At 42.4% G+C, this 72,089-nt stretch overlaps 1 pseudogene; it reads left to right on the top strand.

The window, feature by feature from the left end:
- The first annotated feature begins 12,325 nt into the window (after positions 1 to 12,325).
- Positions 12,326 to 50,000, top strand: LOC141140440 (vomeronasal type-2 receptor 26-like; annotated as a pseudogene).
- The last annotated feature ends 22,089 nt before the right edge of the window (positions 50,001 to 72,089 follow it).

Here is a 72,089-nt window from a genome sequence, read left to right as displayed (position 1 = left end):
ACGACTGCCAAATACTGGTTTCTTCACAATATACCAGGCCATCCCGTAGAGGATATTTGAGCAACATTGACAATCACGTGTTAGGACCCTTGCCAGCACTGGAAAAGCGATTTTTCACAGTTAAATGCAAATGTAAGTCGCATATAATACTTTTCTGTTGTAATGCGATTTCTGTAGTCGCAAATGTAAGTCGCATATAATACTTTTCTGTTGTAATGCGATTTCTGTAGATATAGGTAACAAACAAATATTTAAGTATATACCAATAATCATGCTGTTACTTAAAATTTTAGAATGTGATGCAGTCCCTCCCTGAGGAAGACTTTATCCTTACAATAAGTTGAAACGCGTTGGAAATCTGCTATCAGGACGCCATCACACCTATCGGGGGTGGTACTTGTAACTAGCAGTAGGATGCATCATATGTTTCCATATATCTGATGTTTTTATAATTATTCTTAACTAGATCAATGTGTATGTTCATGTATATCCTATTTGTTTTTGTATCAATAAACTTCTTTTTAACTATAATTCAACACTGCCAATTTCTGCATTGCCCTTAAAATCCCATTTTGAGGTACACATCTAGTTCTAAAAATTACAAGGGATGCTGGCAATGACACGGCCAACCCTCTGAGTCATACATTTATGTAAACAATTTATTAGGGTGGAAAATACACCCACACCTCATCTATCGTTGACTCAGACAGTTGGTTGTGGACTCTCCTTGAACCAAAAATGAATATTTAATCTAATTAATACGAGGCTCCACCCATCCTATCATATAATAAGGGATTTTCCTGTTTTAGGAGTGGAGCAGCCCAAACTCAGTCATTGGAGAACCCCCGATGACCATTTATCTTTCTTTTTCTTTTTTCTGCTTTTGGGTTGAGTGTATTTCCACTAGGCAGTAACGACATACAATGGGGGACCTATTGGGGGGAGAATGGGAGGAACTTATGGCTAATATCCAAAAAGACTATCAAGACAAAGAACAGGTCACCTCAGACCTATCTTCACTTTTTTCATGCTTAACCAAAATACTAGAGAAAAAATCTGCCCTACACTGGCATATAGAATCTTTAGGACGCTACATCAGGGAGGGCATAAACCCTATAGGTCTACGAATACAAATATTCCCCACCCTGGATAACATTACAAAAGAACTGAAATCAAATTGGGAAACAAAACTAAATGAATGTTCCAAACACCTCATGCTACTGCTGCAAAACGAATACCAGCAGCAATTGAGAGGTATGGACATGGAAATCCAAACACTTTATACCCGACTTTCCGCCCTCAAAAAACACGAACAATACACAGTATATGAGAAAAAACTGAAGGAACACCTAGAAACATTCAGCAAAAATATTCTCATAAAAAAGGAGAAAAAATACTGGAGGGATAAAAACGCTTTTGGCGAAGGCAGGGCATATAAGTGGAATACCAATTCACAGATAAGAAAAAGTTCCAGATTTCCCAAACAGAATAATATAAACCAGACCAATGACTATCTTTCGGATACACCTTCCAATAACTCCTCCTCCTCAGCCTCATCCCAGGCGGGCAAATTTCAAGGCAAAAGAAAGGGTCCCTTTCCCAAACAAACAGATATGGAGGGAGAGATTCAACAAACACACAAGAGAAGAACCACAGACGTCCAGTCAAATGAAAGCACACGAGGTGGAAGAGAAGGGGGCATGGGTAGAACTAGGGGGACAATACCGGGCAACCCAAAAGGCTCATCCTCTCAGAATACTGGAAAAAGTTACAAAGAACAGGGTGCGATTCCGAAAACTCAGCAGACCCATATAGACACTTTTTTAGACAGGGCTCCCTCCACAGAGGCCCATTATCTCCCCATTGATGATCATATGTCTTAAACTGCTAAGACTCTACATCCTACCCAGTCAGAAACTATATAGGAGAGTTTTTCTAATTAAACTTATTTACTGTAATCTCTTTTGTGTAACTATTTTGTATACTGTATTATGTTAATTGCTGTTATTTCTGCAGATGCATTTTTTTCATGCGACTGTGCCATATGAATCCGCCTCTCAGTGCTGAAACAAAGGGCCAATGATACCGTTGCCATTCTGCCCACTATCCCTACCCGGCACAGGGGGGGGCCATGACGCAACATCATGGCCCGAATACCCCGAAGGCGTCAGATCTTATTTTGATGCCCCGGGATTTCCTACTGTGTCGGTGGTTATAAGCCCTAATTTTGATGTTCTGCCATTCGCTCAATGACAGTACAATCATCATAAAGAGGTTTGGGCATATTTAAGAATAAAAATCTCCCTTCACATTCTCTTATTATATATATTTCATATTTCATCAGTACTATCCCCATTTCAATCAATTCTTTGCAATTCTTTTATACAATTTTTCTTCCTTCCTTTTTCCATCTCTAATGAGGGAGTATAGACCTGCTACTTTTTGTCATACTTGTCACTGTATATCTTGGTGACATCTATGACATCAGCATAGAACAGTACCCCATACACCGCTGTGCATAGTCTGATACTTTTTTGTCAGACAGCGGGGCTACTATGCCCCGATGCCCGGTTTAATATGGATAAGACTGCTCAATAGCGCTGTGGAGTCACACGGCGCCCCTCCCTCTTTTAGGAACTGACGTCGGGGCCATGTGACCCCCAACGTCATATGCACATTGCCCCGGCAACCAGACGCACCTCTCTCCCCGCCTCGCCCCGTGCCCATACTACATGGGCTACGTGTAAGCAATAGGCTTCATGTCACGGGGAGGAGAAAAGGAATCTTTTTTTTTTTTTTTTTTTTTTTTTTTTTTGGAGGAGGAGGAGGTCCAAGCGTCTGCTACCTAGACAACAGGGAAGCTTGTGGACGCTTCCCCTCAATACATTGTACAAAGGTGCTTCCTCTAAACAGTGACAGCAGCCAATTGAAGTCGCACCCCCTCCACTGCACCACCAATGAATGTGAGACTCTACCTAGAATAGGGCTACGCCCATCACTTAGCCACACCCACACCCCATATATTAGGACGCCAGGGATGGCCACAGGCAGCATTCCACAACTGGCTTTGTTACAGAGAGGTACTCCAGGACCGGAGCTCCCTGCCACTTGGAACAATACACCTGACACAATCAATTTAAGGTATTTGATCTCTTTTACTCTATGATGGCCCTGGGGAACCTTATTTCCCCTACGAATCACCATTATTTCCATTCTTTGACCTTTTTGATGTTCAATTTCTTAGCATTTCCCTTATACCTTCATGTTTTTCAGTTGTTTAATTATCACGACTGCCAAATACTGGTTTCTTCACAATATACCAGGCCATCCCCTAGAGGATATTTGAGCAACATTGACAATCACGTGTTAGGACCCCTGCCAGCACTGGGAAAGCGATTTTTCACAGTTAAATGCAAATGTAAGTCGCATATAATACTTTTCTGTTGTAATGCGATTTCTGTAGATATAGGTAACAAACAAATATTTAAGTATATACCAATAATCATGCTGTTACTTAAAATTTTAGAATGTGATGCAGTCCCTCCCTGAGGAAGACTTTATCCTTACAATAAGTTGAAACGCGTTGGAAATCTGCTATCAGGACGCCATCACACCTATCGGGGGTGGTACTTGTAACTAGCAGTAGGATGCATCATATGTTTCCATATATCTGATGTTTTTATAATTATTCTTAACTAGATCAATGTGTATGTTCATGTATATCCTATTCGTTTTTGTATCAATAAACTTCTTTTTAACTATAATTCAACACTGCCAATTTCTTCATTGCCCTTAAAATCCCATTTTGAGGTACACATCTAGTTCTAAAAATTACAAGGGATGCTGGCAATGACACGGCCAACCCTCTGAGTCATACATTTATGTAAACAGGATAACACAATAGTGTCTAATTACCGGCCCATCTCACTCTTAAATGTAGACGTGAAACTCTACGCCAAGGTTCTCGCAAATCGGATACTCCCCTTGCTCCCTAAACTGATCTCTTTAGACCAGGTGGGATTTATCCCTGGATGGGAAGCCAGAGATAACACCATAAAGGCTCTTAACATACATCACTGGCTCACAACGACGTCCAAACCGGGTTTCATGCTGTCCCTTGACGTGGAGAAGGCGTTCGACAGAGTAGCCTGGGACTATATGACCACGGCATTAAAAGTGATGGGATTTCCAGACCACCTACTCCAACTAATATTGGCACTTTATACGTCACCCACAGCCAGAATCCAAGTCAATGGCCGCCTGTCAGACGCCTTCTCCGTGTTGAACGGTACACGCCAGGGGTGCCCACTATCCCCCCCTTATTTTTGTACCCAGACATCAAGGGCATTTCTATCAAAAACAAACAATACAAAGTTGCGGCTTACACAGATGATATCCTGCTATTCCTTTCAGACCCCATAACCACTATACCAAACTTGCTAAAAGACTTTACCCTCTTCAAAAAAATCTCCAACCTCCAAATTAACTTCTCAAAGTCCAAGGCACTGAACATATCCCTCCCCACTTCCGTTGTAGCACAATGCCAGTCCAACTTCCCCTTTAGTTGGGAAAAACATGCCATTACCTACCTGGGTATAAAAATCCCTACAAACCTGACCGAGCTATACTGTAGAAACTTCCTGCCTATACTCCAATCCATACAGCAAGACCTCCGCAAATGGACCCTAGGCACTTTCTCTTGGTTTGGGAGAGCTGCCATTATTAAAATGAACATCTTGCCTAGACTACTATATTTATATCAAACTTTACCAATCAAAATACCCCCTTCATTCTTCACTTCTTACAAAAAGCTGTGCAGAAACTTCATCTGGTCTGCCAACACCCCGAGATTAAATTGGGATAGATTGGTCCTTCCTAAGATGAAGGGGGGAATCGGACTTCCAGACGTACAAAAATATCAATGGGCTTGCCAACTAACCAGAATCGTAGACTGGCACATACACGCTAAGACCAAAGACTGGATCATCTTGGAGGACTCTTTCTCACGGGTGCCGATTACACATACGCCCTGGATAGAACAAAAATCAATCCCTTCAGAACAAGTAGGCCACCCATTAATAGGCCCTACCTTACTGACATTTCGGACGGTATGCAAGAAACTCACCCTGATCCCGACCCCCGGGCCTCTGACCCCGCTAGACCAAAACCCTGAATTTCCTCCCGGCCTCATGGCCCACAACCCATTCATCCCAGGCTGTGATTCCTTACTTAGAGCAGAGCAATTTTTTCTTGTTGGCAGCTAATACTGTTTCAGAACATCGCCCAACGATTTTCTAATCGAACCATTCCATTTTTCCACTACCTACAAATCAGGCACTTTCTTAATAGGATAATACCCCTCTCTAAATGGTATAGAGACTACACTTCCTTTGAAGCACTGTGTACCAGTTCGGTGCCACTAAGACACTTGATTTCGGTGGTATACTCACTCCTATTCAGTGATTGCGATCCCAAGGCGAACAAAATCAGCCAGCAATGGGAAAGGGAACTATCCTTGGACTTACCTACGGAAGAGTGGGAGCGAGTGTACGACCACATCCATAAGGGATCGATTAACGTTTCAGCTCAAGAAAATGGGTATAAAATACTCTAGATGGTATAGGACGCCTGACAAGATTCACAAGTACCACCCACGGATCTCCCCGCAATGCTGGAGATGTGATACAGCAATAGGCTCTTTGACACATATCTGGTGGGACTGCACAACCTTACAACCCTTCTGGCATAAAGTCCACCGCCTGATAGCCATAATAACGAACTACACCCAAGATTTCACCCCGGCCCAATATCTGCTCCACCACACGTCCATACCCTATTCGGCCTACAAAAAATCACTTACACTCCACCTTATCAATGCAGCCAAACAATGTATACGACTACATTGGAAAAGCCCCAATCCCCCCACTATTGCTTGTTCTTATCATATGCAAGCATTTACCCAATCCCCCTGCCTCCCCATCCATAACACCCTCCCCCCCCCTTACACTCTTATTTTCTCCGTTACCATGGACCGTAGGGTTAACAAACATTGACTTCACATGACCCGTCCCGGTGCCCCCACCCATTCACAGTAAGCTCCCAATAGGGGTGTTTGGGTCCAAGGGTGGCACTGAGGCTCATCCCCCCATTTCCCGTATCAGTCGCCTCAAGTGAAACATCACGAGTCCCTTTAGCTATCTCAACTCTGAAACCATTTCTGTGCACTCAACAGTAATACATCTTTTGATTAGATTTAAGTTTTAAATCATTTACATATTGCAATGTACTTCTTTCCAGTTTGCAACCTATATTAGCTATGCAGATATACTTCTTCTGTAAGACCTTTTGGACTGATTTGATTGTCTTTATATGGATTGTTAACTTGTTAACTTGAAAATGAAAATAAAAACATTGAAATAAAAATGCTGCATTCAAAGATAAAAAAAAAAAAAAAAAACTTACATGTAAGTGGATATTTTGTTTTTTGTTTTCTGCTTTTCCTGGAGTCCTCCTTCCTTCCTCTGTCAGCTGCAGGTGGATGGTTGGGCTGCATGCTGTAACAGCTTTCGAGAAGTTTCCTGATGAAAACCTAGCTGTATTCCATGCAGTGTCCTGTGTTTTGGATTTTCATTAGCCTTGTCTGGCATGCTGCGCATTTAATTTTTTTATTCAATATGGACTGCAGGACTGAACCTTTGGGTTCATTCATTGAATAAATTATCATGATCCAACATTACATCTTCATGAGTATTTACTATACTATTGACTTTATTTCTTTACTCTGTCACTTTGTGAGTGCATGTTAGTGCTGTTTTACACAGTATTCTTTTTTTTGGTTTATCTGAAGAACTGAGAGTTATCGATGATAAAATAGACCCACAGTGAAAATGTAAAAATTGCTCTGATATACAAATTCAGGAGCTGAGCCAGTTAATTGTGTCTATACTTGATTTTCCAACTCCAGCTAAAGCCAAAATCAGTCTTGTAGTGGGAGTGCCTGATTAGTAAACTGGTGAATGGGAAGCACCTACTGTAGGTGGGATTACAGGAGGAAGAAGTCTTGGAGGGGAATATATCAAAACTGGAGAAGCCAGAATATGGGGCAGGTGTATATGTCAACCAATCAGTTTTGATCTCTCATCTTCAAAGCTTAACTGAACAAGCTAAAGTTAAGTACTCTGTGATATGCATGTGCTCCAGATTCTGATTGTTCTAGTTTTGATACACCCCCCCCCCCCCCTTAATGTCATATTATCAGCTTGCATTGATGGCTGTAATTATTTATATAATAATACATCTACATATTTATCTGGTCGAGTGAAATAAAACCATCACTAACATCTGCTTATAGATCTATTGTAGACAGCTCAGATAACAAGATCTGTTTATTAAAACATGTTCTAATGTTTCTTCTGTTTATTTAGATGTTACAGCATTTGTAAAGGAAATAAAACAAAAAAAAAAACCCAAATGTGTCATACTTACCAGCTCTATTACAATGGTTTTGCACAGAGCAGCACTGATCCTCCAGTTCTCAGGTCTCCTGATGATGCTCTGGGCTCCTACCCCTGTCAACTGCTCCCATAGCAAGGCACTTGCTATGAGGGGCCTCATGCATGCTCGCTCCCAATACGGCTCTCTGTGTCCATAAGCCCCACCCCCCCCACCCCCTCCCCAATGGCTGTGATTGACAGCAGCAAAGACCAATGGCTCCTGTTGCTGCATCTTAGCCAGTGAGGAGATAGAAACCCAGGAGAGCTGCTTCTCTTGTGCACATTGCTGGATCAAGATTAGGCTTAGGTAAGTATTAGGGGGGCTGGGGGGCTGCACACTGAAGGTTTTTTACCTTCCTGCATAGAATGCAGGAAGGTAAAAAACCTTCAGTCTTTAGAACCACATTAAGAATTACACATTATTTATACAGACTGTTTTCTTTCTTTTTAGATTAGTTATGGAGCCAGAGATACTTTACTAAGTAATAGAAAGATGTATCCAAACTTTTTCCGGACAGTTCCAGATGATGAGATGCAATATGTGGCCATAGCAAAGTTACTGGAAAGGTTGAAGTGGAACTGGGTCGGGATCTTTACATCTGATGATGAATACGGAGAGAGGGAGATCCAACAACTTAGCAAACATTTATCTAATCGTGGAATTTGTATTGAATTCAAGATTCTGGTGTCTAAAGAGAATTATGATAAAATTCCTCCAGAGCTGCGGACCTCAACTACGGAAGTTCTTATTATTTGTGGCTCAGTTAGTCTGACTTATTACAAGTTTTTGATGAATAATGCCCCTTATTACACGGAGAAAACATTTATTCTACCAGATTCTTGGTCAATGAGTGGAGCGCTTTTTATTTTCAGCAACTGCAGTTTGGTGTTTAAATACCCCCTTTTTTACATAACAGGATTACAGGACTATTTTGATAGTTTCAATCCATCCAACCATTCAAATGACCCACTGATGGAAGATATTCTCATAACTGAATATCAATGCTTTTCAAAAAACAAAATTAAAAATTTCTATATTCCACTTACAACTGGATTACCCCTTAGGAACTGCAATCTGGAGACATTTTCAACTGGTTTATATTTTATCGAAGAGAAAACTTCCTCTATAGTATTTATTGCAGTCTACATTTTGGCTCAAGCATTACATGACATGTATTTCACTTTTAAAATAAATAACAAAAAAGCTGAAATAAATTTGCCCACACTAAAATATAAGGTGAGAGCATTAAATAAATTTGATTTTTTTTAAACTCAGTCAATTTAGTACTGGAACACAATGTGCCCAGACAGGTCTTTCAACCACACAAACATTACCCCCAACTTAGATTTGGTTTTAGTTTGGAAGTGTTTAACCCTTTAACTGCTAAAGCTGTTTTTTCATTTTTGAACACGTTTAGCTACTTAACGATCAGCCGCTGCAGTTGTACTGTGGCAGGTTGGCTCTCCTGTGCGAATTGCCGTCATTGTTGCCTATTCCCTAGTGGGGGGAGCCAATCAGCGGGTCCGGGGGACTCTATGTTCGCCGACCACCTGCGATCACTCCACAGAGAGGCAGAATGGGGATCTGCCTATGTAAAAAAACAGATCCTTGTTCTGTCAGGGGAGTACAGTGAGATTGTCTGTTCCTAGTGATCAGGACCAGCAATCTCTCTGTAGTCTCTGTCAGTCCACTCCCCCCCACAGTTAGAAACACCTCCTTAGGGATCGTTTAACTCTTTGATCACCCCCTAGTGTTAACCCCTTCCTTTCCAGTGCCATTTATACAGTAATCAGTGCATTTTTATAGCACTGATCGCTGTATAAATGCCACTGGTCCCCAGTGTCCGATCTGTGTGCCGCAATGTCGCAGACCCGCAAAAAATTGCAGATCACCACCATTACTAGTAAAAAATAATATAATAATAATTTATTAATAATAATAAAAATGCCATAAATCTATCCCCTATTTTGTAGATGTGATAACTTTTGTGCAAACCAATCAATGTGCGCTAATTGGGATTTTTTTACCAAAAATATGTAGAAGAATACATATTGGCCTAAACTAGAGAAGCCTTTTTTTTTACTTTTTTAGGGGATATTTATTATAGCAAAAAGTAAAAAAATATTGTTTTTTTTTTCAAAATTGTCGGTCTTTTTTTGTTTAGAGCGCAAAAAACAAAAACCGCAGAGGTGATCAAATACTATCAAAAGAAAGCTCTATTTGTGGGGAAAAAAGGATGTCAATTTTGGGTACAACGTCTCACGAACGCGCAATTGTCAGTTAAAGTGACGCAGTGCTGTATCGCAAAAAATGACTTGGTCATTAAGGGGGAAAATCTTCCGGTCCTTAATGGGTTAAAAAATGATTGTAGGCCTGAAAGATATATAAAACCCTCAAAGAGTATATCTTTTTTAAATCAGAGATCCTAGAGAAAAAAATGCTTGCAGTTTCAATGTTTTTTTGTCAGATAATACTAGCACAATGATTTACCAAACACAATCTTTAGTTTTCAGTAAATGATACAGTAATTTTAGAGCATACAAATGTAATATATGACATACTTTTTTGGTCAAATATAAATGATGAAGTTACGCTGAATAAATAAAGTGGAAAAATACTAATGCGCAAACCAAATATATATAGAATAGAACTGAGTAGCTGCCAACATGAAAAAGTAAATGTGGTGCTCACTCAATGAGCAATAGCATAAAAGAAAAAAATATAATTAATAATATGCAAATACATATGGTGACAGTGCATCAAATAACGTGAACTTCACGCACCATAAGGTGCCATATTAATAAAATGACAATGCAATACAATGAGTATAAAAGTGCTCAATCAGAGTAAAGTGCTTGTGTGAAGAAAAAATCAATGAATCCAAGTAATAAAGGCGCTCAATCAGAGAAAAGTTCATAAATTGAAGTGCTTGTATAAAGAGAGATCAATGAATCCAGATCATAAACCACTTCCACCATCCGAAGTGCGCTTGTGGTTTGCCCCAGCCTCTCACCTCACACGAAGACCCCTACAGGTCTAGTTGAGCTTAGGTGTAATGGATATCTTTAGACTCAAACAGTAAATGCCTGTTCCTGGGACCTCCAATCAGACTGGACACGATTTCCATGAATGCCAATGGAAACTTTAGACAGGTCCTCACTTCCCTCTATATAACGCTCACATGTAATACAAAGTAATCTCCATGGTGCAGTAGTCCAAAATATATTTATTAAAAAAGCAGTAGACTGGGGGGCGTGGCTAGCCGATGGCGTGGATGGCTGCACATTGAAAGAGCTCCACTGTATCCAGGGCCAGAAAGGGGATCCACAGTGACTAGGAGGTTTGTTTCTGACCACAAATCAGTGAAATAGGAGCGGGTATAACTCCGCATGACATCCCACAGGAGAAAGCAGTGCCCTATACCAGGGAAAATGACCAACTTTTTCACCTATCCGAGCCGCTCTCACAGCCAAGATGGTGCTGGCGGCCGGAGAGAGGACACACGCAGCCACAACAAGCAGCACAGAACGGACTCTGTGAATGCTAGAAGCCGCAGCAATAACATTACCAGCCAGTTATATAAGAATTACTCCCCACCTCTGTCAGCATCCTCCAGCCCAGCAAAGAGCAAACAAAGGATGTCTGTGGAGCCTGCAGACACTGAGGAGGAAAGCGGACTTAATTCTTCATTAGATGACACCAGGGAGTTACAAGACTCCATAACTGAATTCCCCACGTCTAACCAGCCTGTAATGGACACCACCCTTAAGGATATGCTGGTCTCCCTACGTTCTACTTTGCACGCTGATATTCTGGCTATCACACAACAGTTTAAATCAGATGTTAAGGCGGTGTCCAACAGAGTATCACACATTGAATCTAAAATGGGATAGTTTGCAAATACTTTCAATGACATGGTTGATGCCCAGAATGACAGAGACGATGAGATTACGCAAATTAAAACCAAATTAGCGGATTTAGAGGATGATTAAGACGTAATAACGTTAAAATCAGAGGAATTCCCAAATCGGTCAAGCCCCCTGATCTGAAAAACGATTTTGTCGATCTCATGAAATTGGCTCTCCCAGAAGCCCCGTTGGAAGAACTGGTCATTGACCGGATTCATAGACTGCCAAAGTCAAAAAATATCCCAGCTCATCTACCCAGGGATACAATAGTCCGCATACACTTTTATTACATTAAAGACCAATTCATGGCCACTGCTAGACGTCGCGAAGCTATGCCACAGGAGACGCAGGACTTATCCTTCTTTGCAGATCTTTCTGCATTCACCATGCAGCAACGCAGACAACTGGCCACTATCACCAAACCGTTAAACAACCATAATATTCCCTATAGATGGTTATACCCAGCCAAGCTAATGGTGACAAAAGATGGAGAGTCCTTCGTGATCACTTCGATTAAGGATGGCCTCCAACTCCTGAAGGAATGGAAGATTCTGGAACCCCAGAACTTGAACGTGAACACATACGGTTCACCACCATCTACTAGGCCCAACTCTGATGCAGAATCAGGCTGATTTTCTGCTCATACTTGCCATGTCATATTTTTTCCCTGATGGCCCAGGAAAATGCTACACAGTTTTGGTTTACGTTTTATATTTCCCCCTAGTTTTAGCGGTTGTTTATCCGCACAGGTTCCAACGGAATCACCCAACTTTTTAAATCTTAGACTATTTCTTTTTCTTTTCTTACATCTTCCTCCCACAGGATACACACGGACAGAAAGTAATAGAAGACCATTGAGATCTGCAGAGTATCATCATTTGGACCGTACGACTCAGCTGTAATTATTTTTTTGCATTTTTAAGATGGCCTTAAACATCATCTCTTTCAATGTGAAAGGACTGAACAGCCCTTATAAAAGGCAAATGGTCTGGAAGGAAGCTCTCAGACTCAAGAGTGATGTTATTTGTTTTCAAGAGACACACTTTGTCTCTAACAAACCACCAGCCTTTCACCACCCAAAGTACCCTCATGTGCTCCTAGCAAATGGCCCCAAAAAGAAAGGTGGTGTAGCTATAGCCATTAGAGACTCTATCCCATTCACTAAGTTGGAAACACACCTTGATGCATCTGGAAGGTACATTATTTTAATTTGAGAACTTTTCAAGACCAAATACACGCTGGTTAACGTATATCTACCAAATGTACACCAACTTCGATTTCTGAAAAATATTTGGAAAAAAGTGGAATCCCTAAAACAAGGGCATGTCATTTTAACTGGTGATTACAACTAAATCCGAAATAAAGAACTGGACCTGTCTAACCCATTGCGCTCCCAACAAAGAAGAGCAACTCTATCCCAATTCCTTGCATCTTCCAACCTTTTTGATGTATGGAGATGTTAACACTAGGGATGAGCTTCGAGTTCGAGTCGAACACATGTTCGACTCGAACATTGGCTGTTCGCAAGTTCGCTGAACAGCGAACAATTTGGGGTGTTCGCGGCAAATTCGAATGCTGCGGAACACCCTTTAAAAGTCTATGGGAGAAATCAAAAGTGCTAATTTTAAAGGCTTATATGCAAGTTATTGTCATAAAAAGTGTTTGGGGACCTGGGTCCTGCCCCAAGGGACATGGATCAATGCAAAAAAAAGTTTTAAAAATGTCAGTTTTTTCAGGAGCAGTGATTTTAATAATGCTTAAAGTCAAACAATAAAAGTGTAATATCCCTTTAAATTTCATACCTGGGGGGTGTCTATAGTATGCCTGTAAAGGGGCGCATGTTTCCCGTGTTTAGAACAGTCTGAGAGCAAAATGACATTTGAAAGGAAAAAAGCCATTTAAAACTACTCGCGGCTATTGCATTGCCGGTCCAACAATACACATAGAAGTTCATTGATAAAAATGGCATGGGAATTCCCCACAGGGGAACCCCGAACCATAATTTTAAAAAAAATGACGTGGGGGTCCCCCTAAATTCCATACCAGGCCCTCCAGGTCTGGTATGGATATTAAGGGGAACCCCAGGCCAAAATTAAAAAAAAAAATGACGTGGGGGTCCCCCTAAATTCCATACCAGACCCTTCAGGTCTGGTATGGATTTTAAGGGGAACCCCGTGCCAAAAAAAACCAAAAAAAACGGTGTGGGGTCCCCCCAAAAATCCATACCAGACCCTTATCCGAGCACGCAACCTGGCAGGCCTCAGGAAAAGAGGGGGGATGAGAGAGCGCCCCCCTCCTGAACCGTACCAGGCCACATGCCCTCAACATTGGGAGGGTGCTTTGGGGTAGCCCCCCAAAACACCTTGTCCTCATGTTGATGAGGACAAGAGCCTCACCCCAACAACCCTGGCCGGTGGTTGTGGGGGTCTGCGGGCGGGGGGCTTATCGGGATCTGGAAGCCTCCTTTAACAAGGGGACCCCCAGATCCCGGCCCCCCCGTGTGAAATGGTAAGGGGGTACAAGTACCCCTACCATTTCACTAAAAAACTGTCAAAAATGTTAAAAATGACAAGAGACAGTTTTTGACAATTCCTTTATTTAAATGCTTCTTCTTTCTTCTATCTTCCTTCATCTTCTTCTTCTGGTTCTTCTGGCTCTTCTGGTTCTTCCTCCGGCGTTCTCGTCCAGCATCTCCTCTGCGGCGTCTTCTATCTTCTTCTCCTCTGGCCGCTCCACACCCATGGCATGGGGGGAGGCTCCCGCTCTTCTCTTCATCCTCTTCTCTTCTTCATCTTCTTCTTTTCTTCTCTTCTTCTCTTCTTCATTTTCTTCTCCGGGCCACTCCGCATCCATGCTGGCATGGAGGGAGGCTCCCGCTGTGTGACGGCGTCTCCTCGTCTGACGGTTCTTAAATAACAGGGGCGGGGCCACCCGGTGACCCCGCCCCTGTCTGACGCACGGGACATGACGGGACTTCCCTGTGGCATTCCCCGTGACGTCACAGGGAACTCCCGTCAAGTCACCGTGCGTGCCAGCATGGATGCGGAGCGGCCCGGAGAAGAAAATGAAGAAGAGAAGAAGAGAAGAAAAGAAGAAGATGAAGAAGAGAAGAGGATGAAGAGAAGAGCGGAAGCCTCCCCCCATGCCATGGGTGCGGAGCGGCCCGAGGAGAAGAAGATAGAAGACGCCGCGGAGGAGATGCTGGACGAGAACGCCGGAGGAAGAACCAGAAAAGCCAGAAGAACCAGAAGAAGAAGAAGAAGATGAAGGAAGATAGAAGAAAGAAGAAGCATTTAAATAAAGGAATTGTCAAAAACTGTCTCTTGTCATTTTTAACATTTTTGACAGTTTTTTAGTGAAATGGTAGGGGTAAGTACCCCCTTACCATTTCACACGGGGGGGGATCTGGGGGTCCCCTTGTTAAAGGGGGCTTCCAGATTCCGATAAGCCCCCCGCCCGCAGACCCCCACAACCACCGGCCAGGGTTGTGGGGATGAGGCCCTTGTCCGCATCAACGTGGGGACAAGGTGTTTTGGAGGCTACCCCAAAACACCCTCCCAATGTTGAGGGCATGTGGCCTGGTACGGTTCAGGAGGGGGGGGGGCGCTCTCTCGTCCCCCCTCTTTTCCTGCGGCCTGCCAGGTTGCGTGCTCGGATAAGGGTCTGGTATGGATTTTTGGGGGGACCCCACGCCGTTTTTTTTTTTTTTTTGCGCGGGGTTCCCCTTAAAATCCATACCAGACCTAAAGGGCCTGGTATGGAATTTAGGGGGACTCCCACAACATTTTTTTTTTAAATTTTGGCCGGGGTTCCCCTTAATATCCATGCCAGACCTGAAGGCCCTGGTATGGAATTTAGGGGGACCCCCATGTCATTTTTTTTTTTTAATTTTGGTTCGGGGTTCCCCTGTGGGGAATTCCCATGCCGTTTTTATCAATGAACTTCTATGTGTATTGTCGGACCGGCAATGCAATAGCCGCGAGTAGTTTTAAATGGCTTTTTTCCTTTCAAATGTCATTTTGCTATCAGACTGTTCTAAACACGGGAAACATGCGCCCCTTTACAGGCATACTATAGACACCCCCCAGGTACAAAATTTAAAGGGATATTACACCTTTATTGTTTGACTTTAAGCATTATTAAAATCACTGCTCCTGAAAAAACGGCCATTTTTAAAACTTTTTTTTGCATTGATCCATGTCCCCTGGGGCAGGACCCAGGTCCCCAAACACTTTTTATGACAATAACTTGCATATAAGCCTTTAAAATTAGCACTTTTGATTATTCATGTTCGTGTCCCATAGACTTTAACGGTGTTCGAACAAACTTTTTTCCTGTTCGCATGTTCTGGTGCGAACCGAACAGGGGGGTGTTCGGCTCATCCCTAGTTAACACTCTTCAGAAAGGGACTTTACCTTTTTTTCTAATGTGCACCACACATACTCACGCATTGATTTGTTTATGGAAGATAAATTCATGTTACAAAAGATTGTAAAGTCGAATATTCATCACATGGTCTGACCATGCGCCCATTTCCATCAGTGTGGGGGATCAAGGAATAGAAACTAGAGCAAATAGATGGAGGAACAATATCCTTACCTTATCCCAACTGGAAAATTTAAAAAGTATTAGGAATGCCCTAAAGGAATACTTTGAACTCAATGCCCACTCGGTGGAGGATCCCTTCACACTATGGAATGCGCACAAGGTATATATAAGAGGGTTGCTAATACAAATGAGCAGTAAGCTTAAGAGGCAGCAGAGGAAGTGGCTCAATGACTTGTTAACCACAATTCAAAACTTAGAAGCTAGCAACAAACAGAACACAACACAAAAAACTAGAGATTCATTATTTTTTGCAAGACGGGAACTACGTACTCTCCTGATTTCCCGGCAGCAGAACCACTTTTGTGCTTTAAAAGCCAAAAGAAAGAAAAAATTATTCACCAAAAAATCCAACATATGTTCAACACCAAAACAGGGAAAACGGTATCAAATCCTAAAGAAATTGCTGACGCGTTTAGCGGCTATTATGAATCCTTGTATAATCTTAAAGACGATCCTGATACACATCAACCCTCGGAGGAAGTCATTTCTGAGTTCCTTGCTTCAATTCACCTTCCAAAACTTTCCCAAACAGAACTATCCTTGCTCAACCTGCCATTCACAGTCCCTGAAATTGAAAAATTGATTAGAAGTATGCCACACAATAAATCACCTGGTCCAGATGGTTACTCTTCCGAATATTACCAGCTGTTCCAAAATGAACTATCACCGTACCTAAAACAGGTCTTTCATGCCGCAATATCTAAAGCCTCTTTTCCACCCGAAATGTTAACAGCAACAATTATTACCTTGCCTAAACCAGGCAAGGAACCTACCACACCACAAAATTTTAGACCGATTTCATTGTTGAACGTCGATGTCAAATTATATGCCAAATTAATTGCAAATAGAGTGTCCTCTCTTTTGCGAAATGTATTTATTAAGACCAGGTGGGCTTTGTGAGTGGCCGTCAAGCGAACGACACCACTAGAAGAATGATCAATATTATACATTCCACTGAGAAGTCGAAAGGGCCTTCTCTGCTCCTAACATTGGACGCAGAGAAGGCCTTTGACAGAGTGCATTGGGGATACCTGTGTAGGGTCTTGGAGAAGTTCAACATAATGGGTCCTATTCAAAAAGCTATTAGGGCATTCTACTCCTCTCCCTCAGCTTATGTATACACAGAAGGTATGTTCTCCAAAAATTTTAGGATAACCAACGGGACTAGACAGGGGTGCCCATTGTCCCCTTTGATTTTTGCTTTGGTCTTGGAGCCCCTAGCGGAAAAGATTAGAACCCACCCAGTAATTCAAGGAATTTCTTCCAGAAACCAACAACATAGAATCTCACTTTTCGCTGATGATGTAATTTTGACACTGTCTAACCCATATCTATCTCTCAGTGCTGCTCATGATACTCTTGCTCAATTTAGTAAGGTATCATACTACAAAGTTAACGCTTCCAAATCAAGCATTCTAGGTATAGCAATAGATAATCCCACCAAATCAGCTATCCAACGTGATCTTCCATACCCTTGGTCATCTGACTCTATTCCATACTTGGGAGTCCGACTAACTTCTTCTATCTCAAAATTATACAAAGCCAATTATTACCCCCTAATCTCAAAATTGCAACAGGAATTATCAAAAATTCAGAAACACTATCTTTCATGGGGCGGTCACCTAGCAGCATACAAAATGTTAGTGTTGCCAAAACTGACTTACTTATTTCGAGCTCTCCTGATCTCTCTTCCTTCTTTTTTCTTCACAGCCATGCAGAAACAACTCATGAATTTTGTATGGGCTGGTAAGAGAGCAAGATTCCCCGTATTGATGCAAAGGAAGCATAAGTCAGTGGGAGGGCTAGGTATCCCAATCTTGAAAGACTATTACATAGCGACGACATTGGACCAGCTTAAAGGCTGGTTTGAACAGCCTGCGACTAAACCATGGTGCCAATTAGAACAGTCCTGGCTGTTTCCTCACTCACCGAGGTCCATCCTAATAGCACAAAACATATCACAGTCCAATTTATTGATAGATCATCCTACTATACAGGCCTCCCTGCATGCCTGGTCATACTTAAAAGAGGTAACACATTCCAAAATACAATCTACCAAGGTCCCTATCCCTTTAGAATCCCTGAATTGGTTATTCCGAACATCTCCCTAGGTCACTGGTTGAAGGGAGAAACTCTCCATTTAAATTACCTCACAAAGGACGATAAATTAATGACATTTTCAGACATACAGAATAAATATAGTATACCGGCCGCTGAGTTTCTAACGTATTCTCAGATTGCATCCATCTTTAGACAAATAAACACAAATAATCTTCCAATCCCCACAACACTTTGGAATTATTTAACTTCCACTAACCCCAAAGCAAAAGGTATTTCCTTAATTTATGACATACTTAACTCTAAATCGGTCTATGTAAAGACCAACCCACAAATTAAATGGGAAAAAGAATTGGGCAAAGTCTTTACAGATAAACAATGGTTGAGCGCGATCAAATGTAACCACCAATTTTCAAGGTGTTCGAACTACGACGAATTAGCACAAACTTCTCACTAGATGGTATTATACCCCATACATAGCTGAAAAATTTTCTGATAACAACTCAAATCTATGTTGGAGGGGTTGTGGTCAGGTCGGAACACTGGCCCATGTGGTTTGGGTGTGTCCTCACCTCTGTGGGTTTTGGTCAGACGTTTTCAAAATGATAGGAAGAGTCATAGGGGTCATCACTCAGCCTTCTATTGAAAAAGCTACTCTGAGCGTAAATATGTCAGAATACCCCATTTTAGTTAAATCTGTAGCATAATATTCGCGGCTAGATCCTTGATAGTAAGTAACTGGAAAACGAATGTAATCCCAAGCGTGAGAGAGTTACTCTCAAATGTTAACACCATTGCAGAATATGAAAAGATAATAGCCTTCAAAGATGGTTGTATGGCTAGATACTTTTCCAACTGGTCAATTTGGACCTCCTTGGTCTCCCTACGATAGTACTCATGTATTGATGTCAAAGTGTATCCATGCTTCCATTTTCTCTTTTCTGCCCCCTTTCTTTCTTATCTTCATTATCTCCATTTTATTATTATGTTGCTGTACTGTTTGCAGGATGCCACTGTTTGTGGCCCACAGAAATGTTGTACCTTAATCCTATTTAAAAACACCGGTATATACAAGAGTTATGTGGTTCTAATCGAGCACTATTTTGTAGTTATGATATTTCTGAATATATGTGGCACAGAAGTAACAAAGAGGTTTTAAACGTTATGGTATAACTACTATGTCAAGTTAGTGCTGTGATGTGCAGGTTGAGCCCAAAAGCCCTTGACACAGCTTGGTCCCAGAGTGGGTGTCAGGGCTAGAGGGCCTGCCTGGTTCCATCAATACATTATCCACACCCTAAGCATGGTATCACCTTCAGTTACCCCTCAGGTGTTCTTGATTTGATATGTTAATTAGCAGATGGCATCTTTGCTTTTGCTTTTGTATTCTTTTTGTACATTTTTTTGTATCTTATTTGTTATACCTGATTCTTTTGTCTTCATAAAATGTTAATAAAAAACTATTGAAACTAAAAAACAGTAGACTTACAGTTTAAAATCAAGACAAATGGCTTCACATATAGTACTTCTGTCTTGGCCGCGACCGGAAGTGACATCACCTGGCTTCTCCGGACGAGTTGCGTCACTGTCCCTTGATGAAGTCACGTGAACAGTAATGCAACATGTTGGGAGGAGCCAGGTGATGTCACTTTCTATTTCCTTTATCATGTGCTGCACATGTCTTACCCCTGAAGTTCTGGAGCCAAAATTGGAGGACATGCACCACAGAGGTGATACCAGAAGCAACCAGAGGTTACAGAATTAGGTTTGGTCCCCAGTAAATGACCTACAGGCACGTTTGACTCAGTTTTGCTGTAAGGCAAAGGAGTCCAACCCATCTGGTGAGTTTGGAAATTTATATCAGGCCCAGGAGGAGGATCACTAACTCCATTGGGACACAGAGCACTATAGCACTTTCTTGCACAAAGAAAATTACTATTTTGCACTTTTATCACATTATGAACTTTAAATAATTTTACGATTGTCACCTTTAATTAATTATCGTTGATATTTTTAATTATTTGTTAATTTAACCTGTAATGGTAATTTGGCTCATACAAATTCTGCGTTTATGTTAGTTATGGATCTATCATGTTGATATTTAGCCACATGTTGTATCCAATCATTGTAGGTCAATATCACGTATAAATATACTAATTGGGTACATTTATAAGAGGAATTAGGGTTAAGGAGGAGCAGGCGCTATCCATTTTTTTATTAATACCACGTGTGCGACTTTTCAATGTTTGGATGTGTTATACCCAGACAATGTATATTGTGTATCACAAAAATCATGGTAATTAAACAGGCACAGAACTGGTCCAGGCTGCAAGCCGAAACATGATTGATAAACAGGCCAGTGTTAGTACAGGCAGCAGGCAGAGGCAATACTGCTCTGGTGTGATGGTGATCTGGAACACTGTTTCTTGCTGCATTGGTCTGCTGACAGGGGAATTTGTGCAGTGGTGATCAGGAACATGAGTTATGAGTGTGATATGGAATCTTCATTAAGATCTCAGTGTTTTGTTTTTCAGTGCCTCCAAACTTACGATACATTTTGTGAACCTAGTTCAGATAATCAGTACATACCACAATCCTTTCCTGAGTTTGTTAATTTATGGGGTTTTATTACCAATGTATAAATATCTCCCAACAAAATTAATAAGTAAATAATTTGACTTTATTAATTAACAAGTATAGTTATACAATGTTATACAGAATACTGGAATTTCTGGTGATTGATATTTCACACACACATAATCAAAACATCAACACGGCAATGAAACAATATTTCTTAATACATTACAATTTACTCAGGGGAGCCCAGAAAAATATGTGCAGTCGCTCGGGGAAACAGTCCATTGGATTTCTCCGGCCAGAAGGAATCCAAAGTATGTCTCACGGAGTCTACAGCTGGATATTGTCAATTTGAAAGAAATATTAATCCAACAGAGCTTCTAAATAAAATGGGGTGATAAATGTTTTCCCTGGGATCACAGTAAATTTAAATAGATGTAATACAAGTTTGTCTGAATTCCCCCAAACACGGCTTCAATAATACACAGCCTAGACAATCAATATGGGCAAATGATAATGATAAATTACCCTACACACTGTATATGATAATGTCAACATATAAATTATAAACTACCATCCCTATAATTATGAGAGAAAAAGATAATTAATATTTGTATGGTCTATATCTTACCAATAGCTTAAAGAAAATATCTGACAAAATCTAAGTACATTGAGTGGTTCCAGTCACAAGGTCCAGCAAGATGGGGAGTGGTCAAATATCAGCAGGCTTCTTGATCGTCTAGGTGCGTGTGGGTCTGTCATCCTCTCTCTATGGCCCCCACATCCTTTATACCATCTGGGGCAATAAGCTCATAAAATTATCATAAGCTCAGCCCAGAAGGTTTGTGCCTTATTGTCCATTGGTTGGAGAACTCTAATGATTTACCTGGTGAGTCCAGGTAATATCATCTTCAGGCACAAGGTGTGTGAGGACAAAGATGTGTTCTGAATTATTTATTAAAAGAAAATATGTCCTCTTTTTGGGCATCTATCTATCTACTGGGGCTTATGAATATATATCTATTGTTCAGGGATCCTGGCAATTGGTACAAAATACAATACACTTAGTATAAATTTGGTTAATTAACCACTTCAGCCCCAGAAGATTTTACCCCCTTCCTGACCAGAGCACTTTTTGCGATTCGGCACTGCGTTGCTTTAACTGACAATTGCGCAAACGTGCGATGTTGCACCCAAACAAAATTAACGTCCTTTTTTTCCCACAAATAGAGCTTTCTTTTGGTGGTATTTTATCACCTCTGCGCTTTTTATTTTTTGCACTATAAACAAAAAAAGAGCGACAATTTTGAAAAAAACACATTATTTTTTACTTTTTGTTATAATAAATATCCCCCAAAAATATATAAAAAAGCATTTTTTTCCTCATTTTAGGCTGGTATGTATTCTTCTATATATTTTTGGTAAAAAAAATCGCAACAAGCGTATATTGATTGGTTTGCTCAAAAGGTATAGGGTCTACAAAATAGGGGATAGTTATAAGGCATTTTTATAATTAATTTTTTTTTCACTAGTAATGGCGGCGATCTGCAATTTTTATTAGGACTGCGACATTATGGTGGACACATCAGACAATTCTGACACATTTTTGGGACCATTGGCATTAATACAGTGATCAATGCTATAAAAATGCATTGATTACTGTAAAAATGTCACTGGCAGTGAAGGGGTTAACACTAGGGGTGATCAAGGGGTTAATGTGTTCCCTAGTATGTGTTCTAACTGAATGGGGGAGGGGACTGTGCAGGGTTGATGACAGATCGATGTTCATACTCTGTATGAACAGACGATCTGTCTGTTCTCCCCTCAGAGAACCTGAAACTGTATGTTTACACACACAGATCCCAGTTCTCCGTGTGCCCCGAGTGATCACAGGAGCCCGGCGGTGATCGTGACTGCCAGGCACTCGCATCGGCTTGGGGGGCGAGCGCCCCCCTAGTGGCCACAGGGCTAAGCGACGTTACATAATGTTGTTTTGCCCAGTCGTGCCATTCTGCCGCAGTACAACTACTGGTTGGCATGTGGTTAATATCACACAAAATGGGTGTTGATATGGATGAATGCATGACTCCTGAATCTCCTATGAATACCTATTTGTCTTGGGACAACACATATTATATGGGTATTTTCATGTAGATGCGGTCACAGTTTCTATGTCTTTACAACAATGATGGGTATCTAAACACAAATCTTACTTATCAACATGTTCTATTTCTATGTTATGGCAGATTGCTCATGGGGTCAGTGGATATAAAAATTATGGTCGTATCTGCGAGTCCAATATAGGATTTCTGTTACTTATGATCACATATATTTACAATATCACATGCATACAGGTTTCAAATGTCCAAACCATCTCTCCTATCAGACAATTTAGGCACATATTGAACATTGACTGTTCAAGGATTTGTGTCTGTTTGTCCTTTTGATGTATCATTAATCTTGTATCTGAGGGAAAGCTTGAGTCAACATTGGGGTTTGACTAGGAAGGGCCATTTCACCCTTTGAAACAATGGGGTTATTTACCCAAGCTTTTCCTTTAATTAAAGGTTTTGCAATTTAGGTCTGAAAACACACATTTTGACTATAATCAGCTGGTTTCATATCAGATTCATGTTTACTCGGTTTCGTCATAGGTTTTGTCTCTTAACTTTAACTCTCCAATGAATGGTGTAACTTAATCTGCCTTCCTTGTTGGGAGGAGGGAAGGCTCTCCTGGAGTTATGTCTATTAAATTGAATAGTTCCATGAAAAATGTAAAATTTTAATGTATCTCGGCCATGACAATTGTTGCTGGCTTACACTGGTCTGGTGACACTGGGGACTAGTGTGGCAGCAATCAGGGACACTGCTTCTGACTTACTCTAGTCTGGTGACACTGTGAATGGTAAATTGACAATCAAGGACACCAATGCTGGCTTACACTGGTGTGGTGACACTGCGACTGTGTAGCTGTGCTAAGGTACACTGTTGCTAGCATACAGTGGTCTGGTGACACTTGAACTGGTGTGACAGGGATCAGAAAAACTTTTGCTTGCTGCACTGGTCTGGTATGGTGGCAATCAGGAGCACTGATTCTAGCTGCACTGGTCTGGCAACACTGTGGCTGGTGTGGTGGTGATCAGAGAACTGTGACTGGTTGCACTATTAGGGCTCATTCACATGTCAGGTTGGCTTTAGCTGCAGAGTCAGCTCTGGTGAACACCTGCTGGCTCTTAGACTCCGCGCCTTGGGGAATCTATGCTCTAGCTCCCAGTGTGATCTGTGTCAGTGATCCAGTAGACCTGCTTCCTGAACCTCCCAGGGTTCAAACCATAGCAGTCAGTCCTAGGGTCCACTACCTAGCGGTGCACTTCTGACTCCTACAGAGTGCATCTGTCACCTAGCCTCAAGGTGACCTGACAGTTTATCTATAACAGAAATGTTCAAATAGTGAATATATGTAAATGACTGAATGGATCGGGGCAGGAGGGATGGTTGGCAAGTGAGGTCAGTGGCATAAAGACCTCATACTTACCACTTGACTGGGCTGGGTCACCAAAACAGGGCTGGATCACCATATCGGGAGCTGGGACATGCATAGGGGAGGTACTTCTGACCTCCTTCTGTCCTCATCTGTCCCTCGAGGCGGGTTTGGCCACCTGCATGTCGGCGTCATGTTCTCCACGCCCACTCTGTGATGTCCTTTGACCTCACACTCTTGTGGGCTGTGTGAAACATCCCGGATGGACGGGGGGTTGTTGCCATGCACACCCGGCCCTGACGGCCGGCGTCCTACACGTCTGTCCGTCACCATCCGTACATGACGCTGGGGCGGAATTTTCGGATCCGCCATGGGTATATCTTGATGTTCTGCGCGGCTGCAGCTTGCATTTGTGTTTTGATGGTCTGTCGTTATGGTTATAGGACTGGGAGAGTATCACATATGCCTGGGACTTACTCCATGCATTCAGGTAACATTGTCTTTCTTTTTTCATCCATCCCATACCCGCTGTGTAGGTGATACCATCTCACCATACACAACACCAATCTCCCATCACTGTTGGTTTAAACATTCATCCATACATAATTTAGGTTTGTTTATATATTTTTTTCTTTTTCCTTTTTGTTTCTCCTGCTCAGCTTCTTGTTTATACTTACCTGCTGTGATGACGGTCTATATAGTATTTACCATAATTATATCAGAAGTCAATTCCACACATATATTATATCCGTTTACTTTAAATGCAACCCCATTTGGTCATCCCCATTTTTAGAATTTATCATCTGATGCTCAGTCGGTTTTAATACACCCCTTGAGACTCATGCATCTCTACACATCCCTAATGTTTTCCTGCAGTCCGTGCCATCTGTCCTGATCCTTTTCCGCTACGGTTTCTGGCTGCAATGCCCCCTCAACTCCTGAACCAGCATTGCTCATTGCCGCCATCTTGACACCCAGTGTTTTGGTGACCCAGCCCAGTCGAGTGGTGAGTATGAGGTCTTTATGGCACTGACCTCACTTGCCAACCATCCCTGCTGCCCTGATCCATTCAGTCATTTACGTATAATCACTATTTTAACATTTCTGCTATAGATAAACCCAGTAGGCATCTGCCCCTGATGAGCGAGAAGAGACTCGCGAAACGTGTAGGGCACCATTGATGCCACCCGCATGCACTTTCTTCTGGGTATCCGCAGTTGGCCATATCATGTTCATACACTGCCTCAACTCATGCATGTGTACTTTTACATTTTAGATGATGTATATGTATCTATTGGTTTTAACAATTCATCATGGATCTTGCTTCTTTTTATGGATGTATAAATTAATTGCAGTGTAATTGTATTTGTTTTTTACCTATGCTGTTAACTAGGCCACTATGCCGGGTAACGCACATTTATTGTTGTTTCCATTTGTTTATACAGCTTCTGTGATCAATAAATTAATTCTATTGCATTTTTTGTGTACGTGTGCCAAATCTCTCTCACCTCATTTAAAGTCCCAGGGCTATACTTCCCTCTTTTTCCAAATCCAGCATTCGGCATCCATAGATGCTGAATGCACGACTCGGCTCTGCCCCCCCCGGCGGCCGCGTCATTTGATTTGTTCAACAGCATCGGGAGCCAATGGTTGCACTGCTATCAATCTATCTAATCAACAGCCGGGAACCCCCTAGCAGAGAGACGGCACGTCCTCGTGGGACAAGTTAGAGGGTTCAGATAAGTAAAACGGGGGGAGCTGGGGGCCGTTCACCACCAGGTGTTTTTTCACCTTAATGCATTGGATGCATTAGGTGAAAAACACGAGCCTTTACAACCCCTTTAAGGAATAACAAAATATCAAATCCAAGACTGCCATGAATTTGTGGATGTCTTTGCCTATATGGTAGAAAAAGATTTAAGAATGATCAAAGTAAAGAAAGGGGACACATTAGGGGACACATTATTGCAGAAAAAAGTGGAGGCTCTAAAAAAGAAGAAAATTGTCATCCGCCCTGCAGATAAGGGGGGCGGGATTGTAATTCTGAAAAGAGAAGATTATGATAAGGAAATAAAAAGGTTGTTAAATATGGAGGACACGTATAAAACACTCTACAGTGATTCAAGTCATAAAGTAAAAGCTAAACTTATAAAATTAGTGAAAAGAAGAGAAAAGAATAGTATTCTAACTTCTATTTCATAACTCGTCAGGGGAGGCCCATCCATTAAGGGCGCATGAGCCGCTCTATCCACGCCACCCCCTATTTTATAAATAGATAGATTCATGTATAGCATGAATCTATCCACGGCCACCGCAGCCATCCCATATTCATGCATCCACCCCCTTTCAGGATACCAGGCGCATGAATAACAGCTGTGGGGGTGTTTTTTTTAAGCACCTGATTAGAGCCATAGGCTCTAATAGACTTCAAAATAGGGTGGACTCGCGGCACAGAGCATTGCGCTCTGAGTCCCACCCAGGTGTGTTAGAAACTAACACTGAATTGCCTCTACACCAATCAGGAAGCACAGGTCTAATACCCATTTCCTATTTGGCTGAAAGTTCAGGCAATCCTATTGGATGCCTAGGATGCCTAGGAGGAGTAAGATCCACAACACAGGAGGAGGAAAAAAGCTGCGGACACATTGCCCGCCTGCTTCCTAGATGGTGTAAGTGTGGGGCTTTAATATCCTGACTGTCCTCCGGTGGGGGGTGCCCCTGACCGACCGGGAGGGGTGGCTGTTTGCCACCCCCAAAAGAAAAAAACATCACCCGTAACTCGTGCAGTCTTTAACAAATTATGCATGCTGTGATCTGTACCTTCACAGTGAATATTGTAGCTCCCTTGCTTTTCCAACAAACTTCAAAAAAAAGTGCTCTGTGCCCCCCTGTAGGAGATCGCCACTTACCAAAAGGTTGTGACCCTATAACCATATGGCTATATGAGTCTCAACCAACTTATAGTACTCCACTTTAAAGCAGGTATAAGAAAAGGATCTTGTGGGACTTCTTCCGGGGCTCCTCCAATATCACCTTCCAGGGTTTGAATTTTGCTCCATGCATGTCAACTCGAAATTGACTACAGGAAAATTTGGGTGTAGTAGAAAGAGGCTTATTGTATTTAATGAGCCACTGGGACTGGAGAGGGCTGTTCCTGAAAAGACCCTGGGCTGGCCAAAATGTACGTAGAAGGTATTTCTGGTTCCAATGCTATAACATTCCGCCCAGGGAACGCACTCCAATGGCGGCAGTTCAGGATCTCAACTAGATCCACAGAGGACACGTATCAAGCACAATTTATGTTTTTATGTTTGTAGTTTTTATGGAGAGATATTATGTTTATTGTAAGTTTTGATATTGTGTGGTATACAGTATCTCACAAAAGTGAGTACACCCCTCACATTTTTGTAAATATTTAATTCTATCTTTTCATGTGACAACACTGAAGAAATGACACTTAGCTACAATGTAAAGTAGTTAGTGTACAGCTTGAATAACAGTGTCAATTTGCCATCCCCTCAAAATAACTCAACACACAGCCATTAATGTCTAAACTGCTGGCAACAAAAGTGAGTACACCCCTAAGTGAAAATGTCCAAATTGGGTCCAAAGTGTCAATATTTTGTGTGGCCACCATTATTTTCCAGCACTGCCTTAACCCTCTTGGGCATGGAGTTCACCAGAGCTTCACAGGTTGCCACTGGAGTCCTCTTCTTCTCCTCCATGACGATATCACGAAGCTGGTGGATGTTAGAGACCTTGCACTCCTCCACCTTCTGTTCAAGGATGCCCCACAGATGGTGTTTAGGTCTGGAGACATGCTTGGCCAGTCCCTCACCTTTACCTTCTTTAGCAAAGCAGTGGTCATCTTGGAGGTGTGTTTGGGGTCGTTATCATGTTGGAATACTGCCCTGCGGCCCAGTCTCCAAAGCGAGGGTATCATGCTCTGTTCAGTATGTCACAGTACATGTTGGCTAGGGATGAGCTTCGAGTTTGAGTCAAACTCATGTTTGACTCGAACGTTGGCTGTTCGCAAGTTCGCCGAACAGCGAACAATTTGGGGTGTTCGCGGCAAATTTGAATGCCGCGGAACACCCTTTAAAAGTCTATGGGAGAAATCAAAAGTGCTAATTTTAAAGGCTTATATGCAAGTTATTGTCATAAAAAATGTTTGGAGACCTGGGTCCTGCCCCAGGTGACATGGATCAATGCAAAAAAAAGTTTTAAAAACGGACGTTTTTTCAGGAGCAGTGATTTTAATAATGCTTACAGTCAAACAATAAAATGTAATATCCCTTTAAATTTCATAGCTGGGGGGTGTCTATAGTATGCCTGTAAAGGGGCGCATGTTTCCCGTGTTTAGAACAGTCTGACAGCAAAATGACATTTCAAAGGAAAATAGTCATTTAAAACTACTCGCGGCTATTGCATTGCCGGTCTGACAATACACATAGAAGTTCATTGATAAAAATGGCATGGGAATTCCCCACAGGGGAACCCCGAACCAAAATAAAAAAAAAAAAAAAATGACATGGGGGTCCCCCTAAATTCCATACCAGGCCCTTCAGGTCTGGTATGGATATTAAGGGGAACCCCGCACCAAAATTTAAAAAGAAATGGCGTGGGGTCCCCCCAAAAATCCATACCGGACCCTTATCCGAGCACGCAACCTGGCAGGCCGCAGGAAAAGAGGGGGGAAGGGGACGAGAGAGCGCCCCCCCTCCTGAACCGTACCAGGCCACATGCCCTCAACTTTGGGAGGGTGCTTTGGGGTAGCCCCCCAAAACACCTTGTCCCCATGTTGATGAGGACAAGGGCCTCATCCCCACAACCCTGGCCGGTAGTTGTGGGGGTCTGCGGGCGGGGGGCTTATCAGAATCTGGAAGCCCCCTTTAACAAGGGGACCCCCAGATCCCGGCCCCCCCTGTGTGAAATGGTAAGGGGGTACCTACCATTTCACTAAAAAACTGTCAAAAATGTTAAAAATGACAAGAGACAGTTTTTGACAATTCCTTTATTTAAATGCTTCTTCTTTCTTCTATCTTCCTTTATCTTCTTCTTCTGGTTCTTCTGGTTCTTCCTCCGGTGTTCTCGTCCAGCATCTCCTCCGCGGCGTCTTCTATCTTCTTCTCCTCGGGCCGCTCCGCACCCATGGCATGGGGGGAGGCTCCCGCTCTTCTCTTCATCTTCTTCTCTTCTTCATCTTCTTCTTCATCTTCTTCTTTTCTTCTCTTCTTCTCTTCTTCTCTTATTCATCTTCTTCTCTTCTTCATCTTCTTCTTCATCTTCTTCTCTTCTTCATCTTCTTGTTCATCTTCTTCTTTTCTTCTCTACTTCTCTTATTTTCTTCTTCATCTTCTTCTCCGGGCTGCTCCGCATCCATGCTGGCATGGAGGGAGGCTCCCGCTGTGTGACGCGTCTCCTCTTCTGACGGTTCTTAAATAACGGGGGGCAGGGCCACTCGGTGACCCCGCCCCCCTCTGACGCACAGTGACTTGACAAGACTTTCCTGTGACGTCACGGGGAATGCCACAGGGAAGTCCCGTCATGTTCCGTGCGTCAGAGGGAGGCCGGGTCACCGGGTGGCCCCACCCCCCGTTATTTAAGAACCATCAGAAGAGGAGACGCGTCACACAGTGGGAGCCTCTCTCCATGCCAGCATGGATGCGGAGCGGCCCGGAGAAGAAGATGAAGAAGAGAAGAAGAGAAGAAGATGAAGAGAAGAGTGGGAGCCTCCCCCCATGCCATGGGTGCGGAGCGGCCCGAGGAGAAGAAGATAGAAGATGCTGCGGAGGAGATGCTGGACGAGAACGCCAGAGAAAGAACCAGAAGAGCCAGAAGAACCAGAAGAAGAAGATGAAGGAAGATAGAAGAAAGAAGAAAGAAGAAACATTTAAATAAAGGAATTGTCAAAAACTGTCTCTTGTCATTTTTAACATTTTTGACAGTTTTTTTAGTGAAATGGTAAGGGTACATTTGTACCCCCTTACCATTTCACACGGGGGGGCCGGGATCTGGGGGTCCCCTTGTTAAAGGGGGCTTCCAGATTCTGATAAGCCCCCCGCCCACAGACCCCCACAACCACCGGCCAGGGTTGTGGGGATGAGGCCCTTGTCCTCATCAACATGGGGACAAGGTGTTTTGGGGGGCTACCCCAAAGCACCCTTTCAATGTTGAGGGCATGCGGCCTGGTACGGTTCAGGAGGGGGGGCGCTCTATCGTCCCCCCCTCTTTTCCTGCAGCCTGCCAGGTTGCGTGCTCGGATAAGGGTCTGGTATGGATTTTTGGGGGGACCCCACGCTGTTTTTTCTTAAAATTTTGGAGCGGGGTTCCCCTTAAAATCCACACCAGACCTGAAGGGTCTGGTATGGAATTTAGGGTGACCCCCACGTCATTTTTTTTTAAATTTTGGCTGGGGTTCCCCTTAATATCCATACCAGACCTGAAGGGCCTGGTATGGAATTTAGGGGGACTCCCACGTTTTTTTTTTTTTAATTTTGGTTCGGGGTTTCCCTGTGGGGAATTCCCATGCCATTTTTATCAATGAACTTCTATGTGTGTTGTCGGACCGGCAATGCAATAGCCGCGAGTAGCTTTAAATGACTTTTTTCCTTTGAAATGTCATTTTGCTGTCAGACTGTTCTAAACACAGGAAACATGCGCCCCTTTACAGGCATACTATAGACACCCCCCAGCTATGAAATTTAAAGGAATATTACACTTTTATTGTTTGACTTTAAGCATTATTAAAATCACTGCTCCTGAAAAAACGTCCGTTTTTAAAACTTTTTTTTGCATTGATCCATGTCCCCTGGGGCAGGACCCAGGTCCCCAAACACTTTTTATGACAATAACTTGCATATAAGCCTTTAAAATTAGCACTTTGATTATTCATGTTCGTGTCCCATAGAGTTTAATGGTGTTCGCGTGTTTGAACAAACTTTTTTCCTGTTCGCATGTTCTGGTACGAACCTAACAGGGGGGTGTTTGGCTCATCCCTAATGTTGGCATTCATGGTTCCCTCAATGAACTGTAGCTCCCCAGTGCCAGCAGCACTCATGCAGCCCCAGACCATGACACTCCCACCACCATGCTTGACTGTAGGCAAGACACACTTGTCTTTGTACTCCTCACCTGGTTGCCGCCACACACACTTGACACCATCTGAACCAAATAAGTTTATCTTGGTCTCATCAGACCACAGGACATGGTTCCAGTAATCCATGTCCTTAGTCTACTTGTCTTAAGCAAACTGTTTGCGGGCTTTCTTGTGCATCATCTTTAAAAGAGGCTTCCTTCTGGAATGACAGCCATGCAGACCAATTTGATCCAGTGTACTTCCTATGGTCTGAGCACTGAAAGGCTGACCACCCCCAGCACTCATACATCTATTTCCCAAAGACAACCTCTGGATATGACGCTGAGCACGTACACTCAACTTCTTTGGTCAACCATGGCGAGGCCTGTTCTGAGTGGAACCTGTCCTGTTAAACCACTGTATGATCTTGGCCACCATGCTGCAGCTCAGTTTCAGGGTCTTGGCAATCTTCTTATAGCCTAGGCCATCTTTATGTAGAGCAACAGTTCTTTTTTTCAGATCCTCAGAGATTTCTTTGACATGAGGTGCCATGTTGAACTTCCAGTGACCAGTATGAGAGAGTAAGAGCGATAACAACAAATTTAACACACCTGCTCCCTATGCACACCTAAGACATTTTAACAATCATGAGTCACATGACACCGGGGAGGGAAAATGGCTAATTGGGCCCAATTTGGACATTTTCACTTAGGGGTGTATTCACTTTTGTTACCAGCGGTTTAGACATTATTGGCTGTTTGTTGAGTTATTTTGAGGGGACAGCAAATTTACACTGTTATACAAGCTGCACACTCACTTTATATTGTAGCAAAGTGTCATTTCTTCAGTGTTGTCACATGAAAAGATATAATAAAATATTTACAAAAATGTGAGGGGTGTACTCACTTTTGTGAGATACTGTATATCGGTGTAATCACATTAACTAAAGACAGCGCTGTCATTTTTTTTATTATTACCTTGCCTAAGCCAGGCAAGGAACCAACATACCTGCAAAATTTCTGACCAATATCCCTGCTAAATCTTGATTTTAAACTGTACACCAAACCAATAGCCAACAGATCGATTAACATATTACCCACACTAATACATCGAGATCCATCTGGCTTTACAAAAGACCAGCAAACATATGATGCGACTAGACAGATTATTAACATTAAACACCATGCAGCGACTACTAAAACACCTTCTTTGCTCCTGTCCCTTGATGCAGAGAAAGCGTTTAACAGATTCCATTGGTCGTATCTCTATACTGTGTTCCACACATTTGCGGTTCAAGGCAGAATCATCACTGCTATTCTAGTTCTTTACAAAATCCCATCAGCACAAGTCTTTACAGATGACATGTTAACCCAACTGTTCCAGATTACCAATGGTACCCAACAAGGCTGCCCCTTGTCCCCACTGATTTTAAACTTACTCATGGAACCCCTAGCAGGACACTTTATGGCTAATAATCTCATCTCATTTACTACAGTACTATAGACTCCATGGAGCATAAAATCAGCCTTTTTGCAGACGATGCAATCCTCATGCTTAACAACCGACTGCTACCCTGGCTGAGGTCCAAAAAATGTTGCAGTGATTTAGCAAGATTTCCTATTACGAAGTTAATGCAACTAAATCATTTATACAAGATTTAGGCATTGATAGCACTACTAAAAATTGATAATAGTCCACATGTGGTGCTAGCTAAAAGTAAATAGTCTTTCCAAGAGGGCAAAGATGAAAAAACCCTCCATCAGTGTGTTTGGGAGAGAACACCACACCACGTGTAAACCCAATCTGCTTACCAGAAATCTGTATAAAGCAGGCATGTGTAGCTCACGCCTCTGATGATATCCGGTTGGATGTCAGGCGGGCAGGGACACAAGAATGCAGAGAGCTTCAGCTGAATTACATCATGAAGTTGTTTTCCTGTTTTTACATATAAGTTACTACAATAAATTGTTATTATGCTTTACGGGCTTCACTATTTGCTGCCTTATTGTTCTACTAGGTGACGCTGTCTTCTTGATTGGACGATGCACTCATTGAATGTTGGAGCTTATGGCCCCTTGTGTCTGTATTAGCAACGCCTGATGCAAGTGTGGTTTTGTTATTGGATCACATCAGTGTTTCGGAAACAGAGCTGGTATTGCCTAATGATCAACACAGGGTTGGGTTCCTTGAGAAGGATTATGACCCATTAGATTTGGATCAAGCCTTTGAGAATGCTGCTGGGAGGAACAGAAATGATTTGTTGGTTTCCGAGAATTGAGGAGCCTAATGATACATTCAAACATGCATTTTTTAGCACCTATTCCACCCAGCAGGATATGATTAAAAAGATAATTTATAGGCATTGGAATGTCCTATGGAATGATAGAATTTTAGGATTCCTTTTGCCTGAACGCCCTATGGTTGTCTGTAGAGGGGCACCACCTTTAAGGCTTCAAATGGCGCCCAATATTATTGATCCCCCAAATAGGGTGTCATTTTTTCACAACATAGGGGGTTTCTTTCCATGTAGGAAGTGCTCAGTTTGCAAAATCAACCTGCAGGGTAGAAGGAGGACTGATACATTTCAGTCTAACTCTACACATTTTTCTATAAAAATCTTTATCACCTGCACCACTAAACACATAGTCTACCTTATTAGGTATCCATGTGGTTTGAAATATATTGGTCACACCACTCGCATGCTCCAAGTTAGATTGAAGGAGCATGTGACCAATATCAAGAATGGCTGCCCCAAGCATAGTCTCTCAAAGCACTATGGCACTCACCACAACCGGAACCCCAGAGGTACTGTGTTCTTGGGGATAGACAAATATATCGGGAACTGGAGAGGGAGTCATATGACCAGAGGTGTCTCTAGGCTTGAGACAGAGTGGATTTAGAAGGCCAAAACTTATGCCCTGTACACACAATCAGACTTTCTGATGGAAAATGTGTGATCGGAGCTTGTTGATGGAAATTCCGACTATGTGTGGGCTCCATCTGACTTTTTCCATTGGAATTTCCGACACACAAAGTTTGAGAGCTGGCTTTAAAATTTTCCGACAACAAAATCCGTTTGCGTAAATTCTGATCGTGTGTAGACAATTCCGGCGCACAAAGTGCCACACATACTCAGAATCAAGCAGAAGAGCCACGCTGGCTATTGAACTTCACTTTTCTTGGCTCGTCGTACATGTTGTACGTCACCGCGTTCTTGACGTTTGGAATTTCCGACCAACTTTGTGTGACCGTGTGTACAGACAAGCTTGAGCCAACATCCGTCGCAAAAAAATCCGATGGATTGTCCATCTGGTTTTGTTTACTTGGTTGACTTCCTGCTGGTTGGAACGCAATGGAATGAATGTCTGGCCTGTGGAAATTTTGTCTCATTGATTGAGGCAACTTTCTGCTGGTTAGGACGCAACTTATTTCCGCTGTTAGCCAGTTGTGCCATCTATATAATGCTCCTCATTGCATATCTGGCCACGTCCCTGACAACGTCAATTCATGATGAAACGCGTAGGATGGAGCTTGTGATCAGACATGGAGTGAGTGTATGTTGGGACGCGGCAGCCATTTTGTTGATGGAGTGTATGCTGTGAATTTTATCCAGCAAACAAGTGCTTTTTAATCATCATTATGTGAGTGTATTTCCAATTGTTTTACACAATACATTGTTCCAAGGATTACTGCACCATCAGCTTTATTTATTTATGTTTCATGGGATGTACCTTGGTGTGGAACTAGCACTATTTAAGTTTGGAATGGCTGGTGGAAACCTGATCATCAGGTTGACTGAAGTTGGTGAAGGGTTTTTTCATCATTTATCCTGCCTGGTTTGATTGATTGTGGTGTGCTGTGATCAAGGATCTCACTATATCCAATGCCAATCTGACCCCTGTAAAAAGGGTCCACAGAGGAGGGTAAGAGGCAGTGTGTTCAGGTGTCGGTGGTGGTTCTCCCCTCTTTTCCTGACTAAGCGGTTATTTTATGATGTATGGTTCAGTTTGAAGCCCCTTTGAAGAATCATCACCTTAAGGACAATATCTTTGAGCGCTGTACCTTTTTACTCAAGGAACAACACATGCCTGCTTTATATAAATTTCTGATAAGCAGATTGGATTTACACATGGTGTGGTGTGCTCTCCCAAACACATGGAAGCTGGTGAAGGGTTTTTTTCATCTTTACCCTCTTGGAAAGACTGTTTACTTTTAGCTAGTGCCTCATGTGGACTATTATTTATTTTTATTTGCTTATCAACAATTGTGCTGGCTGCTTATTTTAGGAATATTTTTGCTGTTTAGTAGCGTGTTTTTTATACACTACTAAAAATTAGCTGCAACACCAATTCCCTTTTGTATGGGCGGATTCTAGCATAACCTGGGCATCCAACTAACCAAAACAATTAAATAATTATTTTCAAGCAACTATCTTCCCTTTTGTCTCAAATTAGCAAAAATATTTATTAGTTATCTTGGTCAGGTAGGCTAGCAGCCTTCAAGATGATGCTCCTTCCACAACTGCTATATCTGTTTAGAATGCTCCCTATACTCATACCACACAGCTATTTTAAATCCCTTCAGTCTTTACTCTGCCTCTATATTTGACAGGGGAAAAGTCTGGCTGCGTATACACCAAACTTATTAAATAGATCAGTAGGGGGCTTTGGCTTTATTGACTTTCAGGATTACTACTACTATTCCTTTAAATGAAAGCTTGTTTTTCACCTAAACCTGTAACTTTAAGGGGTTCTATTGAATCCGCACTCATCTGAGGTTCTAATCTTAATGCTTGGTTGTTTGGTGTACTGTTAGGCGCACCTATCCCCTCGTTCCTCTCCCCTCCTATGATTGCCTCAGTACAGGCTTGGAAGAATGATCTGCTGTAACTCCTGTTTACCCAAATACTGTAACGGCTAAACCCAGTATCTCTATTCCAGTACTGAAACACCTTATTCCCGACTTTTTTATTACTCACTGGTTAGCTAGTGAGATATGTAATATTGAAGACCTGTTTATCAAAAACACTATTAAGCCCTTTTCCCACCTCCAACATGAACTCCATATAACCCCTCTTCAGGACTGTATAACTACCTCTGAATAGCTCACTATCTCGCCCACAATCCTAGAACACTGTTCACTTTACCTTACCCTGCATGGGCATACCTGTCTTTAAACCCTACTAACCAGAGAGACATTACACATTTTTACACTCTATTTCAACAAAAAAAGGTTTGTTAAATCGAAACCCTTGGTTCAATGGGAAACTGATTTAGGAGCTTCTAACAATGACTCACAATAGACAAGAGCATTTTGATCCATCTACAGGGTGACTTGCTGTTTCTTTTTATAGAAAGGTTAAAAGATCTTGCTATGTTGGTATTTAACTCCTGATAGGATCTCTAAATTCAAAATTCAGACATACAACCTCTCCTTAATGTTGGAGGGGGTGCGGTGCCGTTGGAGATATTTTTCATATATTCTGGAGTTGTACAATTCTGCAACACTTTTGGCAACTATTCTGCCAAATATTATCCAAACTCTCCAACAGAACTATTGCTCCCGCACCAGGATTAGCTTTATTTAATCTGGAACTTGATAACTTATCTCGCCTCATCAGACATGTTGCTGCACATATCCTCCTGGCAGCAGATCTTAGAGTCAAATATGTTTTTATTATGTGTAACAAAATAGAAAAACATAGACAATGACCAAATGTTCATTACAGAAAATTGTACAATGTAATTCACGCATCCAATGCATGTCGAAACACAATGTAAACAACAAATATTCTGCACAGATAAACAAGCCTAGGTGAGCTACCACTAAAAAAGGGGGGGGGGGGTTTCAGACGTGGAGCAAGAGGAGAGAGAATCAGAGGGGAATTGAGCAAACCTTGGTGAAGTATACCTGTGTGGTGGAATCAGGAAGCCTTTCCTCGTTGTCCGGGGGAAGCCAGCATATTTTTCAGAGTCCGAGGTAGAAAAGTCAATCCAAATGAGCCATAGGACCTTAAATTTTTCATAGGTGTCATTGTCCAAGGCTAGCATCTCTTCCATACGCATGATGTCATTGACTATGGAGACCCACAAAGACAGAGGGAGGCCGATGGGAATCCGCACCTCCAACATGAAGGGGGGACCGATGGAAATATTTTATGTAGAGATTGGGGGTCCCTGTACCATCTGGAGAGAAGTTTAAAGTTTTTTTTCCCTGGGTATAGCAGGATATAGAAGACTTGTGTGTGAAGTGGAATGACTTTTGCCAGTCGACTAACAAAAGCTCCTTTACCAAGTCTGTGGACAACATCCCGGTGTAAGCGGGGGGTTGATCATGCAGCAGTTAGTGCTGTAATTTGTAGATAGTAGAAAGCAAGTGTCTGGGTATTTCTGAGAGAGAGCACAGCTGTTCATAACCTGTCAAGGTTCTATGTAATTGGGAGGAGGGGAATAGATCAGAGCGGAAGGAGGATATGTGAAGGGCCATAAGCCAGTAACAATGGTCACTTGGGACAACAGAGGTACCCAAGGTGGAATTTATGAATGAGCCTGCTACAGGCCAGGTAGAATGTGTGTATGGGCCTACCATATTCGACCCCATGCCCTGAGGCATTGCTGGGTGGTCAAACAATGACCTGAGGGGTGAAGGGTCTGTGGACAGAAGTGTACCATAAATAAAAGGCAGCAGTGGTCAATAGGGAGGAGGAGGAAAGTATATTCAACTTCTGCCCGTATCCCCATAGTAGGGCCCGTAGGTCGAAGGTGGAGAGATCTTGTTCTATTATGGTGGATTCTTTAGGGAAGGGGTGAGGGAAGCATTCCAATATTCTAGAAAACAGAGCCACCCTATGATATAGTTCAAAGTCTGGGAGGCCCACCCTCCCTTGGGTTTTGGGGTACGTGTGTCAGATTCGGGATAAGCCTTGATGCCAAATGAAACATATTGACATAGAGCACAGAGAACTAAAAAAATGTTTGGGGACAGTTATAGGTACCATCTGAAATAAATAAAGTAACTTAGGGAGGATGTTTATTTTAAGTGTATTGATGCAACCAAACCAAGGTGGTGAGGAGGAATTCCATGTATCCAATTCTTTCCTAAGACGGGTCAGTAAGGGGAGATAATTAAGGGTATAGAGATGCGATAAGTTGGCGGGAATCATTATCCCTAAATATGAGATGCCTCTGGAGCCCCATTAGAATGAAAAGTTAGCCCGTACTCGGGCAAGGGTAGTGGTCGGTAAAGATATATTAAGGGCTTCCATCTTATGACATGTTTAATTTGAAGTTACTAAATTCCCCGAACCTGTGGAATTCATGCATCAGGGAGGGTAGAGATGTGTGTGGTTGCTGGATGTAGAGCAGGAGATCATCTCGATAAAGTGAAAGTTTATGGTCGGAGGAAGGTGTCTGAATTCCCACAATGGAGCCGTTTTGTCTAATGGCCCTGGCAAGGTGTTCTATTACCAGAACAAAGAGTAACGTGGGCAGGGGGCATCCCTGGCGGGTACCGTTAGAGGTATTACATTGTGGATGAGGAACCATTAACCAATACAGACGCAGAGGGCTGGGAGTATAGTGACATAGCCTTGGAAACAAAGGTGTTGTCCAGGCCTATCTGGTCCATGGAGAGACGCAAGAACTACCAACTGACCCAGTCAAATGCCTTCTCCGGGTCAAAGGATAGAAGGTATGCCTTTAAGTTGTGAATGTAAGAGATGAGGTGAATGGTTTTAGTGGTGTTGTCCCTGGCCTCTCATCCAGGGACAAAACCCACCTGGGCCTTATGAATGACTGAGGGTAAGAGGGTGATAAGCTGTTTGCTAAAACTTTTGCGAAAAGTTTAACGTCTAAATTGAGGAGCAAAATCGGCTGATAACTGCTACACTGAGAGGGATCCTTGCATGGTTTGGGGAGAACAAAGATGTTAGCGGTTAAAAGGTCTTTAGATGGTAGGTGGGAGTCATCTATGGGATTGAATGCTGCTGAGAACAACGGGGCGAGGGACTGGGCAAATGATTTGTAGAACCTAGGGGAAAACCTGTCTGGGCACTTTCCAGATTTTAGGCCTTTAATGGGGCCTAGGAACTCCCCATCTGATAAAGGGTTATCCAGATCAGCTGACTCCTTGGCTCCATGCTAAAAAGATGTGGGTCCCCTGTATGGGTTTTAGGCCACGAGGACAAGTTATACAGCTGAGAGTAGTAGTGTCGAAAGGCACCGGATATACCTTAAGTGTTGCTAATTTTTTGCTGATTGGCGGTGCAGATGTGTTGGATGGGATGGCGTGGTGAGCGCGGGTGGAAGACCCTCACTAGGTGCTGCCCACATTTGTTGGCTAAAGTGTAATGATGGTTACGTCCCCTATCTCTAGCTATGAGGGAGTGGGAATCTAGTAAATGGAGCAATTCCCAATCGTTAGAGAGGTCAACATATGTTATTGGATCTGGGTCCTGTTTATGGGAGAGTTTGAGTGTAGCTATAGAGGACAGAAGCCAAGCTATATTAGCAGATCTGGCCTTCTTTAAGGGGGAGCCATGTTATATGAATGTCCCCAGAAGCACGCATTTTAATGCTTCCTATTTAATGAGGGGACTGTTTTAGTCAGACTGGTGATCCTGAATAAAATCATGGATCATCCGTTCAATCGCTGCTACACAGGGGGTATCTTTCAGTAAATTGTCATTCAAGCACCAAGAAAATGTCTTATGAGACTCAGGGGTGTGTGCTAGGCTTAAGTGTATGGGGGCATGGCCAGACCACAGTATATTACCAATGGAAGCCCGAAGTGGCACATCTAACAAGGATTGGGAAACAAGGAAGTAGTCAATACGACTATAGGAGTTGTGAGCTACTGAATAACAGCTGTAGTCTCTCTCAAATGGGTGCTGCACTCGCCAGACATCCACCAGTTGAATGGAATGCATGAGTGACTTGATGTGTATGAGTGTGGAGTGGGGGATGGCGGACTTACCCGACGAAATGTCTATGGCCGGGGAAAGGGTCACATTGAAGACTGCACCTAGAATGAAATAGGGACCACAAAAGGAGAGTAATTTGTTCAGAACCATGGACAGGAAGCTCCCCTGGTCTTGGTTAGGTCCATATATGTTAGCTACTGTAAAAATAGTGAGTTCTGGCTTTGTAGAAGTGGTATAATATCTGGCTTCTTTTCTCAGGAGTATTAAAACCCCTTCAGTTAAAGGATGATAATACTATATGATCATGGGACATCATGGTAATAGTGAAAAGAGAGGGTGACATTAATTTTCCACAAAACAACCAACACCAGGCTGGATTTGCAACAAGGTTTTCTCAATACGAAGGAACAGGAGAGATGTAAGGTGGGGTATGGGGGAGGCAGAGAGAGCAGAATAGAAAAGGATGAGGAGGTGAGAGTGAGAAGGGTGGGTGAGATCAATCTCCAGATCAGGAGAGAAATAAGAATAAGAACAGTAGAAGAAGGAAACAGGAAACCACCATTGAACTAAGAATAACAAGCCACTAGGTGGCAGCAATAAACCATTAAATAGGTAAAATAACATTTCTAACATGTACGACTGTCTAGAAAAAGTACAATGCATATTCATGCACTCTCAGTCCAAAGGGGGGTAGTTGTGGTAAGCACACGGAGTGCCTCCTGGTCCCCGGGGGGCCACGGGGGTAGAAATGTATGCTAAACAAGGGAGAACAAACAATGTAGAGTACATATAACTCAACAGGAACTATGAGGCATAGTAACATACGATAAGACAGATAGTCCTCCATAATGTCATAGGCTAGGTATAGGGGAATCTGGAAGACACTGCGGGGAATAAGATTCGAGCAGTAGTAGGAGGTGAGGTAATCACACAGGCCAGACACATTGCGGTAGGAGTCCTCTGGACTTCTGGAAATAACAGATAAAATCCAGGGCAAGTTTCCCAAGGTGCGAAACAGAGCTGTTTTGCCTTCATGGTGGACCCGCAGCTGGAATGGGAACCTCCATTGGTATTTGATGTGTTTTTCCTGGAGGAGAGATGTAGTTTGAGAGATGAAGATGTGGTTTGAGAGAGCGTCTCATGGCTAGGGTTTGGTGTGAGAGATCTGGAAGTAGCATGACAGGGGTATCGTTCAGCCGGATGGAATCTTGGGTGCTGGCGGCTCACATGATTTCCTCTTTAACCTTATAGAAGTGCACCCTGAATAGTGGACAAAGGAAGAATCAGGATTCCTTGGGCCTGGGGTCCTGTGAACTCTGTCCAATTCAAAAGGAACATCTTTAGGCTGCTAAAGTAGCTGGTTAAAAAAGGCGGCGACTGCCCATGCCAGGTCCTTATGCTCCACCATTTCAGGAATGCCACAGATTCTAATATTGTTACAACTGTTATGGTTCTCAATGTCGTCCAGCTGATACATGAGCTGCTGCAGCAAAACAGTGTGGGAGTTCAGGGTCTCCTCATGAGACTGTAAAGTATTGCAAACGCCATCAGTAGTGTTCTTGATATCTTCCATGCGAACCCCCAGGTCTTTTTTGAGTTCAGATATCTCCTGCCTATACCGCTTCTCAATGCGGGAGACATAAAGTCCTTTTTTGTAGGCAGGGAGCGTATGTATGCATGCAGAGATCGCGTCTGCTTATGAGAGGCTGTGCATGGATGGCTAAAAGTCTGCAAGGGAGGCAGAATGGCCCCTGGAAAGTACCTGCATGGTGTCTGCTGGCTCAGAGTGGGTCGGGGATGGAGGCGCTGGCGCCATCTTGGATTTCTCTTGATTCATGTAGGCCGCAGATCCTCAGGCGAGAAATCGCCCTAAGTCTACCTGTGTAGGTAATTGGTGGCTTTAGGTTTTTCCTTGGGCTTCCCCTTGCCCATCGGTGTGGTTTGGTGAGGGTGGGAGTAGAAATGGAGGAGATAGAACCCCATGAGAGCCATCAGGACCAGGAGCTGCCGCCACGCCCCTCCTGGCAGCAGGACTTAATGTAGCTAAACATTGGTAGTCCTCTCGCCCCCACGCATTTTAAAAACCATAGACCTTGTCCAAACTCATTATTCCTTCAAACTTATGATGACCTCCAGGGCAGGTTGATATGCTCAGGCAGCTCTCCTTTGGCAGCCCTGGACACAATGGCTATACATTGGAAAGAGAGGTGGTATTAGAGGCTCCTAGATCACACACACTGCCATACTCCAACCGTACCTTGATACTTTGATATTAAAATGTATTATGGCACTTCTACTTATACTCAACTGATGTGTGAATCTTATGTATTTATATTTCTCGCCAACAATTTTTTCTTTATTATCCTGTGTTTGCTATATATCTTGAACGTGACTGGTGATAAAAACTTATTTCTGCTGTTAATATTTTGTTATATTTTGTTTAAATAATAGAAAATTCAATAAAAATTAATGTTCTATATACTTGTTACCTATAATCATTTCTATAATTCTTTTCAAGCTGTCCTGCTATGTAAAAGAAGTACAGTACAAGGGTCCGAATGGCCAAGTAATGTTTTTTAATAATAAAGGAGAACTGCCCAGCCCACTGGAAATAGTAAATTGGGTAATACAAACAAAGGGCACCTATTGGATGCACGTGGGCCACTTTGATGGGTCCCTATCAGAGGATCAGCAACTTGCACTAGAACCAGAGCTAATATCATGGAAAGGTGACAAGGTGAGCTACACTGGTGAAGCTGATTCAGAACAATAAACATTCTAGTTTCAAGCCTAAAGATCATCTCCTGACAAAACCTAACCCCTTTCACCCATCCTATTCTTGGACAGCCAACATCTGCCCTGGCTCATTCCATGGTAATAAAATTAATGTGTCAGTGCTAGCTGCGTGGATATAAATGCTGATCCCATCACTCATTATAACTGAAAAGGTAGATAAACTACAAAATGTCTTTTACATTACAGAACAAGTGTAGTTGAATGTGACTGACTACTACTAGCTAACCCCCTCCTCATCACACAGACATGGACATAGACACTCAAAGAAGGACCCCGACTCCTATGCACAGAAGAAGATAAGGCGTCAGACCAGAATGTCCATCAGTATTATTCATGGCCAGATTGTTTCCAGGCCTTCTGAATTAGTTATAACCCCCTTGGAGCTGCCTGGATTTCTGCATGAGCGGTTCCTAAAATACAATCAAAATAAAAGAAAATCTAGTAACAAAATAGCACACACAACATTTTACATTGTCATATATACTGGTGGACAACTACTTGAAACAATCAAAGTCCTTCCTAGAAAAAAAATCAGTATGTCTGAACCTCTAATGCCCCGTACACACGGTCAGACATTGATCGGACATTCCGACAACAAAATTCATGGATTTTTTCCGATAGATGTTGGCTCAAACTTGTCTTGCATATACACGGTCACACAAAGTTGTCAGAAAATCTGATCGTTCTGAACTTGGTGACGTAAAACATGTACGTTAGGACTATAAACGGGCAGTAGCCAATAACTTTCATCTCTTAATTTATTCTGAGCATGCGTGGTACTTTGTGCGTCAGATTTGTGTACACACGATCGGAATTTCCGACAACGGATTTTGTTGTTGGAAAATTTTATAGCCTGCTCTCAAACTTTGTGTGTCGGAAATTCCTATGGAAAATGTGTGATGGAGTCTACACACAGTCGGAATTTCCGACAACAAGGTCCTATCACACATTTTCCATCGGAAAATCCTATCGTGTGTATAGGGCATTAGTGACAGCCAGAAAATATAGTAATTAGACTCCCTTATCTCAATCGATGGGAGGCTTGAGGTGTGGCTTAATGGTGTCCCGTCCAATTAAAAAGACCAATCAATGTCTAGTAGAGTCTCTTCTACTAAAGAAGAGTCTGTTCATGTGACTCAAGCCATGATCAAAATAAGTTTGAGAGAATGTTGGATGAAGAATTGTAAAGATGCACAAAGACAAAAAGAGCCACAAAGGTATATCTAAAGGCCTTGGTGATAAACTGAATATGAAAGGAACAATTGTGTTTAAAGTTTTCAAATGGCCACAATGGCTATAGGGCTCTATTCTGTGAATTAATGCAATAAACATCAGTATAATAGAACATTTCTGGAAAAAGTAAGGCATATTACTACCAAAACCTGTCTCCCTCTGTGAAGCTGTGTGGTGGTATTATCTTGGTTTGGGGCTTCTTTAAATTGAGAGAGAGTCATTTTTAAATTGCATGGTGATCTTTTACTAAGTAATATCATAGTAGGGATCATTAGACTATTTCTAAACCCAAGAACAAAAATGTAATATAATGCAGCTTGCCAGTCCTTAGATGTGGTGGCTGCAATCGTTTTCTTTCTTTCTTTTTGAAAGTACAGAAAATGCTTCTTTGTCATGCCAGAATTCAAGTGTCTTAGAATCCAGCCACTGCATCTAATAAATAGTAGACTACAATATATTTCATTTTTGGTTTGTGGTTTTATATAGCTTTAAGAGTAGAGGGCCAGTTGAGAGGTGTTGATGAGAGTGATGGAACTGGTCTGTTTGGCAGCATAAAGGCAGGAACTGTATTTTGGAGGACAGATTATATTGGGTGAAATCAGCTCTATGCCATAGTTGCTCAAGAGCAACAATGTGTTCTGAGATTTCTGGTATCCTCTGTTTCCCAAGTTTGTATCTGTTAGGGCTTAATTATTGGTGTGTTGAGCAGTGGGGCAGTGTTTCCAGGGATGGTGATAGTGAGCTGGTGTAGATAGGAGTGGCAAGGTCAAGGCAGTAAAGGGGTGAGATTTGGTCATGAAGGTAGTCTGTTGCAGAGTGGATTAGAAGGGCTAATTTGGTGAAAATGTCTACACATTTTCTGGTAGGAGCGATAGGAGTTAAAGATACAGAGAGTGAGAAACTGATAAGGTTATGGCCAGAGAGTGGAAAATGGATGTTTGGACAGTGGCATGGAGTGCAGAAGTGCGTGTCTATTGTACTAGGCCAAAAGAAGAGGTTAAGTTGAGGAGTTGGGAGGTAGCTGGGATGTAAACATAATTAGGGATGTTAAAATCACCAAGGATGATATTGAGTATTTCAAAGGAAAGAAAATAGGGTAGCCGACAGAAAACCCATCCAGGAACAGTGACACCAGCCTCATAAATCACAGTGCAGAGAAATTGGAGAAAAGAGAGGAATACAGTGAGCTGCAAAAAAAGGGGAGGGATAGAAAGGGGGTGCAATAAGAGCTTGAAAAGTGCTTTATGGGGAGAGAAGGTAATTGTAGCCATATTAGTTCACTTGTAACCATACAGTTGAGTAATTTTTTATTTGCACAACAGTTACATTTCCAGGACAAACTTTTGGAGGAATCCCCCCTTCTTCTAAGATCCAAGCAGTACAGAGGAGCAGTGTTTCATCAGTGAGAATGGTCATAAAACTGTGCAATAGTGATTTAAAATACACCGAACCACATTCAGACCATTATATTTTTGTCATACAGAATTATCATTGATGGTTCAAAGGTTTTCCTTTCCTGAGTATTTTAAAAATGTCCCTTTAGGAACCAAAACATTCATGTCTTCCATAAAGTGGTCTGATTGTCTGAAATGATGCCCCACAGGTGCACAGTAATCCTCACAGTAATCTTCTTCCTTATGTTCTTTTATTGTGTATATAAAGATCATTTATTTGTTTGTAACTTCTGTCCTGTCTCATCAATGTAATATCCATGCTTGCACTTGCATTGTATGAAGTACATCACATTACTGGAGGCCAAGCTGTACGATCCTGTAATACCGAAGGTTTCTTTTGTGTGTGACACTTTTTAATATGTTTATGTGGCTGCACAATTTTCAGCATATATTATTGCAAGGTTTTGTTCTCTTTTTTTTTTTTTTTTTTTGAGTTTCTGTAATCAGAATGAAGTTTCCTGCTGAATAATTTACGCCTGACGTTGGGTGGTTGTCTCAAGGTCAGCACTGGGGATTGTTGGAATATTCCTTTCAGGGTTTTGTACTCTGTTATGATGGGTTTCAGCTCTTTAATTATCTCTCCTATCCCTTCCAGTGCCGGATTGTATAGTATGTGGTTACTATAGGTACACAGCTATTTGATTTATTCTCTTTGTATTGTAAGAGATTTTCTCTTTAGGTTTTTATGCAGTGTTTATGCTTGTATTGATAGTTTTGTTACTGTAACCTTTCCAATGAAAGGATTCTGCTATCACTCTTATGCCCCGTACACACAGGGACTTTCCGACAATAAAACCGTGGAATTTTGTTTGAAGGTTGTTGGCTCCAACTTGTCTTGCATACACACGGTCACACAAATGTTGGTTAACAATTACTAACGTAGTGACGTACAAGACGTACGGCGAGCCGATAAAAAGGAAGTTCAATAGTCATGAGCCACCCTTTGGGCTCCTTCTGCTAATGTTGTGTTTGGTGAGCATGCGTGTTTGTAGTTTGGACTTTTGTCCGACGGACTTGTGTACACACTATTGGAAAGTCCGACAACACACATTTGTTGGCGGAAAAGTTGAGAACATGCTAACCAAAATTTATTGTCCGAAAAAAAGTCTGACAACAAATGTCAGATAGAGCATACACACGGTCAGACTTTTCGCCAACAAGCTCACATCCAACATTTCCCGTTGGAAAATCCGATGGTGTGTACGCGGCATTAGATGTTTATTTGTGTTTTCTGGTTCAAAGCATATGCAATGGTATCTAGCCTAATGAAGAGCCATCTTCTGGAAAGGTCATCTGTTTCTACCAAGCATGCATGCTACATTATTTTAAACATTGGGTGCTTGGCTTAGTTACACTATTATATCTGTGGTTTTGCTCTTGAATAGTTCATATTGTTTTATATTATCTTAGGTCCCAAGGGGTAGATGCTCCAAGGAATGTCTTCCAGGGTTCAGAAAATCCGTACGAGAAGGATATCACCCATGTTGTTATAATTGTGCTCCATGTTCAGAAGGAGAAATATCAAACCATTCTGGTAAGCTTTCTTTAAATATACACTCTGATATTGAATAAGTAAATTAAAGTTTTTAATCACTTGCCCTCCAGAAGATTTACTCCCTTTATGACCAAGTCATTTATTGCGATATGGCACTGTGTTACTTTAACTGACAATTGCGATCTTATGACACTGTACTCAAGTAAAATGTATGTTCCTTTTTCCCCACAAATAGAGCTTTCTTTTGGTGGTATTTGATCACCTCTGTGGTTTTTATTTTTTTAGCTATAAACAAAAAAATACCAACAATTTGGAAAAAAAAACAATATTTTTTTTACTTTCTGCTATAAAACGCATCCAATGAAAAAAAGATGAAAAAATGTCTTCATCAATTTAGGCCAGTATGTATTCTACTACTTATTTTTGGTAACAAATACCCCAATAAGTGTTTATTGATATATATATTGATTGGTTTACACTAAAGTTATAGCATCTACAAACTATGGGATATTTTTATTTATTTGTTTTTACTTTTTTTTACTAGTAATGACTAGTAATTATAGTGGAACTGCAATATTGCAGGAGACAAATCGGACACTAACTGATACTTTTGACACTTTTTGGGGTGCAGTGACACCAATACCATAATCAGTGCTAAAAATACGCTGTCACTGTACTAATGACACTGGCTGGGACAGGGTTAAAATTAGGGGCTTGTGCTAGGGGAAGACATGGATCGGTGCCCCTGCTTTGCAGAGACACAAGATCCATGCCTTCTGTGCTGACAGAACAGCGATCTGCCTTGTTTCCATAGGCAGATTGCGTTCTGCCTCTGTACCAAAGGATCGGCGGGTGCCACTGGACATCGAGTCCACCATACCAACTGATCAGCTCCCGCTGTGTATAATCATAGCAGGAGTGGGCCGCCAGCCGTGCATGTGCGTGTCCCAGACCTGGAAGTTTCGGATCATGTACTAGGTACATGATCTGGAAAGTGGTTAAAGTCCTTTAGAGTGACTCTGTTAATACTTTACTGTCAGATTGCCAACTCAGGCTTCCCCAGGACATGGAGTCTAAGCCCCAGCCTGCTTCTTCACCAGATGGTACCAGGTTGTAGCTTCTAGGTATGACCAGCTGAGGATGCAGAGGCCACTAGCATGTGAAGAGTACAATGACAGGAAACAGAAGGAAATCCAGGAAACAAGCTGAGATCAGGGAGGGCAGCAGGCAATCACAGATGGTACATGAAGCTGGAGTCAGTACACAGGAAGTCAGATACAGAATACATGCAATGTAAGGGAACAGTAGCTCAGAAAACTGTGAAGTTGCTCAGGCAACAGGGTCTGCACTGAGCATGTGTATATATATATATATATATATATATATATATATATATATATATATATATATATATATATATATATATATATATATATATATATATATATATAGGAAAGCAAACTGGGAGGTGGGTCAGGAAGTGATGGAAGGGAAAGGAAATATAAACCCACAGAATAGAAGGCAACGCCGATAGTTGAATGCAGATTCCAAACCATGCCTATAAAATGAATCAGAGCAGAAGAATTACACAGGCAAAAAAACTGTCTGAACATACCTCTAAAATTTATAAAATGAATGATTACTGATGGTGGTAAAATTTGCTGCACTTTTCTTCTACCTCTGACACTTCTGGGAGTGTTGGAGGCTTTCTCAAGCAAACAATGGGTAAATGCTTCCTCCTACTGTTTGCTTGAGAAAGCCTCCAACACTTTTGCACTTTTCAGTAGGGTGTCGTGACACTTTATTCATGACTAAAGCGTTCTTGATATATTCACCATATATATTGTTCCATCATTTTTTTTCCTTTTGTATGACTTTTAATTCATTATAATTTAATATTATATCTTAACTCCAAAAAACTTTAGGGTAAATTAAGGAAATTACTGAAAAAATTGCCAATACTGTCAAATAGTTGCATTCTTGGTATACCATACTTAATGTTATTTTCACTTATTTTTACTCTACAGACAGTGAAACATGCAAGAAGTGTTGTGAAAATGAATGGCCTAACGAAGCTAAAAATATTTGTATCAACAAACTCATAGAATATTTCTCATATGAAGAGGATATTCTAGTATTATTCTTTTCTATAACTTCGGTCATATTTGCTACGACATCTCTCTTTATACTTGGACTATTTTTTAGGTTTCGGAGCACTCCCATAGTCAGAGCCAATAACCGGAACCTCAGCTTCATTCTGCTCTTCTCCCTCATAATGAGTTTTTTGTCTGTATTCCTGTTCCTTGGCCACCCTATGGATATCACTTGTATGCTGCAACAAGTCTCCTAGCAAAGACCATCATGGTCTTTATTGCTTTTAAAGCCACTAGACCTGGAAGTTCTTATAGAAAATGGGTTGGTGTCACACTTCCCAATACAGTCATGTTATTCTGCTCATCCATTCAGGTTATGAATTTCATTCTGTGGTTGTTCATCTCTCCACCATTTCAGGAGTATGACATGGACTCCTATCCTGGAAAGATCATCATTCAGTGTAATGAAGGGTCAGTTACCGGGTTCTACTCTGTGTTGGGTTATATGGGGTTTCTGGCAGCTGTAAGTTTTGTTCTGGCTTTCATGGTGAGGACATTACCGGACAGTTTTAATGAGGCCAAGTACATCACCTTCAGCATGCTGGTGTTCTGCAGTGTCTGGATTACCATGATCCCAACCTATCTGAGTATGAGAGGGAAATACATGGTGGCAGTTGAGATATTCGCCATACTGACCTCCAGTGCTGGAGTATTATTGTGTATGTTTTCTCCCAAACTGTACATTTTGCTTTTAAAACCTGAGCTGAACACAAGAGAAACAATGCTGGGGAAGAGATTATTGTAAAAATACCACACACTGACCCAATGTACTGTATAATGCTGTAGACCAGAATAAACAAATGTAATCATATTTTACAATAATCATCATCATCATTATGAAGGACACAATCATCATTATAACTTTTTTGTGTATATTAGCCACCCTCTGTCTTACTATTCTACGTAAGTGGATGGAAATTGAATGTTACAGAATGGGAGGCTATTTTTGAGCGTCATTTTTGTTCTTTCATGTCCCCTATCATGTACAAGAAAAGTACTGCAACTGCACTGTCCATTGGACTGTGCTGATCATACATAATTGCTATGACCAATCACAGCATCACACAATGTAAACAACAACAAGCCTTATGTTGGTGTAAGAGAAAACGTTTAAACCATTTTTACCACTTCACAGATTGCAATTTTAAGGCTTTAAGGTTGCAATCTGTTTATTCTGTGGAACCCCATCTGTTATATTTGTACTTGTGTGCATTAAAATGAACTTGAGTGCATTATTTGCTGAAAATATGGGTTTAATTTACAGTTGCACTAATAGTGTTTGACATGGTAGATTGCAGCTTCCACCCTTTTAATCCATAGGGTCCCAGGATTTCAGAACATATAAACTATGTTGGAGGTTTGAAGTAATATTCAGGCTTTAAATGTGCATTTTATTTTAACATGTGGAAAATTAAAAAAATAAAAAGTTCTGGCAGGGAAAGGGTTAAAGCTTAGTCATTGCTTATTAAGAATGTGTACATTAAATGTTCCTGGCCTGGCTACAGCTCTACATTAAGTGGGTAGTAGAGATCTGTACATTTTCCTGAACGAAAAAATAAACCAATAGAGAAATAAGCAATCCATTGTTTGGAGGTTTATGTAATGACATTTATATATCTTTTGCTCTAAGAGAACGTCTTTGTTAAAGGGGGATTTTGGTTCCTTGCAGCCACTGTAAGATGACCACCAATCCTCCTTCCTGTACACACACCTTTCTATCTTTTCTTCATGTTACCCAGAGAGTGAACATACTTTTCATAGTTAAGTTGACCATAGATGCAATTTTTTTTCCTGCAACCATGGCTATAACTCTGTAAAGTCTTTGAGGACTCTCGGGTGTAAGCCATCTGGTCCTGGTAAATTTAATTACATTAAGATTTTAAGTCTTTTTTGGACAGTGGCTTCTGCTGGCCACAAGGTTACATTCTGTGTTGTGTTACTAACAATACAGTCTTGATTATTATACCCCTCCTTTTTCTTTATAAAACTGTGGGGGAGAATACATTTAATACAGTTACCTTCTGCTTGTCATTTTTAACCAACTTCCCCTGATTATCCTTTATGGGGGCAATATGTTCCAACCTCACTTTCTAACTATTAATATATTTTATAACATTTTGGGGATTATTTGTACTCTCCTTGTCATGTGTCTCTCATGATTGCACTTTTACAATTCTTATTGCATTCCTTGTAATGTTGAAATGCCAATGATGACCCCTCAGCCTTGCATCTTTTACAGGCCATTATTTATCCTTTATATACCTCTTTTATGTTCAAGTTTAATCACAGTGCTACTTATGCACCGTTATGTGAAAAATGTGCTGTGCTGCAGTAAGGATGGCCCAGCACTGACACCACATGAGTAGAAAATTATAACCCAACACAGAGTAGAAACCAATATTTGCCCCAACACATACCCTTTATTACACTGAATGTTCCCAGGAGAAGAGTGAATACATTTCTATGGCTAGAGATAATGATAACCAACTGTCTTAATTAGTGCCCAGCAAAAGCAGTACATAATAAAAAAATAGATTTGGTATTTGTAATGTAAATGGATTACAAAATCTTTGTTTAGAGCAAATTTGGCATCTGGAATATGTATAGTAAGTCATTTTATTAGAGTGATTTTTATTGTTCTGTTTCTAAAGTGTCTGCGTTTTTTTTCAGCAGAAGAATATATAAATTCCACACTTGAGAAAAATAGAAAAAGCTAGCTTATAGGAAATACATTAGAAAAATAACATAGAATAATTGTATATGACACTAGACCCAAGCAGGTATCAGCCACCTGACATATGGTTCAATATTGCAAAATTATGAATCTAACATTGTCAAAGAGAGAAGAAAAGACTCTGGTAGCAAAATGAGATATAAGCAGAAATATTTATTGAGACAATATTTAGAATTCGAATTATTGACACAATTTTAAACAACAGATTCATTATATGACCACATTTTGTGGTCATCTTACTATCTCACCATGGTCATTAATATTGAGTTGCCCTTTCCTTGCCCACCCGCCTTTTTTGACTATAATATCCTTCACTGTTTTGGGAAGATATTCCACAATATTTTTGATTGTATCTGTGGTAATTTTTGTCCAGTCAGCCAAAAATCATTTGCGAAGTCAGGTACTGATTTTGGACAAGAAAGTCTGGCTAGCATTTGATGTTCTAATTCATCCCAAATGTATTTAATAAAGTTGAGGTCAGTCCTCATTCCAAATACATATTGCTGATAATAGGATGTGGCATCTGATATCTGATTTGTATGCACCCGCAGTACCATCCTGTGTTGGTGCAAGTGTTTAGTTGTTTACTAAGGTTGAGGTCAGGGCAGTGATCAGGCCATTCTATTTCCTAAACACCAAGCTGGTCAAGCAATATCTTTATGTATCTGGCTTTGTGTCCAGGGACACAGTCATGCTGAAACAGAAAAGGGTAACTCTTGCCACAAGGTTAAAAGCACACAATTGTATAAAATATATTTGCATGCTGTTGTGCTAAAAGAACCCTTCACTAGAAAAATATACCCTTAAATTTATTTGGAGGAACGTCTGCAATCTTTTGACTTTAAAAAATATGGAAAGTTTGAAAAAAGTTTAAACATTTTAAAAAGTGACTTAAAACCACTCAAAAACAATAATTAAAACTCTATTTATTTATTCAATTAGAAAAATACTAAGATAACGGAGCACAAAATATTGCATGTCAAAATATCTGTAGCAATTGGATTTCATATCTGTTACAGCCTTTTAGCCCGATTTATCCTTTGTTTGTATTATACATAAATAATATCATAACAATGACAATAGTGTCATTCATAATGATAAATAAGATTATTATAGTAACATGACTGAACTTGTTTTGTTTGGGTTACAGATAGGGATGAGCTTCGTGTTCGAGTCGAACCCATGTTCGACTCAAACATCGGCTGTTCGATCGTTCGTCGAATTGCGAACGATATGGGCCGTTCGCGCCAAATTCGTGTGGCGCGTCACGGCCCATAATTCACTGCGGCATCGCAGTGCATTGCTTGCTGATGATTGGCCAAGCATGCACTATGACCCGCATGCTTGGCCAATCACAGCGCCGCCTTAACAGAGAGCCATAATTGGCCAAAGCCAAGGAGGCTTTGGCCAATTATGGCTCAGGGGATTTAGTACACGCCCCACACTATATAAGGCCGCCTGCACGGCGGCCCTGTGCAGTGTGTTCCGGTGTGCTTAGAGAGAGAGAGAGACAGTGTCATTTCATTTGAGTTAGCTAGATTAGGCAGAACAGTCAGTCAGTTAGCTGCACTTAAAGTGTATTGTGTATATATATGCATCCCAGGTGTTGCATATATATATATATATATATATATATATATATACACTGTATTCAGTTTAGCTAGATCCATTCCTGTTATCTTCTAGACTATTTACATTTAGTGCAGTGCGTCCTGCTCACAGTGTTCAGCTAGATCCGTTCCTGTTATATTCCTACTGACAGGCAGGCTTGTCTTGTTACAGCATTTTGAAGAAAATTACTGGTGTTCTTTTGATCCTATTAGTACCACAGTCAGGCAGCTAGACTATTTACATTTAGTGCAGTGCGTCCTGCTCACAGTGTTCAGCTATCTGTTATCTTCTTACTGACAGGCAGGCTTGTCTTGTTACAGTATTTTAAAGAAAATTACTGATGTTCTTTTGATCCTATTAGTACCACAGTCAGGCAGCTAGACTATTTACAGTTAGTGCAGTGCATCCTGCCCACAGTGTTCTGCTAAACCTACAAGTAAGTGGGGTGCGTCCTGCTCACAGTGTTCAGCTAAACCTACAAGTTAGTAGGGGGTGCGTCCACCTCACAGTGTTCAGCTAAACCTACAAGCTAGTGGGGTGCGTCCTGCTCACAGTGTTCAGCTAGATCCGTTTCTGTTATCTTCTTACTGACAGGCAGGCTTGTCTTGTTACAGTAAATACAGCTACCTGAAGAAAATTGCTGGCGTTCTTTTGATCCTATTAGTACCACAGTCAGGCAGCTAGACTATTTACAGTTAGTGCAATGCGTCCTGCTCACAGTGTTCTGCTAAACCTACAAGTTAGTGGGGTGCGTCCACCTCACAGTGTTCAGCTAAACCTACAAGCTAGTGGGGTGCGTCCTGCTCACAGTGTTCAGCTAGATCCGTTTCTGTTATCTTCTTACTGACAGGCAGGCTTGTCTTGTTACAGTAAATACAGCTACCTGAAGAAAATTGCTGGTGTTCTTTTGATCCTATTAGTACCACAGTCAGGCAGCTAGACTATTTACAGTTAGTGCAGTGCGTCCTGCTCACAGTGTTCTGCTAAACCTACAAGTTAGTGGGGTGCGTCCTGCTCACAGTGTTCAGCTAAACCTACAAGTTAGTGGGGTGCGTCCACCTCACAGTGTTCAGCTAAACCTACAAGCTAGTGGGGTGTGTCCTGCTCACAGTGTTCAGCTAGATCCGTTCCTGTTATCTTCTTACTGACAGGCAGGCTTGTCTTGTTACAGTAAATACAGCTACCTGAAGAAAATTGCTGGTGTTCTTTTAATCCTATTAGTACCACAGTCAGGCAGCTAGACTATTTACAGTTAGTGCAGTGCGTCCTGCTCACAGTGTTCTGCTAAACCTACAAGTTAGTGGGGTGCGTCCTGCTCACAGTGTTCAGCTAAACCTACAAGTTAGTGGGGTGCGTCCACCTCACAGTGTTCAGCTAAACCTACAAGCTAGTGGGGTGCGTCCTGCTCACAGTGTTCAGCTAGATCCGTTCCTGTTATCTTCTTACTGACAGGCAGGCTTGTCTTGTTACAGTATTTTAAAGAAAATTGCTGGTGTTCTTTTGATCCTATTAGTACCACAGTCAGGCAGCTAGACTATTTACAGTTAGTGCAGTGCGTCCTGCTCACAGTGTTCTGCTAAACCTACAAGTTAGTGGGGTGCGTCCTGCTCACAGTGTTCAGCTAAACCTACAAGTTAGTGGGGTGCGTCCACCTCACAGTGTTCAGCTAAACCTACAAGCTAGTGGGGTGCGTCCTGCTCACAGTGTTCAGCTAGATCCGTTCCTGTTATCTTCTTACTGACAGGCAGGCTTGTCTTGTTACAGTATTTTAAAGAAAATTACTGATGTTCTTTTGATCCTATTAGTACCACAGTCAGACAGCTAGACTATTTACAGTTAGTGCAGTGCGTCCTGCTCACAGTGTTCTGCTAAACCTACAAGTTAGTGGGGTGCGTCCTGCTCACAGTGTTCAGCTAAACCTACAAGTTAGTGGGGTGCGTCCACCTCACAGTGTTCAGCTAAACCTACAAGCTAGTGGGGTGCGTCCTGCTCACAGTGTTCAGCTAGATCCGTTTCTGTTATCTTCTTACTGACAGGCAGGCTTGTCTTGTTACAGTAAATACAGCTACCTGAAGAAAATTGCTGGTGTTCTTTTGATCCTATTAGTACCACAGTCAGGCAGCTAGACTATTTACAGTTAGTGCAGTGGGTCCTGCTCACAGTGTTCTGCTAAACCTACAAGTTAGTGGGGTGCGTCCACCTCACAGTGTTCAGCTAAAGCTACCTGTAGAAGGTTGGTGGTGTTCTCATACTACAGGCAGGCAGTTGATTTTGCTAGCTGCAGTATCAGTATATATATATATATATATATATATATATATATATATATATATATATATATATCCCAGCTTAGTGCAGCTACAGGCCATTAGTATGTCTGGAAGGCTAAGAAGGAGAGGCAGCCAGTCACAAGCCAATAAGAGAGGGCAAGCAGGCTCTGTGTCTAGTGCTGGTCGTGGAGACTGTGCATCCTCATCAGCACGTGGCCATGGGACACGCTTGGCCTTTTTTTCGGCAGCTGGCCATGTTGAGCCGCAACATGCGGAAGACTTGGTCGAGTGGATGACCAAGCCGTCCTCATCCTCCTCATCCTCTCTCACCCATGCCCAGGGTACTTTGTCTGGCAAAGCAGCGGCCTCTTCCCTCGGCTCAATGTCATCAGTGACTCCTTCCCTAGCCCCACCATGTCCTCCTGAGGAGTCCCTCGAACTGTTTGACCACAGTGTTGGGTACATGCTCCAGGAGGATGCCCAGCGTTTGGAAGGCTCTGATGATGATACTGAGCTCGATGAAGGCAGTAACACGAGCACGGACAGAGGGGGTGCCCAAGAAGGACAGCAATCTGGCAGTCATGCTCCCCCTGCTGCAGCATACTGCCAGGTTTGCTCCAGTGATGAGGAGGGAGGGGATGATGAGGTCACTGACTCAACGTGGGTGCCTGATAGGAGAGAGGAGGAGGAGGAGGAGGAGGAGGCGGCACATCACCAACGAGGCAGGATGCCCTCCAGGGGCCTGCCTAAGGGCAGCACATTGACTGCATCACACCCCAAAGCTCCACATGTGCAGGGCGCTGCAGTCTCTGCGCGTTATTCAAAAAGTTCTTTGGTGTGGGCCTTTTTTGAGACGAGTGCATCAGATCGCACCGCTGCTATTTGCAACATATGTCTCAAGCGTATCTCGCGTGGCCAAAACATCTCCCGCTTGGGTACCACATGCTTGACCAGACATATGTTGACCTGCCATGCAGTTCGTTGGCAAGCGTATCTAAAAGACCCACACCAAAGAACAAAGAGGACCTCTGCTTGCTCCTCATCAGCTGAGATTTCCAACCCCACTAGACCTTCAGTCCTCTCTGAGACCTGCACTGAGAGGAATGAAGGTGTAGAATTAGGTGTGTCACAGCCACGTACTTGTGGGCAATCTGATTTTGGTACACCGACGTCAGATTGTACCAGGCAAATTTCCCTGCCCCAGCTGCTGCACCGCCGAAAGAAGTTTGCTCCCAGCCATCCACATGCCCAACGGTTGAATGCTAGCTTGGCAAAATTGCTAGCACTTCAACTGCTGCCTTTTCAGTTGGTAGACTCTGCCCCCTTCCGTGAGTTTGTGGAATGTGCGGTTCCTCAGTCGCAGGTACCCAAACGCCACTTTTTCTCACGGAAGGCGATTCCGGCTCTCTACCAGCATGTGGAAGGCAATGTCCATGCCTCGCTGGACAGGGCGGTCAGCGGTAAGGTGCATATTACCGCTGACTCATGGTCCAGCAGGCATGGACAGGGACGTTACCTAAGTTTCACAGGGCATTGGGTGACTCTGCTGGCAGGTGGGAAGGATGCAGGACAAGGTGCAGTAGTGTTGGAGGTTGTTCCGCCACCACGCCTCCAAAATGCTAATGATTGTGACACACCTCTCTCCTCCACCCCCTCCTCTTCTTCTTCCTCCATGGCCTCTTCCTCGGAACCAGCGGTGCTCCGTAGTCGTTCAAGGGGCTACGCAAGTACGCAGGCCAAAAGATGCCATGCGGTGCTTGAGCTGGTGTGCTTGGGGGACAGGAGCCACACTGGGGCAGAGGTTCTGTCAGCTCTGCAGGGGCAGGTTCAGAGGTGGTTGACGCCACGCCAACTTAAGGCAGGAATGGTGGTTTGCGACAACGGCACCAACCTCCTCTCTGCCCTCCGACAGGGACAAATGACCCATGTGCCCTGTTTGGCTCACGTCCTTAACTTGGTGGTGCAGCGGTTCTTGGGCAGGTACCCAGGCTTACAGGATGTCCTGAGGCAGGCCAGGAAAGTCTGTGTGCATTTCCGCCGGTCATATAATGCCAGTGCTCGGCTGACGGACCTCCAAAAGGAGTTTAACCTGCCCAAGAACCGCCTAATCTGTGACATGCCCACCAGGTGGAACTCAACGTTGGCCATGCTGCAGTGGCTGCACACGCAGCAGAGGGCCATCAATGAGTACCTGTGCGACTATGGCACCAGGACAGGGTCAGGGGAGCTTGTTTTTTTTTCCCCACGCCAGTGGGCCATGATCAGGGATGCATGCACTGTCCTGTCACCATTTGAGGAGGCCACGAGGATGGTGAGCAGTGACAGTGCATGCATCAGTGACACTGTCCCCCTTGTCCACCTGTTGGAGCACACGCTGCATGGAATAGTGGACAGGGCACTTGAGGCAGAACAGAGGCAGGAAGAGGAGGACTTCCTTAGCTCTCAAGGCCCCCTTTATCCAGACAGTGTTCCTGCGTGCCCGCCGATCACACAGGAAGAGGACGAGGAGGAAGAGGAGGAGGAGGAGGAGGAGGAAGATTGTGTCAGTATGGAGGTGGAGCCTGGCACTCAGCATCAGCAGCAGTCTTTAAGGGATCAGTCCCAAGAAACACATGGACTTGTACGTGGCTGGGAGGAGGTGGCTGCGGACCATGTCGTCCTTAGTGACCCAGAGGACTCCGGACCGAATGCCTCAGCAAACCTACGCTGCATGGCCTCCCTGATCCTGCAAAGCCTGCGTAAGGATCCTCGTATTCGTGGTATCAAGGAGAAGGACCAATACTGGCTGGCAACCCTCCTTGATCCACGTTACAAGGGTAAGGTTGCGGACCTTATCTTGCCATCGCAGAGGGAGCAGAGGATGAAACATCTTCGGGAGGCCTTGCAGAAAGGTCTGTGCAACGCGTTCCCAGAGACTGGGAGGTTACAAACTCCTGTTTCTGGACAACGTGTTGCTGAGGCTTCGGTCAGTCAAAGAAGGAGCGGTGGAGAAGGTGGCCGTCTGACCGATGCGTTCAGACAATTTTTTGGTCCGCAGCCCCAAGGTATGATCGGTTCCAGCAACCATCGCCAGCGTCTGTTTTACATGGTGCAGGAATACCTAGGGGCAAGATCAGACTTGGACACCTTTCCCACCGAAAATCCTCTGGGTTACTGGGTCTTGAGGATGGATCACTGGCCAGAGCTTGCACAGTATGCAATTGAGCTACTGGCCTGTCCTGCATCCAGCGTTCTTTCGGAACGCACATTCAGTGCTGCTGGAGGCGTGGTAACCGATCACAGGGTGCGTCTGTCCACTGACTCGGTCGATCGACTGACCTTCATAAAAATGAATGAGTCTTGGATCACCACCAGCTACCAAGCACCTGATGCTGATGTAACCGAATAATTTTTTTTGAAATCTCAGATCCCTTCAAAGACTGCCTATGCTGATGCTGAGTGACTATCCCTGAGTAATTATCCTCTTCCTCCTCAATCATTACGCTGATAGCTTGTAAGAACATTTTTGGTTCTGGGTGCCACCACCAGTGCCTAAGGCACAATTTTTCAGCCCCTGTTTAACAGGGGCGTGTAATTACGATTTTTGATGTAATACTTTGCAGCAGGGCTCGTTCCTGCATTCCAACTAGAGTGTCTGTGAGGGGTTGCAGTGTTGTGGCACCAGCACCAGTGCCTAAGGCCCAATTTTTCAGCCCTTGTTTAACAGGGGCATGTAATTACAATTTTTGATGCAATACTTTGCAGCAGGGCTCGTTCCTGCATTCCAACTAGAGTGTCTGTGAGGGGTTGCATTGTTGTGGCACCAGCACCAGTGCCTAAGGCCTAATTTTTCAGCTCCTGTTCAACAGGGGCATGTAATTACAATTCTTGATCTAATATTTCACAGCAGAGCCCTGTGAGGGCTTACAGTGTTGTGGCCACAGCAACACCTAAGGCCCAAATTTCTGCTGAGTATATAGGGCAGGACCCAACTTTCAAACAACTAACTTACAAACAACTCCTACTTGCAAACGGAAGGAGACAACAGGAAGTGAGAATAAATCTACCCCTAGGAAGGGAAATTCTCTCCTGTAAGAGTTAATATGGGAAAAACATTTCTCCTTTCCACTGATGCTTTCCAATCCATTGGGACAAAAAGTGAGGTGAAATCTTCTGAAGAGGAGGAAAGACAGCAAAACAAATGTCACAGGGGTGATAACCCTTCCCTATGTTTTCCAAAAAGCTTAAAAAAGATTTTTTGGCTGGAGCTAAACACGTTAAAAATGTACCCGTTCAAAATTACAAAGAGATTCTACTTAACAACAAACCTACAGCCTGTATACTGCTGTTCAGAGTATATAGGGCCTGGTGGCCCCACACCTTTCCTTATTTTAATTTGGGTGCGGGGTTCCCCTTAATATCCATACAAGACCCAAAGGGCCTGGTAATGGACTGGGGGGTACCCATGCCGTTTGTCTCACTGATTTTCATCCATATTGCCAGGACCCGACATTACATTAAACCCGCAAGCAGTTTTAAATGAGATTTTTTCCTTTAAAAATGACATTTGGTGCAGGGACTGTTCTAAACACGGGAAACACGCGTCACTTTACAGGCATACTATAGACACCCCTCAGGTACGATATTTAAAGGAATATTTCACTTTTTTTTTTTTTACTTTAAGCATCATTAAAATCACTGCTCCCGAAAAAACGGCCGTTTTTAAACGTTTTTTTTTGCATTGATACATGTCCCCTGGGGTAGGACCCGGGTCCCCAAACCCTTTTTAGGACAATACCATGCAAATTAACCTTTAAAATGAGCACTTTTGATTTCGAACGTTCGAGTCCCATAGACGTCAATGGGGTTCTAACGTTCGTGCGAACTTTCGGTCCATTCGCAGGTTCTGGTGCGAACCGAACCGGGGGGTGTTCGGCTCATCCCTAGTTACAGAATTATACATTGGGTTATAGTGTGATATATTTACAACATTCGCTTCCATATCATTGTTTCCCTTGTGTTAAGCTCAGGCTTCAAAACCAAAATGAACAATTTTGGAGAAAACATACACAACAATATTCCAGCACTGGAGGTCAGTATAACGAATATCTCCACAACCACCATGTATTTCCCTCTGGTGCTCAGATAGGCCGTGATCGTGTCAATCCAGACACTGCAGAAAACCAGCATGCTGAAGGTGATGTACTTGGCCTCATTAAAACTGTCCGGTAATGTCCTCACCATGAAAGCCAGAACAAAACTTACAGCTGCCAGAAACCCCATATAACCCAACAGAGTAGAACGATAACTGACCCTTCATTACACTGAATTATGATATTCCCAGGATAGGAGTCCATGTCATACTCCTGAAATGATGGAGAGATGGACAACCAAATAGTGACATTTATAACCTGAATGGATGAGCAGAATAACATGACTGTATTGGGAAGTTTGACTCCCATCCATTTCCTACAGGCGCTTCCAGGTCTGGTGGATATAAAAGGAATGAAGACCATGACGGTTTTAGCTAGGATAGAAGACACTGAGATGGTGAAGGGAACCCCGAAGGAGACTATCAGGGAAATTAGTTACATTCCCAGGCACATTAGTGCAGGGTTCGCGAACCAGCGTAGGCAGAGGCAGTCCGGCGCAAATGAACACAAAAGGCCACACAGCACCATGAACAGGTGAACAAGGATGTGCGGCGGCACACGCACAGCTTGATAGTGGCACCACTGCCTATTTAAACCCATTGCTGACAAGAGTGCATTGCTGGTTTATCGTTAGCTCCCCTCTGTGTTCTTGTGCCTTGTATATCCTGCTGATCAGACTTCCTGTGTGCCTTAACCTGCTCTTCTTGATCTCCCGGTTTGACCCTTTGGCTTGTATCCTGACCTTGTTCCTGCTTGCTCCCTGTATCTGATCCCGGCCTGGCTTATGGACTCTGCCTTTACCTGTCTCCTGTTCAAAGACCCGGCTGACTCCTGTTACACTTATCTTGGACTGTCTTACTGTGAATGACCCCTGGCCTGGCTCCCGACTCAGCTATCCGGTCGGCTCCACTGGTCCACATCTCCTGAACTTTCCCAGCAAGCCTGCCTTACAGTATGCCTTGCCTGTTCCAGCAAGTTCCTGGTAACCAGCTGCCGCATTCAGGCAACCCCTGCTTCTGTGGGCACCACACCCCCTGTGTCAATCAATATATGCCTATTGTTATATCCATCTAGTGTTTTGTGTGAGATTTCTCCAGGCTTGAATTGTGGCTGTTATTGTGGGGTGTATGTTTCTAATAGGGTTTGGATGAAGGGAACTAGCCAAAAGCAGTGATCTGAGGCTTCCTTTCCTTACATAGGCTTGTTCTATTGAACACCAAATTTTAGACGGCGAGGGGGTAATCCAGTATTTCGTCTGGTCCAGTATGACTGCATCATAATAATCTCTCATATCTGGTACGCCACATTTTTTGTGTTTCATTAAAACTGCATATGAACACCTGGGTCTTTTCCCTTGCCAGAGATAAGTTGTGATTAGTTTAGGGACCTTAGATTTTAAGCTCCTCACCCTACTTTAGCGCCAGAAGGATTTACCCCCTTAATGACCAGGCCATTTTTTGCGATACAGCACTGCGTTATTTTAACTGACAAAAGCGCGGCCATGCGACGCAGTGCACAAAAAAAATGTATGTCCTTTTTTTCCCCACAAATAGAGCTTTCTTTTGGTGATATTTGATCCCCTCTGCGGTTTTTATTTTTTGTGCTATAAACAAAAAAACCTATATTTTCAAAACAATTTTGAAAAAAAAACCTATATTTTTTACTTTTTGCTATAGTAAATATCCAATAAAAAATGTAAAAAAAAAAATAATCATCAGTTTAGGCCAATATGTATTCTTCTACATATTTTTGGTAAAATTTGTTGTGCTGGTGCCTAAAAAGTCAATGGTCTATTGTTCCAAATCTGGTCTACAGTGTGAGATACTTTGCATTAAAAAAACACATTTTCAAGCCGACTCTACTTCCTGCTGCTCACATTAAAATTTCCTACACGTTTTTATGGCCAAAACACCTAAAAAACAAAGAGGAGTCCTCATAGCCATAAAGTATTCAATTGCCTTCACACTAATAAAATCTATCCATGACACATATGCCAGGTATATTATCCTTATTTGTGAACTAAACTCCAAAAAGTACATCTTTATAAACATTTACTAAGGTGACGAAAAGAGTACCTGTGGTCCAGAAATTCAGAGGATGGGTGGGACTGGTGTCTTGCAGAAATGTAGTATGTGGGACATGCAGATGTGTTAGTACTGGTGGCAGGCAAAAACGTGATCAGCAAACAGGCACACGATTGGTCCAGGCGGTAGTCAGAAAAATGGTCAATTGACAGGCCAGGGTCAGTTCAGGCAGCAGGCAAAAATGTGTTCAGTATGTATGTAGGCAGAGTGCAGTGCCGTGAGGCGGAACAACATACTCTCAGTGCAATTAGACTCCTTTGGGGGGTTCGGGCATTAGCGGTAAAGCACCTCTAGTTTTAGCGGAGCTTTACCGCTGTTATAGCTGTGATTTGCGGCCGCTAGCAGGGCACAATTAACCCTGCTAGCGCTGGTCACAGAGAAACTCCAGCCAGTCACAGAGCCCATTATTACTAGCCCATTATCCTTTTACTTTGTAGTGGAAAGCAGGGGAAAAAATAGGAAGTAAAACCCATCAGGGTTTACTTCCTCTTTAAGCATTGCTAAGAAAACATCTCGCAAGGATCTGTAGAAATATAAAAAGAAAAAGACTTCTAGATCTAATAATATTCCTGTGTTCTCCACACCTTACAGCGCTGAGTTTAATAAAATCAAAAACCTTGTTGAAAGATATCTGCCTATTTTGTATAATGATCCCATTTATACACAGGTGTTGTCTAAAGGCATTAAGGTAGTCTCCCTTAGGTCACAGACAATAGGCAGATATCTGTTTCCAAGTTTATTTCCCAGCAGGAAGGAAAATCCTTAACACTGGCTTCAGTTCAAAGGCACCTTTGCATGTGGTTGCCCCTGCTGTTCACACATTAAGAGGGGGGACTCTGTGCATTCTACCAGTAACAACATACTCTTTCTAAAAATGGAAAGAGTGTGGCACAACTGCAAACCTATCAAGGCATGGCCATCCACCTAAACTGACAGGCGGGGAGAGCATTAATCAGAGAAGCTGCCAAGAGGCCCATGGTAACTCTGGAGGAACTGCAGAGATCCACAGCTCAGGTGGGAGAATCTGTCCACAGGACAACTATTAGTCATCTACTCTACAAATCTGACCTTTATGGAAGAGGGGCAAGAAGAAAGCCATTGTTGAAAGAGAGCCATAAGAAGTTATGTTTGCAGTTCGCGAGAAGTCATGTGGGGGACACAGCAAACATGTGGAAGAAGGTGCTCTGGTAAGATGATACCTAAATTGAACTTTTTGGCCTAAAATTAAAATGCTATGTGTGGCAAAAAACTAACACTGCACATCACCCTGAACACACCATCCCCACTGTAAAACATGGTGGTGACAGCATCATGTTGTGTAGATGTTTTTCTTTAGCAGGGACATGGAAGCTGGTCAGACTTGATGGGAATATGGATGGAGCCAAATACTGGGCAATCTTAGAAGAAAACTTGTTAGAGCCTGCAAAAGACTTAAAGTGGAGTTCCACCCAAAAATGGAACTTCCACTTTTTGGATTCCTCCCCCCCTCCGGTGTCACAATTGGTACCTTTAAGGGGGGAGGAGGGAGCAGATACCTGTCTAATACAGGTATTTGTTCCCACTTCCTGGAATAGATCACCGCGGTGATTGCGGTGACCTACGCCACTTCCGCCGCTTACCCCGTCCTCCCCCGCTGTATTCTGTGAGACACAGAATACAGCAGGGACCTGTGAGGACAGGTAAGTGTCCATATATTAAAAGTCAGCAGCTGCAGTATTTGTAGCTGCTGGCTTTTAATATTTTTTTTCAGCAAACCTCCGCTTTAAGACTGGGGTGGAGGTTCATTAGCAGGACAACAATCCTAAACATACAGCCAGAGATACAATGGAATGGTTTAGATCAAAGCATATTCATGTTTTAGAATGGCCCAGTCAAAGTCCAGACCTAAATCCAATTGACAATCTGTTGCAAGACTTGAAAATTGCTGTTCACAGATGCTCTCCATCCAATCTGCCAGAGGTTGAGCTATTTTGCAAATAAGAATGGGCAACAATTTCACTCTCTAGATGTGCAAAACTGATGGAGACACACCCAAAAAGACTTGCATCTGTAATTGCACCATAAGGTGGGTCTCCAAAGTATTGATTCAGTGGAGCTGAATACAAATGCACGCCACACTTTTCACATATTTATTTGTAAAAAATGTGAAAAACCATTTATCATTTTCCTTCCACTTCACAATTATGTGCCACTTTGTGTTGGTCTATCATAAAAAAACCCAATAAAATACATTTATGTTTTTGGTTGTAACATGACAAAATGTGGAAAATGTCAAGGGGTATGAATACTTTTTCAAGGAACTGTATATTCATGAACTCAAAGATGTTTTTGGACAAGACCAACCACCTTCTTTGAATTCCTACTGAGGTGTCTTGGCAGATGAATGAATGAACATAGACATTCCACCTATCCCACCATTTAAGGGCCAAAAGTTCCACATTGGCCAAGCTCACTGATTTCCCCTTTTTCAACTTTGTGGTTACCAGTCTTTGTGCTGCAGTTATTAAGTTTATTTCAGTCTTTGTGGAAATCTCTTATGATTTGATCCCATTGTACACCAAACTACTGTTTGCTGCAAAGAAAAGTGTCGGAAAAGTGCCACACTGATAAATAAATTATCCACATAGAGGTGATATCCTTGATGGAATAAGGGTGACATAAGGTTCCACACTACTTTTCCACTGCTACCCATACCCTATAAGAGGGGCATCCAGGGGGCTCTTGTGGCCCTCTCATAAAGGTCATATCATTTCACTCCAGATCTGGCATGTTTGTTTCATGATTAGTCTGCCTGTAAAATGTACTCATCAATGCAATAATATTTGTTGGGAGTTTAAATTTGAGAAAAAAAATAATTGATAAGTGGGCTAATTTTGTGAATCTTGTTGTAGGCCTGACTCCAGGGATTAAAATGCAGGAATCTCCTAATCATTTTATAGTGTGTCTTGATCATAACAATATCATGGCATATGGTGAAAGGGATGTGTGGACCAATAGGCATGAAGTAATTTTTTTTTGTGTTTCCCATGTTTAGGGTAAGGCCAAGAAAGATTTTACATTTGTTAAATGTGATGGGCTCTCACGTAAATAGATGGGCATAAACAGAGTTGGGATTACGGGTGATGTTGTGCTGGGCATACAGATTACATAGGCCCTTAATTTAATTAAATATGTATTAAAAAACTAATTAAAAAACTGAATGGGTGTAACATTTTCTGTTTTTACCTGAATGCTTGGTTGGCCTGTGATTGGGGGATGACAGGTGCTGCTGAAGTAGAGGGTAAAACAAAACCAAAGAAAACTCCCAGCTCAACTTACCAGCCAGCCTGCAACTAACCACATTACCCTGTCTAACAGTGTGCCTTAAAAACAGGGGCTTAGTTTGCACACATTTGCAAATACATGTGTAAGCTGCTGAGCCACTTCACAGCGCCCCAGTCCTAAATATATACATTTTTGAGAGCCTTCATTGTAGAAGCACATGCATAATAATTGATTGGCAGCAGGCAGGTAAGCCTGAAGGGAGCTCACCCCTCCTTAAAGGCGCAGGGGTGCACTGGACAAACTAAGCCCCCATTTTGTACAATTTTTTTTTTACATGTGTTGCCCTTCCATGTACTCCATGTTGCGAAGGCCAGTTAAAGTCGGGGGCCAGGGTGGGGGCAGTGGCCATTTGTTTGCATTTTTGGAATACTGGTGAAGTTATGCACTGGAAACTTTTTCTGTCATTGTTCTATATGTTGGGTGTCCAGTGTGTCCCTGTGCCTTTAGGACTGCAGATAATATTGGGATGGCTCTGCAGCTTATGCATGTATTTGCAAATGTGTGCAAACTAAGCCCCTGTTTTTAATGCAAACTGTTAGACAGGATAATGTGGTTGGCTGCAGGCTGACTGGTAAGTTGAGCTGGGAATTTTCTTTGGTTTTGTTTTAGGGCTTGTTCACACTTGCTAAATTACTGATGCTCCAGAAACGCTCCTATAGCGTTTTTAAAGTGTTAGTATGGGCATCAGATAGGTATCAATGAGCTTTAGAATGGGGCAATTTACAAGCATTAAAATGCTCCCTAAACGCCCTATGCGCAGTTTTGTAGGGTTTGATGAGCATTAAAACTGCTCCACAATGGAAAGTGACAGATTTTAATGGTCCGCAACTGCCCCAAAACCATGCCAAAACGCCTGCCAAGCATTTGCGAAGCATTGCCATAGACTTAAATGGGAGGCGTTGAAAAGCTTCAATATCTCCTGACGCGACTCGCTTCACTTCATTCAGTTCAATTGTAATGTGAACAGCACAATGTGCTGTCAATTGAATCTTGTGCATAGGCATTTGAGGGGCGTTTTGACAGCTGTTATATAGCTGAGGTGACACGGTGACCCGGTGATGCAAGCAGGTGGCCTCGCCCTCAGCTATATAACAGCTGTCAAAGCGACAAGCCTGCAGTCAGTGGAAGCCTCCCATGGAGGCAGAGTTTTTCCTTTTTTTTTTCTCGTCGGCACTGTGATCGAAGACGAATGGACATTGCGGAACATTTTTAATCTTTTTATTTTTTAATAAAGGACTTGTCCCAAACAGTCTCCTGTCAATTTTACTTTTTTGACACTTTTTTTGGAGAATGTTTATCGTGGGACACTTTTTTGAAATAAAGGACTTTTTCCAAACTGTCTTGTGTCATTTTTACCATTTTGACACTTTTTTGGTGAATGTATAGGGGTACAATGTACCTGATACCCATTCACATAGGAGGCCAGGATCTGGGGGTCCCCTTGTTAAAGGGGGCTTCCAGATTCCGACAAGCCTCCTGCCCTCAGACCTCCACAACCACTGGGCAAGGGTTGTGGGGAAGAGGCCCTTGTCCCCATCAGCATGGGAACAAGGTGTTTTGAGGGGGACCCCAAAACATCCTTCCCAAGTTGAGGGCATGTGGCCTGGTACAGGAGGGGGGCATCTCTCACCCCCCTTTTCCTGCGGCCTGCAAGGTTGCATGTATGGATTCTGGGGGGACCCCCACGCAATTCTTTTTTTTTAATTTTGGTTCAGGGTTACCCTTAATATTCGTGCCAGACCCAAAGGGCCTGGTAATGGACTGGAGGGGGGACCCATGCCATTTTTTTCAATGATTTTTATCTATATTGCCAGGATCCGACAATAAATTACAGCTGCAAGCAGTTTTTAATTACTTTTTTCCTTTAGAAATGTCATTTTGCTGTGGTACTGCTCTAAACACGGGAAAGTTGTGCTAATTTACAGGAATACTAATGTTGTGAGTGTGGTATGGAATCTTAATTAAGATCTCAGTGTTTATTTTTCGGTGCCTCCAACCTTTTATTTTTAATTTTATGAATTTAGTTCAGAATGTCAGTGCATACTACAATCCTTTGCTGAGTTTGTTAATTTATGGGGTTTTCTTACCAAAGTATAAAATATCTCCCAACAAAATTAATAAGTAAATAATTTGACTTTATTAATTAACGAGTATATTCCTACAATTTCATACAGAACTAGATTTTCTGGTGATTGATACTTCACACATACACTATTAAAACGTCAAAATAGCAGTGAAATAAAAATTAATATAATTACTCAGGGGAGTCCAAATTGGTCTGTTGGAAAAATATGTGCGGTAATTTACGCTTTATATTCAAGAATGCAATATCCCTTGTCACTCAGGGAAACAGTCCTTAAAATTTCTCCGGCTGGAAGGAATCCAAAGTATGTCTCACAAAGTCAACAGAACAATATTGCTAATTTGAAATAATTATTAGACATGTGCATTTGTTTTTGTCCGAATGCATTTTTGTCCGAATTTCAGGTATTTTCGTTATCATTTTAACAAACGATAACGAAAGTGCAGAATCCGAAAAACGAAAGATCCGACATAAACAAATGCTTTATTTTCGTTTTCGTTGCTACAACAGTTCGATATAGATAGGAGATTCGACATGATGATAACAATAACAATCTGTGTCCATCAAACCTGTGGTCGAATGTGCCTAACCTTAACTCTATTAGTCCAAGATTATTCTACATAGATAGAAAAGATTCGACGTAGGAGAGAAAAGATTCGACGTAGGGGAGAAAAGATTCGACGTAGGGGAGAAAAGATAAATAAAAATAATGATGATGATGAATGTTATTTGCTGATTGTAACCAAAGAGGAGGAGCAGTAAAATAGCTAGAACTAAGTACACACGTACTTTGGCTTATGGTGTCTGTTGAAAGTTCTAAGGAGATTCGACGGAGCAGGTAAACTATACAGCGTCGTACAGTTTAGCTGCTCCGTCGAATCTTCTTTGAACATTCGACAGACACCATAAGCCTTCAATGACAGATTCGACCTTAATTTGGATTTTCGGACGAATGCAATTTTTAATGAAAAACTAAATAAATAACTAAATAAATTTTTCGGACGAAAACGAAATTCCGAAACAAAATATTTCAGTGTGCACATGTCTAATAATTATTAAACCAACAGAGCTTCAGAAATTATATAGAGCAATAAAACTCTCCCTGGGATCAAAGAAATTAAAATTTGTATAAATATTTGCTTGAATTCCCTAAAACACGGTTATAATAATGCACCCCTAGACAGTCAATAAACGTCAATACATAACCTATCAGATATAATCCCTAAGATTATGAAAGAGAAGATGAAATAGAATTTGTATGATCTGTATCTTACCAATCAGCTTAAAAGGGGAAGATGTCCGCCAATATCTAAGCACATCGAGTGGTTCCAGTCACAAGGTCCAGCAAGATGGGGAGTGGTCAAATATTAGCAGACTTCTTGATATCAAGGGTGCAACTGGTGTATGGGTCTGTGATCCTTTCCTTAGGGGCTCTCACAACCTTTATACCATTTTGGGACAAAAGCTCATAAGAGGATCATGAGCTCAGCCCAGAAGGTTTGGCTCACTCTCCATTGGTTGGGGAATATTATTGATTTGCCAGGTACCATAGGTAATATTATCTTGAGCCACTGGGGGGTGTCCAGTTTTCTAAACTTATTTTGTTAAAAAGAAGGCAGAGGCGGACTGACAAGTCATGGGGCCCCCGGGCAATAGGAGATTTTGGTGCCCCCCAGCAAGTTGCATGCTGTGGGGGCACTCCATAGGAGGGAGGGGCCAGGAGCAGTGAAGAGGGACCCGAGAAGAGGAGGATCTTGGCTGCTCTGTGCAAAACCAACTGCACAGAGGAGGTAAGTATGACATGCTTGTTATTTAAAAATAAATAAAAAAACAAGACTTTACAATCCCTTTAATTAAAACCAGCAACTGTTGAGACAACACCTTTTACATCAAAATGATGTCGGTGTCAGACATTTAAGGGACAGATGTAAAAATACACAGATTTTTACAATCTGTCCCTGGTTTTACTGAGGCTGGCAACCCTGATGGGGCCCCATAGTGACATGGGGCCCTCGGTCAGTGCCCGAGTGCCCGAATGGTCAGTCCACCCCTGAATAAGGAGATCAATCTAATAGGTATATATTAAAAACAGAAGAGATAATTTGTTTATAAGTACCACACAATATGAAAAGGAAATGTAGAAAACAAAAAATAGGAGTAGATAGAGAGAAGAGGGTAGAAAAAAAGGGAGGAAGGAAGTGAGGGGGGTTTACAAGTGGCGATGCAATCTCAAATGAATAGAAAGTATAGTCAAGGCAAATAGAGTAAAATTACCAAGGCAATAATAGTGTGTCATTAAAGTCTGGAGGTAAACAATGCTTAACCCAAGGAAGACAAAGTTTCTCAAATTGACCAATTCAATCTCTTTCAATTGCTTTAATTTTAGCATGAATAAGAGCTTTATTGGGATTGGCAGAGAAGGGTGGCAGACACTGAGTGTTTGGTAAGGTAGATGAATCTGGCAGCAGCATTCATGGTTGACTGAAGAGGGGATAGCCTATGGAGAGGTAGACCTATGAGGAGGGAGTTGCAATAGTCAAGGCAAGAGATAACTTGGTGATTTCATTAGTTAAAAAGGGGACGCATTTTAGAGATGTTATGGAGGTGAAGTCTACAAGATTTTGACAGCGATTGGACTTCGGCCTGAAAGGACAGGTCTAGGATTACACTTAGTACCCTGGCATGAGGCGAGTGACTGATAGTGGCATTATTGAGCTTGATGGAAAAGTCATGAAGGGGGTCTGGGGGGTTAACATTAGCTTGGTTTTAGAGAGATTTAGTTTAAGGAAGTGGTGTGACATCAATGTTGAAATGATAGTTAATAAGTTAGTAATGCAAGAGGAGACTGAAGGAGTGAGGTGAGGAGTAAAGAGATAGGTTTGGATGTCATTGGCGTAGAGGTGGTATTGGAAGCCGTGGAATGTTTTCAAGTGACCAAGGGGAGACGTGTAGATAGAGAAGAGAAGGGGTCCAAGAACAGAGCCTAGGGGGCCCTCTACAGAAAGAGGAAATAGCAGTGGTGGTATCTTGGTAAGTGGTGTCTTGGGGGGGCGGCAGAAAGTGCTACCCCCCGTCGGTTCATCTATGCAGGGCTTCTCCTGGGTTTCCTCCTTTTCAGCAGTCAATCAGGAGTCTTCTCTTTTCGGCCAATCAGAAATCAGGTCTCACACCTGCTTCTGATTGGCCAGATTGAGGATTTGTGTTACAACAGCAAATATTAATTTGCTGTTGTAACAGCTGGGTGGGCTCATGGCGCAATGCTCTGTGCCACAAGCCTACATATTTTGAAGCTGATTAGAGCCTAATCAGGTGCTTAAAAAAAACACCCCGCCACTGCAATTCAGGCACCCAGAGTCCTGAAAGGGGACGGAAGCTTGAATAGGGGGTGGCAGCGGTGGCCGTGGATAGATTCATGCTATGCATGAATTTATCAATTAGTCATATAGGGCGAGGTGTGGAGAGAGGGGGCGGAACGCAGGCGCCCCCTAATGGATGGGCCACCACTGGGAATTAGAGAGGAGGAGACAGAGTTATAGGTAACACTGAAGGAGTGCTGTGATAGGTAGGAGGAGAACCAGGACACAGCAGAACCTTGG

This window comes from Aquarana catesbeiana, linkage group LG01, assembly GCF_042186555.1.
Source record: "Aquarana catesbeiana isolate 2022-GZ linkage group LG01, ASM4218655v1, whole genome shotgun sequence".
NCBI classification, from domain to species: Eukaryota; Metazoa; Chordata; class Amphibia; order Anura; family Ranidae; genus Aquarana; species Aquarana catesbeiana.
The sequence above is the reverse complement of the archived record's forward strand: the minus strand, read 5'-3'. Positions and strand labels throughout refer to the sequence as shown.